General features: G+C 41.8%; 1 protein-coding gene and 1 non-coding gene across 3 annotated transcripts; both read left to right on the forward strand.

Annotated features, from left to right (window-relative positions):
- The first annotated feature begins 10,877 nt into the window (after window positions 1-10,877).
- Pcdhac2 (protocadherin alpha subfamily C, 2) lies at window positions 10,878-55,171 on the forward strand. Of its 2 annotated transcripts, XM_029472210.2 has the most exons (5): window positions 10,878-13,874; window positions 23,536-23,594; window positions 26,633-26,721; window positions 52,462-52,563; window positions 52,993-55,171. In XM_029472210.2, exons 1-5 carry the CDS (start codon window positions 11,313-11,315, stop codon window positions 53,061-53,063), a joined length of 2,883 nt encoding a protein of 960 aa, XP_029328070.1. In that variant the 5' UTR covers window positions 10,878-11,312; the 3' UTR covers window positions 53,064-55,171. The 2 variants fall into 2 exon arrangements, with proteins under 2 accessions (XP_029328070.1, XP_029328067.1); XM_029472207.2 differs by having other exon boundaries at window positions 52,462-55,171.
- Window positions 37,474-37,580, forward strand: LOC115029935 (U6 spliceosomal RNA). The gene has a single exon (XR_003835496.1). It is a non-coding gene; the product is annotated as a U6 spliceosomal RNA (small nuclear RNA).
- Window positions 55,172-72,089: the final 16,918 nt, after the last annotated feature.

Here is a 72,089-nt window from a genome sequence, read left to right on the forward strand (position 1 = left end):
TTTCATAAATTCATTCTTTTTAATAGCTGAGTAGTACTCCATTGTGTAAATGTACCATAATTTCTGTATCCATTCCTCTGTTGAGGGACATCTGGGTTCTTTCCAGCTTCTGGCTATTATAAATAGGGCTGCTATGAACATAGTGGAACATGTGTCCTTTTTACCGGTTGGGACATCTTCTGGATATATGCCCAGGAGAGGTATTGCTGGATCCTCCGGTAGTACTATGTCCAATTTTCTGAGGAACCGCCAGACTGATTTCCAGAGTGGTTGTACAAGCTTGCAATCCCACCAACAATGGAGGAGTGTTCCTCTTTCTCCACATCCTCGCCAGCAACTGCTGTCACCTGAATTTTTGATCTTAGCCATTCTGACTGGTGTGAGGTGGAATCTCAGGGTTGTTTTGATTTGCATTTCCCTGATGATTAAGGATGTTGAACATTTTTTCAGGTGTTTCTCTGCCATTCGGTATTCCTCAGGCGAGAATTCTTTGTTCAGTTCTGAGCCCCATTTTTTAATGGGGTTATTTGACTTTCTGGAGTCCACCTTCTTGAGTTCTTTATATATATTGGATATTAGTCCCTTATCTGATTTAGGATAGGTGAAGATCCTTTCCCAATCTGTTGGTGGTTTTTTTGTCTTATTGATGGTGTCTTTAGCCTTGCAGAAGCTTTGTAGTTTCATGAGGTCCCACTTGTCAATTCTCGATCTTACAGCACAAGCCATTACTGTTCTATTCAGGAATTTTTCCCCTGTGCCCATATCTTCAAGGCTTTTCCCCACCTTCTCCTCTATAAGTTTCAGTGTCTCTGGTTTTATGTGAAGTTCCTTGATCCACTTAGACTTGACCTTAGTACAAGGAGATAGGAATGGATCGATTCGCATTCTTCTACATGTTAACAACCAGTTGTGCCAGCACCATTTGTTGAAAATGCTGTCTTTCTTCCACTGGATGTTTTTAGCTCCCTTGTCGAAGATCAAGTGACCGTAGGTGTGTGGGTTCATTTCTGGGTCTTCAATTCTATTCCATTGGTCTATTTGTCTGTCACTATACCAGTACCATGCAGTTTTTATCACAATTGCTCTGTAGTAGAGCTTTAGGTCCGGCATGGTGATTCCACCAGAGGTTCTTTTATCCTTGAGAAGAGTTTTTGCTATCCTAGGTTTTTTGTTATTCCAGATGAATTTGCAGATTGCACTTTCTAATTCGTTGAAGAATTGAGTTGGAATTTTGATGGGGATTGCATTGAATCTGTAGATTGCTTTTGGCAAGATAGCCATTTTTACAATGTTGATCCTGCCAATCCATGAGCATGGGAGATCTTTCCATCTTCTGAGATCTTCTATAATTTCTTTCTTCAGAGACTTGAAGTTTTTATTATACAGATCTTTCACTTCCTTAGTTAGAGTCACGCCAAGATATTTTATATTATTTGTGACTATTGAGAAGGGTGTTGTTTCCCTAATTTCTTTCTCAGCCTGTTTATTCTTTGTGTAGAGAAAGGCCATTGATTTGTTTGAGTTAATTTTATATCCAGCTACTTCACCGAAGCTGTTTATCAGGCTTAGGAGTTCTCTGGTGGAATTTTTAGGGTCACTTATATATACTATCATATCATCTGCAAAAAGTGATATTTTGACTTCATCTTTTCCAATTTGTATCCCTTTGATCTCCTTTTGTTGTCGAATTGCTCTGGCTAGGACTTCAAGTACAATGTTGAATAGGTATGGAGAAAGTGGACAGCCTTGTTTAGTCCCTGATTTTAGAGGGATGGCTTCAAGCTTCTCACCATTTACTTTGATGTTGGCTACTGGTTTGCTGTAGATTGCTTTTATCATGTTTAGGTATGGGCCTTGAATTCCTGATCTTTCCAAGACTTTTATCATGAATGGGTGTTGGATCTTGTCAAATGCTTTTTCCGCATCTAACGAGATGACCATGTGGTTTTTGTCTTTGAGTTTGTTTATATACTGGATTACGTTGATGGATTTCCGTATATTGAACCATCCCTGCATCCCTGGGATGAAACCTACTTGGTCAGGATGGATGATTGTTTTGATGTGTTCTTGGATTCGGTTAGCAAGAATTTTATTGAGGATTTTTGCATCAATATTCATAAGGGATATTGGTCTGAAGTTTTCTATCTTTGTTGGGTCTTTTTGTGGTTTAGGTATCAGAGTAATTGTGGCTTCATAGAATGAGTTGGGTAGAGTACCTTCTGTTTCTATTTTGTGGAATAGTTTGTGAAGAACTGGGATTAGATCTTCTTTGAAGGTCTGATAGAACTCTGCACTAAACCCATCTGGTCCTGGGCTTTTTTTGGTTGGGAGACTATTAATGACTGCTTCTATTTCTTTGGGGGATATAGGGCTGTTTAGATCATTAACCTGATCTTGATTCAACTTTGGTACCTGGTATCTGTCTAGGAACTTCTCCATTTCATCCAGGTTCTCCAGTTTTGTTGAGTATAGCCTTTGGTAGAAGGATCTGATGGTGTTTTGGATGTCTTCAGGATCTGTTGTTATGTCTCCTTTTTCATTTCTGATTTTGTTAATTAGGATGCTTTCCCTGTGTCCTCTAGTGAGTCTGGCTAAGGGTTTATCTATCTTGTTGATTTTCTCAAAGAACCAGCTCCTTGATTGGTTGATTCTTTGAATAGTTTTTCTTGTTTCCACTTGGTTGATTTCACCCCTGAGTTTGATTATTTCCTGCCGTCTACTCCTCTTGGGTGAATTTGCTTCCTTTTGTTCTAGTGCTTTTAGGTGTGTTGTCAAGCTGCTAATGTGTGCTCTTTCTAGTTTCCTTTTGGAGGCACTCAGAGCTATGAGTTTTCCTCTTAGAAATGCTTTCATTGCGTCCCATAAGTTTGGGTATGTTGTGGCTTCATTTTCATTGAACTCTAAAAAGTCCTTAATTTCTTTCTTTATTCCTTCCTTGACCAAGGTATCATTGAGAAGAGTGTTGTTCAGTTTCCACGTGAAGGTTGGCTTTCTATTATTTATTTTGTTATTGAAGATCAGCCTTAGTCCATGGTGATCTGATAGGATGCATGGGACAATTTCAATGTTTTTGTATCTGTTGAGTCCTGTTTTGTGACCAATTATGTGGTCAATTTTGGAGAAGGTACCATGAGGTGCTGAGAAGAAGGTATATCCTTTTGTTTTAGGATAGAATGTTCTGTAGATATCTGCCAGATCCATTTGATTCATAATTTCTCTTAGTTTCTCTGTGTCCCTGTTTAGTTTCTGTTTCCATGATCTGTCCATTGGTGAAAGTGGTGTGTTGAAGTCTCCCACTATTATTGTATGAGGTGCAATGTGTGCTTTGAGATTTACTAAAGTTTCTTTAATGAATGAGGCTGCCTTTGTATTTGGAGCATAGATATTCAGGATTGATAGTTCCTCTTGGAGGATTTTACCTTTGATGAGTATGAAGTGCCCCTCCCTGTCTTTTTTGATGACTTTGGGTTGGAAGTCAATCTTATCTGATATTAGAATGGCTACTCCAGCTTGTTTCTTCAGACCATTTGCTTGGAAAATTGTTTTCCAGCCTTTCATTCTGAGGTAGTGTCTATCTTTTTCTCTGAGATGAGTTTCTTGTAAGCAGCAAAATGTTGGGTCTTGTTTGTGTAGCCAGTTTGTTAGTCTATGTCTTTTTATCGGGGAGTTGAGTCCATTGATATTAAGAGATATTAAGGAAAAGTAATTGTTGTTTCCTGTTATTTTTGTTGTTAAAGTTGGCATTCTGTTCTTGTGGCTGTCTTCTTTTAGGTTTGTTGAGGGATTACCTTCTTGTTGTTTCTAGGGCGTGGTTCCTGTCCTTGTATTGGTTTTTTTCTGTTATTATCCTTTGAAGGGCTGGATTCGTGGAGAGATAATGTGTGAATTTGGCTTTGTCGTGGAATACTTTGGTTTCTCCATCTATGTTAATTGAGAGTTTGGCTGGGTATAGTAGCTTGGGCTGGAATTTGTGTTCTTTTAGTGTCTGTATAACATCTGTCCAGGATCTTCTAGCTTTCATAGTCTCTGGTGAAAAATCTGGTGTAATTCTGATAGGCTTGCCTTTATATGTTACTTGGCCTTTTTCTCTTACTGCTTTTAGTATTCTATCTTTATTTAGTGCATTTGTTGTTCTGATTATTATGTGTCGGGAGGTATTTCTTTTCTGGTCCAGCCTATTTGGAGTTCTGTAGGCTTCTTGTATGTTCATGGGCATCTCTTTCTTTAGATTTGGGAAGTTTTCTTCTATAATTTTGTTGAAGATGTTTGCTGGTCCTTTGAGTTGAAAATCTTCATTCTCATCCACTCCTATTATCCGTAGGTTTGGTCTTCTCATTGTGTCCTGTATTTCCTGGATGTTTTGAGTTAGGATCTTTTTGCATTTTCCATTTTCCTTGATTGTTGTGCCCATGTTCTCTATGGAATCTTCTGCACCTGAGATTCTCTCTTCCATCTCTTGTATTCTGTTGCTGATGCTTGCATCTATGGTTCCAGATTTCTTTCCTAGGGTTTCTATCTCCAGTGTTGCCTCATTTTGGGTTTTCTTTATTGTGTCTACTTCCCTTTTTAGGTCTAGTATGGTTTTGTTCATTTCCATCATCTGATTGGATGTGTTTTCCTGTTTCTCTTTAAGGACTTCTACCAGTTTGGTTGTGTTTTCCTGTTTTTCTTTAAGGACTTGTAACTCTTTAGCCATGTTCTCCTGTAGTTCTTTAAATTCCTTCTTGATGTCCTCTACCATCATCATGAGATATGCTTTTAAATCCAGGTCTAGTTTTTCAGGTGTGTTGGGGTGCCCTGGACTGGGCGAAGTGGGAGTGCTGGATCCTGATGATGGTGAGTGGTCTTGGTTTCTGTTAGTAAGATTCTTACCTTTACCTCTCGCCATCTGGTAATCTCTGGAGTTGTTATAGTCCAGAGTTATAGTCTTGTTCAGAGGTTGTTCTTCTGGGGATTCTGAGTATCCTCTGTCAGCAGACCTGTACAGACTAAGTTCGGTGGAGTCCCGGAGCCAAGATGGCGCTCCCTGCAGGGCAGGTCACTGTTCTCCGGCTGGGAGGGTGTCGGATGTCTGCGGCCCCAAAAGGGTGCTGCCTCAGCGGTTCTGTGGCTCCCGCCTGTCCCATAAGCTGTCTGCCTCTGTGGTCCTCCCTCTGACCTGTACAGACTAAGTTCGAAGTCCCGGAGCCAAGATGGCGCTCCCTGCAGGGCAGGTCACTGTCCTCCGACTGGGAGGGTGCCGGATGTCTGCGGCCCCTAAAGGGTGCTGCCTCAGCAGCTCTGTGGCTCCCGCCTGTCCCAGAAGCCGTCTGCCCCCGTGGTCCCCACTCTGACCTGTAGAGACTAAGCTCGGCGGAGTCCCGGAGCCAAGATGGCGCTCCCTGCAGGGCAGGTCACTGTCCTCCGACTGGGAGGGTGCCGGATGTCTGCGGCCCCAAAAGGGTGCTGCCTCAGCGGCTCTGTGGCTCCCGCCTGTCCCAGAAGCTGTCTGCCTCTGTGGTCCTCACTCTAACCTGTAGACTAAGTTCGGCGGAGTCCCGGAGCCAAGATGGCACTCTCTGCAGGGCAGGTCTCTGTCCTCCGGCTGGGAGGGTGCCGGAAGTCTGCGGCCCCAAAAGGGTGCTGCCTCAGCGGCTCTGTGGCTCCTGCCTGTCCCAGAAGCCGTCTGCCCCCGTGGTCCCCACTCTGACCTGTAGAGACTAAGCTCGGCGGAGTCCCGGAGCCAAGATGGCGCTCCCTGCAGGGCAGGTCACTGTCCTCCGACTGCCACAAATATATTTATAAGCCAATCCCCTCAAAACAAAACAAACCCCAACTTACCCAAACCACAAAACAAAATGACAAATAAACCGAACAAAACAGAAAAGGAAAAGGGACAGGAAGCCTGGCAAGAAAAGGGCAAGCAATTAATAAAAGAGATCTTGCTAAACTTACGATTTCTTGTACAGCAATGGAAACAGTTAATCCAAAGAAGAGACAGCCTATATAACTGGACAAAAATCTTTACAAGCTGTACATCCGACAGAGGTTTCATATCTAAAATATACAAAATCTTATTTAAAAAAAAACCCTAAACAAGAACTCAAACAACCCGATCAATAACTGGTCTGATAATATGAACAAAACTTTTTCAAATTATAGCATATAAATGGCTAGCTAACATGCGAGAAAATGTTCACTTTTACTAGACATCGTAGCAGAGCAAATAAAGTTAGTAGTCATTCTTATCCAGTCGTTAAGCAACAAAATGACAAATGCTAGCCTGGATGTGGATGAAATGAAGCCTTTATACTGATGGTATAATGTGAGTTAGTCTAGCCACTACAAAGTTTGTATGGAGATGTCTCAAAAACCTAACAAAAGATCTTCCATAAGACCCAGTTTCAACAAAGCATAAAGAGATAAAAATGCAAGAAAAATTTTTTATTTGTTTACAGACAAGTTTTCTCTGTGTAGCCCTGGCTATCCCGGAACTCGTCCTGTAGACCAGGTTGGCCTCTACTCACAGAAATCTGCATCCTCTGTCTCTGAAGTGCTGGGATTCAAGGCATTCACTCCCACAGACTGGCTCAGAAAGACTCTTTTAAGGAGGAAAAGAGGCCTGGGAAGACATAAACTTCCTGAAGAGTCTGATAATCTTTGCCTTTTGGAATTAAGCTTCTTCATCAATACCAGCTCATTAACACCTTATGAGAATCAAGAGAGATTAGAAGTGGATAGAAGTAGTAAACTGTTAACTGTCAAAAAGTTGAGATATAAATGACCCCATAACCAAAGATTATTTCATATCCGGATATGCAAATGGATACTTCTTAGAATTATGTAGTTATTTTTTCCCTGAAGCAATAGAAACAGTGGGTTCAGAAGGCAGAACTGGGATTTCATTTAGGCTGAACTTGCCATATCTTGGAAAAAGAGTTAAAATGCAAAACTGTTCAACAGCATCCATATCTACACACGTATGTTACTGTCTGTCAGTCGACCTACTATCTGATTTTCCATTTCTGTATGAAAAATCAATGACTATTTTGGCTAACCTCCTCTTAGGAAAAAGATTGTTCTTTAGTGCCAAATTCCTTTTTTGTTTTATTCTGTGGCTAAATCCCAAGAATTGTAAAGGAGAAACAGGGCCAAACAAGGCTTTCTATTAAAATAAGAGGTCCAAAGTGATGAATGGAGACTTGGAACTCGTTTTAATGGAGAACATAGGAGCCAGAAGTCAGCTTAAATACAAACGTATGAATTGGGGGCATGCACTGAATCTCAAGCAGAACATTGGTAGTCATTTAGTGAATTAGGATGTGGCTGTCCTAGACAGCCATAATTCTTGTTCCAGAAGGGCTCAACTCGCTTCTGGATTGGCCTGTACAGTTGCTGCCTACTAGCCTTGAGTCACTGAGAAAATGCTGACTAGGAAAACACAGAGGGTAGATCCCTCCGTCCCTCATTAGAATTCCTCCAGGTTGAACCATCCCATCAATAAATACTCGTTGGCACAGCTATTCAAAGAATTATAAAAGCCACTTAACTATATTGTATTGCAGCTTTCTTGCTTCATCTTGTCTTTGTGGGCAAGTAGGAAACTGTTAAAGTCTCCATGAATTTCCGATAAACTGTGTCTGTAGACACATCATCAATGATTTTAGCAATGGAAACCCCAAAAAAGTCTATTTGGACAAAAAGTACAACTTTAAGTCTGGTGTGTGTGTGTGTGTTGGCATGTTCAGTGCACTTGTAGAGTCAGAGGACAATCCTGGGGAGACAGCTCTCTAATTCCACCTTGGTAAGCCCAGGTCTCTCTTGTTTTCCCTGTTCTGTGTTGCCCATGATAGCTGGCCCTTCCCAATCCTCAGAAGACTACACCTTCATATTGGCATAATCTTATTTCGAAATGTATACCTTGTGGAGAGGGAGCTGAAGAGTCCTGACCCTCTTAAACAAAATACATGTTTGAAGCAGTATCTCACTAGACAGCCCTGCCTGGCCTGGAATTCATGAGCCTCTTGCTTCTGTTTTCCTGGGACTGGTTTAATGGTTTAGAGAATTGCTACCCTTCCAGAGGACCTGAGTTCAATTCCTAGCAGCCATATTGAGTGGATCATAACCACTTGAAACTCCTGCTCCAGGGGTTCTGACATCTGTTTCTGTCCTCAGTGGGTAACTGCACACACATCTCAGACACACAGATACATAAAACAAACAAAAAAATCAACACACACATATCAGATATGAAAGCGAGTTGCTCTTTTTTATTTTCAAGATACTGGGTAAGTTCTAGAAGCATTTGGAAACTTTGGAAAAGCTAGACTTTGAGTATGCTCTGCTGTCTCTACACTATTTACTTTTTAAATATCACAAATGTCTATGTTTAAGGAGTCATGCCATACATAGATGGTTAGCCAAGATGTCATCTTCAAACAGTTGTTGCATTTAATAAACACCACTACCTCCAATAACAATAGTGTGCTTGCCAGATAGTGTGCAAATCACTTTTAAGTTCTAATCACAACAGTCTCATGAGTTTTATTTTTGTTTCCTCTATGTAAAACAAGACAATGGAAGGTTGGGTGTTAAAAGACACATGGCTATGTGTAACTACCTCCAATTGGTGTTTCCCAGTCAGTTTTATTCTGCTTTTTAATTGTACTTCTTAATGGTAAACAGTAAGGAATACACAATGGTATGGCTGAGGCATTAGCATGAATATTTGCAGATGAGGCTCTTAGCAACAGTGTGAGAAAGAAATCATATTTTGAACATTGGTAAGGTTGGCAGGAAGCTCAGTATAATTGTGTGAGATAGGAAATTACTGTGGTGCCAAACAGAATACCATCTCTGTAGTACAACCTTCCTGGAAAGGAGGCTAATTTTCTGCTCCTTTGCCCTTTCAGTCATGGAGGGAGTAAATATTAGTTGGTGCTTACTTCTGAAACACAAAAATGGACATCTCAGCTGTTACTCTTGCTGAATGACAAATTCTGTCCCTTGTCCACCCCCACTCAGGAACAGGGCACTTTGAGGCTTTTGTTTAAAACATCACACAGCCCTGTCACCCTTATCTCTTCCTTAAGTGCTTGTGATCTTTTCAGGGGCATAGGACCATGCATGGTCAACACCCAGTGGCTTGGAGCAGTGGTGGCATCGACTGTGAGGACTGGAGGAGATGAAGGGAAGAAAGGTCACTTTTCCTGACAACTTATAACTTGATTCCACTTACAGGCCATTTGTTTTCTGAAATAAGTAATGGGTGAGGACATAGGCCAGGTCTACAATTTGTGCACTTGAGAGATTAAGGCTCCTGGAGATCAAATTACTACAGCGAACAGACAGAGCTACTGGGGGGGGGGATGTTTGGGAAGGATATAGACAGAAGAGGGAGAAGCCAGAGACCTTAGAATGGAGACAGGAATAGACTTTGATGGAAATTGCTTTCCACTCTGCACCCTTGATGGAACAAAGAGGACAAATAGGCAGCGATGGGAGGAAAACTGGCTTCTCTAGGAGGAATGGGTTAGATTGTGGGATGCTGCTACTGAATGCATTTCGTAGGTTGAAGGAGAAGTGTGCTGCTGGCCCCCATCTTCGAAATCTGGCTTCTGTCATCTTGTCCTCTCAAGCAGGGAAGCATGCCAAATTGTCAGGTCCCACTCTGGCTTCCTTCCACTAACATAGCTAGAAAGTTACCCAAGGGGCTCTCTATGTAGTTCAAGGATCCTGGGAGTTGAGGAAGAAAAGGAATCTCTGTGCAAGCAAGAATGGTCTTGCATAAGGGGCTGTAGTTTTCAGCCTTGCTGGCAGAGATGAGAGGGCTGGGAAGGCTGACTATTCAGAAGCAAGAGGAGGCAATGACACAGCATAGAAAGGCTTCCTCTTTCTCTGTTCCTTCCCTTCTTGTTAACTGAGGAGAATTTGTGTGGCCATTGTAGCACTTAAAGGGAGTCTGGGGGTGGGGTGGGGGACACAGAGGTACAGGAGCCCTATATTTACAGATGGACTGAGACCCTTGAAATTGCTGCTATTGTAAGATAAATCCCAGCCTCCTGCATTTTGCTTATAACAGCAAGGTAATTTTTTTTCTTTCTTTCTTTTTTTGCAAAGCATTAATGAGTTCATATGCCAGCCTGGCTGGGCAGACGGAGAGTCACTCTTCTGACTTAATGGCTTTGTAGGCTCTTGACGACATTGTCATCAATTAAAGAAAAAATTAATCACTCTTGAAAGAAAATGTCTTGGGCGATAAATGAAAAAAGGTTTGAAGCAAGATTAGCAAAAGCATGTGGGGAGAATAGCTTAAAATTTTACTAGGTTTTTTTTTCCCCTTACTTTGACCAAAACAGGTCGAGTATGAGTTTTTCTTGAAGCTTTACAAAGCCAGTTGTTTAAGTAGAGAATATTAAGCCCTGGAATACTGGTTAATTGTCAAAATACACACTGAAAGTTAAGGCACGTGGCTGAGAGCTGGGCTGAGAGCTGGATCTCAGGATACTTATGATAGATAGGGTTGCTCCCCCGGAGAAGGCATTAGTCACTTTGAACTTTGACCTGGAAGTTAAAGGCTTTCTGTACTACTAAGAAAAGGTGTCTGGAAGGTGTGGAACCAGTTTAACAAATGGTCCATATTTCTAAAGCCCCGAAGCACCTCCCCAGCGTTTACTTTCCCTGTCTGTTACGGCACCGCCCAGGTCCCTCTACAGTTTATTTTCCTGGATGGTGCTTTGAAATCTTGACTTGGGGAGCTTATAGTAGGAGTTCTAGGGACTCAGCTGCTTTTCTCAAGCTAATCTTATGAGACGCGTTAAGCCTGCTTGGGAGCGTGGAGACTGGATGAACAGGACGGTGGGGGCTGGGAGGAAGGGAGTGGCCGCGGTCCCGCGGTCTGCTGGGATTCAGCCGGTCGGGGATGAAGAAGGTGAGGCTGGAGTAGATGGAGTGACAGGTTGTGCACGATCGCAGTCCGCCGCCACTTGGGTGCGGAATCCAAGCTGGACTTGCGGAGCGCCCCCTCCCCCTCCGTTTCTCCCTCCCTCTCCTTAGAGCATCATCGGCGGCGGCGGCGGCTGGCAGTCGCAGAAAATCGAGACCCGCGGACCGCCTGGAGGCGAGTGGAGGAGCTGGGATATGGGGAGTCAGCGGGGGCGGCAGGGCCCGGAGCCCTTGAGAACGCCGGGGAGGGGAGCCGTCTCGGGCATTTGTAGTGCGTGAGAGGTGAAGAGCGGCGAGGGCGGAGGCGGGGCCCGGGCCCGGCGTGGAGCAGGCTCGCCAAGCCGCTGCCTCCCGCCCTGCCCCGGCTGCCTCTGCCAGGGCCGGCGGCTATGGAGCAGGCGGGAGCCAGACCTGGGGCGACAGAGCATCCGCGACCCCTGCGGCCCTTGCCCTGGCTGCTGCTTCTATCTTTCCGACTGCTGCTGGTGCTGCTGCCAGGCCCAGCGGCCTCCCAGCTACGATACTCCGTGCCGGAGGAGCAGAGCCCCGGCGCGCTCGTGGGCAACGTGGCCAGAGCCCTGGGGCTAGAACTGCGGCGCTTGGGACCTGGCTGTCTGCGCATCAACCATCTGGGTGCACCCAGCCCGCGCTACCTGGAACTGGACTTGACCAACGGAGCGCTCTTCGTCAACGAGCGGATAGATCGCGAGGCGCTGTGCGAGCAGCGGCCTCGCTGCCTGCTCAGCTTGGAAGTGCTGGCTCACAACCCTGTGGCAGTGAGCGCGATCGAGGTGGAAATACTGGACATCAATGACAACTCTCCGCGCTTCCCGCGGCCGGATTATCAGCTTCAGGTAAGCGAATCCGTGGCACCTGGAGCGCGGTTTCACATAGAGAGCGCACAGGACCCTGACGTCGGTGCCAACTCAGTGCAGACCTACGAGCTCAGCCCCAGCGAGCACTTTGAGCTGGATCTTAAACCCTTGCAGGAGAATAGCAAGGTGCTGGAGCTCGTGCTGCGGAAGGGCCTAGACCGGGAGCAGACTGCCTTGCACCACTTGGTTCTCACTGCAGTGGATGGGGGCATCCCAGCTCGCTCAGGCACAGCTCAGATCGCCGTTCGTGTCCTGGACACGAACGACAATTCTCCTGCCTTTGACCAATCCACTTACCGCGTCCAGCTGCGGGAGGATGCTCCTCCGGGCACATTGGTAGTGAAGTTGAATGCCTCGGACCCGGATGAGGGTTCTAACGGTGAACTCAGGTACTCCTTGAGCAGCTACACATCAGACCGGGAGAGACAGCTCTTCAGCATCGACGCGACTACAGGGGAAGTGAGAGTAAGTGGGACTCTGGATTATGAGGAGTCTTCCTCCTACCAGATCTATGTGCAAGCTACTGACCGGGGACCGGTACCCATGGCGGGACACTGCAAGGTGTTGGTGGACATTATAGATGTGAATGACAACGCTCCAGAGGTGGTGCTCACAGACTTATACAGCCCAGTGCCTGAGGATGTGGCCCTCAACACTGTCGTGGCCCTTCTCAGTGTGAATGACCAAGATTCAGGCTCCAACCGGAAAGTAAGCCTGGGTCTGGAGGCTTCACTGCCCTTCCGGCTGAATGGCTTTGGAAACTCCTACACCCTGGTGGTGAGTGGCCCACTGGATCGGGAGCGGGTAGCTGCCTACAACATCACAGTGACAGCTACTGATGGGGGAGTACCACCACTCACATCTCAAAGGACACTGCAGGTTGAGATCTCTGACATAAATGACAATCCACCAAGCTTTCTGAAGGACTCCTATTCCATCTACATCCAGGAAAACAATTTGCCAGGTGTGTTGCTTTGCACTGTGCAAGCCACAGATCCAGATCAAAAGGAGAATGCAGAGGTGACCTACTCACTCCTAGACAGGGAGATTCAAGGGCTGCCAGTCACCTCCTATGTCTCCATTAACAGTGCCAGCGGCAGCCTTTATGCTGTCAACTCCTTTGACTATGAGAAATTTCGAGAGTTTTTTGTGACTGTGGAGGCCCAGGATAAGGGGAGGCCACCACTAAGCAGCACTGTGACCGCCAACGTGTATGTGGTGGACGTGAATGACCACGCCCCCCATATTCTATACCCTACCTCAACTAACACATCAGCAGCCATTGAGATGGTGCCACGGACTGCCCCTGCTGGCTACCTGGTCACCAAAGTCATAGCCATGGATTCAGACTCTGGGCAGAATGCTTGGCTCTTTTACCATTTAGTCCCAACTTCTGACTCGGATCTTTTTAAAGTAGAACTTCACACAGGAGAAATTAGGATTACCAGGAAGATAGGAGATGAGAGTGGCACCACTTTCAACCTGACCGTGGTGGTCCGTGACAATGGAGAGCCACCTCTATCAGCTACCGTGGCCATTACAGTAGCTGTGGTGGACAGGGTTTCTAAAATGCTCCCTGACACTCAGAGACATATAAAGAGTCCTCGGACATACTCCGAGATCACACTTTATCTGATAATAGCATTAAGCACAGTGTCTTTTATATTCCTCTTGACAATCATTGTTCTGAGCATCATTAAGTGCTACCGCTACACTGCTTACGGCACGGCATGCTGTGGGGGCTTCTGTGGAGTGAGGGAGCGCTGCCCTGCAGATCTGTACAAGCAGGCCAATAACAATATCGATGCCAGGATACCACATGGCCTCAAAGTACAGCCTCACTTCATTGAGGTTCGAGGCAATGGCTCCCTCACCAAGACCTACTGCTACAAGGCCTGCCTGACAGCAGGCTCAGGGAGTGATACTTTCATGTTTTACAACACAGGGGCCCAGACAGGGCCAGGGCCTGGGGGAGCCCAAGCCTCAGTGACTGACAACAGGCAGCTCACCGGCCAAAGTAGGCACAGTACCGGGAACCTGATTATCCTAAAAAATGATGCTGGCTCTCAAAATGAGGTGAGATGGTGATCCAAGTGTCTTCCAAAAGCCATGCCTTTTTTTTTTTTCATGTGTCCCTTCCTCCAATTGCATGTGGCTGGTATTACTGATTTATTAACATCAAAATGTTTACCTGATAAACTGAATGTTAATGGTACCTCTGATCTTATTATAACCTGATGTTTGCTCTCTAGAAAATAAGCCCTGGAGAATTCTTTTACTTACCATTTTCTAGTGGCACATGGGAAGAATTAGCCATAACAGTGTTTGAGAAGTAAGGATTAGTCCTGGGTATTTTGTGTTGAAGCACAGCTCTGTAGAAACAGAGCAGATCTGGGAATAAGAGTTCTATTACTAGGTGGTAATGTGAGGTTCAAAGACAAATAATCTCTGCTATACCATCTACAGGGTAATTGATTTGGCCTTTAAAATTTATATATATAAGCTCTGAGACTTCCAGAGCTATGTGGTTACCCCTGGATAATGTTGCTGCTTCTATCTTGGGGGTCCACAGTGAAAATGATTGGCAGGTAGACCTCTGTGAGTTTGAGGCCAGCTTGGTCTACGTACGAGTTCCAAGCTATCTGTGGCTACATAGTGTGAGACCTCGCTCCTAAAAATCATTCAATTAATTACACAGGACTAATGTGTCTCCTCTGGAAATCCACCCTGGAAGTGAGAAGCTAGGATGTAGTCCTCACTCTGAAGCTAGAGTTTGCAATGGCTGGATGACGGGGTCACTCTTGTGAGAAGAAATGAATGGCAGTAGGCTAGAGTAAAGGAGTACACATTTGTCTTGTTGGCTGAAGGAGTTCAGAAAGGAGTGGACGAGGAATTTGTAGGGATGGTGGAGGTGGAGGTCCGCACAAGCTGACTAGGAGGAGTGTGGGACAAGAACTGCAGCCTAGCCAATGTCCTCGGCATACTCATTCATCTTAAGATGAGGTCTCAGCACTCACTTTAAATATCAACACTCTTCTGACTCCATGTTAGCCACTTCTGTGCTTCTGATGAAATGTAAAGTATAATTTTCAAGCCTTTCATGTCTTCAAGGTAAATGAAAACACTCTGGAAGCACGTGTTCGTTTTCTGGATCCGAAATCAGGCATCCAATGGAATAGAGAGGCTTAGGAAGTGGATGGCTTTTCTGTACACGGTGCTTAGTATATGTACCAGTTTGGGGTTTTAAGTAGTTACAGGCCAGATTGGTCCTTAGAATGAAGACTGCATAGGCATTACTGAAAAGTACCATCATGTGCAGGTGTACGCCCATGATAGGAAAGTCCCAGGACATGCCTGGAATAATAGGAGCCTGTCTGGTGGCCTTTTAAACTCGCATTTCAAAGCAAACCCTGTCCTATAAATATGGGTGGATTTTCTTTTCAAACAGCAACTCTGTAGCTCCGACTTTGAGAATCAGCACAAAATGAATCAACACTATTTGTGTTTCCTATAGTTTATAGCTCTTCATTAGCATATTGGTATGGCTTACCAATGTCTATATTTTCACATTTAAAGTTCACAGCAATCTTGAGGCGAGTCATGTGTTAGCACAGAATCCTCATTCCCGATTGCCAGTCGATTGTATCTTTCATTTTCCTATGGATATTACTCACCTGTCAGAAGACCCTGAAAGTAGTCAGTGCTGAGTTGCCACAGGAGGCAGACTTCAGACAAAGGAAGAGGGGGAATAAAGGAAATTGGGGTGGGGGGTGGGGGGTTGAAGAGGAGTGGGATATCAATGCATTTCCAGAATTTCCATTTCACATGGTAGCTTTCGGAAGCCTTTAAAATGATTTGTCTTTAGATTAAGATGCTATAGATGTTTGCCTAACAAGTTCAGGTGACAGGGCACTTGGGCAGGCTGCAGGTGGTGATAAGGCATGGAAAGCAAGCCAGACAAGGCTCAGCTTTGCCCCCAGCTGAGTGCTGGAAGCTTAGGAAAATGACATGCTTGCCCTTTCTCTCATGACTCACAGCTTGGGGCACTTTGATACATGAATTATTTCTGTCTTACACTGACCTGTGTGTTAATAGTTACTATGGCACACAAACGTTTAATCTAGGGGTAAAGTTATTTTAGAAAGTGATGGCTGTCGTGGGATTTTGCCAGGAGAGTGCATGAGTTTAGTAAGGGCAAATGGTATCTGGTAGACATCTCTCAAAATGTAAGTGAGATATCCCAAGTTCTATAGCTCTTGTGTTTAATGCAGTTATGGAGAAAAAGTGAGACCCATTGTACAGCATGGCAAAATGGTGACAGAAGTCAGTCTGTCTTAAAACCATCATTACTAGGTCAAGCTGACTTTGCCAGGTTGGGCTTTCTCTTTCCTTACCTAGCTACTGCAGAGTACTGGAGTTGAACTGATGCCATGTGCCAACATTAAAATTAAATGGAGACTGAAATAGGAACGTGAAGGAATTTGTGCCCATTGAACACTCGGCTCTGTAAAAAGTACTCTGTTTTGCAAAATGTATATATGTGATTTCATTGATTGTAAGTTTTACGTGAAACACGTGTTATCAGAGAGGTTATATAATATAACACACTGCCACACTGTTAGTATTTTAAGCCTCATAGGTTTGACTCTAAAGCCTATGTTTTCTTCAACAGTAGGAGTAGACAGAAATCCCAATTACACCCACACACACATTGGCATGGCATATTCGGTCAAAATGCTACTGCCAGCTATTTACTGCTTTACCATTGGCAGTGCTTACTCAGAGCTTTTATCTTTGTCATTTCATCGAGGTTTCTCTTGTAGCAGATTTAGTAGCAGATTTTGATCTTGAGGTAGATTTTATAGTGTTGTTTAGTTGTTTGTTTTTTGTTTTGTTTTAATTTCATGAGTTGTGCTATGACAGTTTTTTGGCAACAGGACAGAATTTCTCTTTGGAGCCTTCTGAAAACCTGAAGTGAAAGTAGTTGGCACCTCTTCCAGAGCCTCCATGAAAAGAGACCAAGCCCTAAGATTGATTGCTAATGAGTCATTTCGAGTACTCAGTGGCACAGCATGTGAAGTCATAAAGGAGCAGCAGAGACATTTAAGCTTGGCTTCTCTTTGACATACAGCAAAGCAATTTGCAGACATTTTATCCTCGGTTATTTCTACCCACTGTATGTGCATATTGAACTTAAATCCAGATATGGGGATCTGAAAGAGTTAATGGAATCTTTCAGAATATGTCTCCTCTAGGGCTGACTTTGCCATCTGGTAGCTCTGTCCTAGAACTATTTACACTCTCTCTCTGTACAGTAATGTGATGGTGTTTGGTGTCTTTAAAACTTTAAATGATCAGAGTAGGCAAAGCTCCTCCTCCTCCTCCTCCTCCTCTTCCTCCTCCTCCTCCTCCTCCTCCTCCTTGAGATAGGATCTCATATAGTCCAGGCTGGTCTCTTAACTGAATATGTAGTTGAGAATGACCTTGAGCTCCTGAGCCTCCTGAGTTCCTGGCTGTCTTGTCTCCTCTGTCTCTTGAGTGATTATAGGCATGTGATAATGAACCACACAAGACCAAGGGATTTTATTTTATACTTGTTATTTTTATGTGTGTGTGTGTGTGTATCTACACAAGTTTATTTTCACCATATGTATTTCAGAGCCTACAAAGGGCAGAAGAAGGCAGTAGATCCTCAGGAACTGGTATTGTCAGCAGTCATGAGCTACCTACCATGTGGGTGTTGGGAACTGAACTTGATCTTCTGCAAGAGCAGCAAATGTTCTAAACCACTGAGCCATCTCTCCAGCTCCAAGGCCAAGGAATTTAAACTATGGATTTATGTTCCAGTATTTCATCTTTGATGACCAGATTTTTAGTGGGTGGGTCTGTTTAATGTTGCCATTTTCATTGGTTGTAGGGTGGTCTTGAGAAAAAAAAGTTTATTTGTTCTTGATCTGATAGTACAGCATTTTCTTCAAATGACTTCCATCCTCATTTTTCCCATAGAGAAAGTTGAGCCGAAGGAATAATGTCTCAGTTCTTTAGACATATTCTCTGTGTCTAAAGAACTGATGGAGAAGTGTGTTTCTTGAGGCTTGATTGCCATTGACCCACCCTTTTCCTCTGACCCAACAGTGAGCTTTCACATGGGCATCTGGTCTTACGCAGAACACTCTGCAGGGACACAGCTTGGCATGTTATACAGTGTCTATTGGCACTCTGTCTGCCTGACAGAATAGCAAATTCATTTCTGGATTCTTGCCCTGGTTGGATATGAATTTTGCTTTCAATGAGAGGTCAGAATGATGTCAGTTTCTAAGTATTTGAGGAAAAATCGCCATCACCAAGATGCAAAGGGAATTTGATAAAACAACCCCTCCTCCTCTTCTTTTCCTTTTCCTCTTTCTTCTCCTCCTCCTTTCTGCTAACAAAGTGATTGCTTGCATTTTGACATTTTCTTGGTTTCTTTCTTTTTTTTTTTTTGTTCCCCCTCTCACCCTCTGATTTCCTCTTCCCTCTCAAGTAGCTCCCATTCTGGTTTCGTGTCAAACATAATCTATTATTACAGGTTTTTAAATTTAGTTTTTTACAGTCCAGTCATTACCCTCCTCCTGGTCTGCCTCCCACAGCTTCTCATCCCATTCCTCCTCTCTCCCCTACCCTGTCTCCATGAGGATGTCCCCGCCACACACACCAGACCTCCCCACTCCTTGGGGCCTCAAGTCTCTTGAGGATTAAGTGCATCTTCTCTCACTGAAGCCAGACCAGGCAGTCCTCTGCTGTATATGTGTTGGGGGGCTCAGACCAGATAGTGTATGTTGCCTGGCTGGTGGCTCAGTGTCTGAGAGACCTCAGGGGTCTGGATTAGTTTGAGAGTACTGGTTTTCTTATGAGGTCACCCTTCTCCTCAGCTTCTTCCAGCCTTTCCCTAATTCAACTACAGGGGTCCCCAAGTTCAGCCCATTAGTTGGGTGTAAGTATCTGCTTCTGTTTCAGTCAGCTGCTTGTTGGACCTCTCGGAGGACAGCCATGGTAGGCTCCTGCCTGTAAGCACACCATAGCATCAGTAATAGTGTCAGGCCTTGGAGCCTCCCCTTGAGATGGATCCCACGTTGGACTGGTCATGTGACTTTTACAGGACCCTACTTGGTCTGATAGTAAAATGTTTCTTCAAAACTCTGACCTGGATCAGACTTCCTTTGCATATTATAATATAGCCTTAATTTATTTGATTAGCATAATAATATTTTGATCATTATTGAACAAGTAGCAGTGGTTTAAAAATTCAGAGGTCAAGAGAACTCTTTAGCAATGTTTCAAAAACAGGTGTTCTTAAATGTGGCTTTTACAGGACCCCACTTGGATCATAGTTTCTATGAATGTTAAATATGAACATAATTTACCTGATTAATATAATAACATCTTGACCAATATTTAAACCAGTAGCCATGATTTTAAAATTTATAAGTCAAGAGAATTCTTTAGCAATGTTTTAAATTTGTTAACCTAAAAACTATACAAGCTCTTCAAGAATTTGAACTTGGCACATGCAAAGAAATATCTGACATCTCAAAGGTAGAGAGAAATGTCAGTTTCTCTTTGGTCTTGCTGGCTCCAGGGATATGCAACTGTGTGTAAGGAAGTAACTGCTGTACCAGCAGGCTGGGCATTCAGAATAAGCAGACCTAGCACTTTCTTTTGTATTCGAACCTATCTTGTATATTTTAAAGTCGTGCTTATTTTCTTTTCCCATTCTGTAGCTTAGAGTTTACATGTTGTACTTGGAAGGAAGTTTTCTACTCAGGATCCTCAAGTTTATCCTCCTCCAAGGTTGATTTATGGAAAGACCAGTATGTAATATAGTTGTGATTGTTTTCAGTGTTCTATTTTGGTTTTTCTTTAATGCATTCCTTTTCTATTGTAACAAATTACCATGAATTAGTGGTTAGAACCTCACCCATTTAGTGTCTCACAGCCCTGCAATATGTGGTTGCGTTTTCTACTTCAGCTTTTATAATGCTAAAAAATTCAACACATTGGATAGGAACTCCTTTGGAGGCCCGGGCAAGAATCTACTTGGAAGTTCATTCAGATTGTTGACAGAGTTCACTTCCTTGGGGAAAGAATCCTGTGCCTGCTTAATCTCTTTTTGCTGGGGCCAAGGAGAAGTATTACTCTCAGCTCAGAGAGATTTCTGACTTGTTCTCAGGGCTGGCTAGAGAGAATCTCCTGAAACATGAAGTCTCTCATGCTTCGCATCTCTCCGTGACCCTGTCTGTGACTTCTTGAGTTGACTATAAAGGGTCTTGTGGTTAGGGTGGTCCTACCCAAATCATCTTCCCCATTTTAAAAGACAGTTAAGCCATGTAAACATGATTGTGGGAATAAGTCTATCACAGTTTGAGTCTTGAGATTATACAGGTAGATGTGGTGTGGGAATCCCAGGGTTGTCTTAGCATTCCGCCTACTGAAATCTAGACCAATGTCCATTAGATAGATAGCACAATGAAAACCTGGCTGTAGATACATTCTGAATTAAGTCTTACTTGGATGAAAAAGGAGATCTTGCATGTAGCTTCACATTTTAAAGAGCAATTTATTGACAAATTCAACAGCAATTTGCATGGTGAGAAGGCAGCAGTTTATTTCACTGAGAGTTCATGCGAGTTTATGAATAACATAGGATATTTTTAACCTGTTTTACTCTAAACCATCTTAGAAATGATTCATCCTTCTGTAGCTTAAGTATCCTAAGGCATAAATCACAAATAATTCCATAACAGGATAAATTAAATCTTTGTATAATTTTAGCAGGAACTCGTGTTGGTTCTTCTTTTTCAATAGTATTACATCAGCCATATGGATTACCTAACTGACTTTTCCTGCATCTAGAGTTCTGCGACTTTTATTATATTAGAAGACTAAACTGGAGTACTTCCCCAATGGAAATTCAGCACACCCAAGGTGTGGTGGTGTGAGTCTGTAATTGCAGCAGTTGGCAGGTGAAGTCAGGAAAATCAAGAGTTCATGGCCAGCCTTGGCATGGTGAATTTGAGCCATCCTGGGCTCAACACGATACCTTCTTTCAGATGAACAAACAAACAAACAGATAAAATGGAGAAAGAGAAAAAAACCCTTTTAATTCTGAGGTGTAATATTCAAATATCTTAGAGGTAAACAGTCATAGTCAGTCCCAGGCCCTCCTATCTTGTAGCAGATACATCAGTAGTCAGTCTTTTAATCTGAACATTTTCCAAACTGAACCAAATTTTGTATGCAGCCCACATACATTTTGGGGGTTTCAATTTTGCATTCTTTTAAGATGCATCAACATCTAGGAATGTAGAAGTAACTATATGTAACTACCACTTGAATTCACCAAGTGGGCAAATTTAATGTCTTTAGAGCTCATTCATTTTTATACTTAAAGTGTACTTTATCACAACTTTTGTGACAGTTCATTTACCTAAAAAATTCTAAAAATTTATCTAATATGAGTCTTCCCCATGTTCTAAGGAATAATCCTGTGTTCATTCATCTTTTGAAGATATCTGTGCTTTATGAGTAAAACCGATACAGTCAGTTTCACAGAATATATCACCTGGTCAGGAAAGTATTGGGATAAAAATGCTTATTTCATTGTGTAGTATTGGATGGTGAATTAAGACGTTCTAGTTGCTTTCTTCCTTTCTTTTCCCCTGTCTGATCTTATTGCCATAAGAAAATCTCGTAACTATCATTGTAGCAAATAAATCTGAGAGGTAAATTGTTGCAGATGGGCTGTTATTGAAAAATAGCAACATGACAAATTAAACGTGTTGTTGAGGAAGTTAGATTGTGTAATAAAGCGAGTTTCCTGTTCAGCCCAGACAGAATTGTGCCTTTCAGCAAACCGAGGTTAGTAATTTCATCCCAAAGATCAAGTTGCAGTGATTTTCATCATGAGTGTTACTCAATCATAGAAAGATAAGCTTCAGTTACTCAGCAGATGTTTCTAGAAAGACTTTCCTCAGTGGACAAGCTAACACTGGTCCTGCCTATGACAGGAGACGGCAATGATGAGAACTTAGTAAAATGTATTTTACTTATGTTTTCAGGTTCATAAAATTATTTGCAAACATTTTATCTTTTGTTGCCTCTAACAATACTTGTAGAAAATGAAAGCCCATTTCATTTAGTCTGTAGGTAATTTATGCAGCTTTATATGTGACAATCATGGCATGTTATAGATTTGAAAACCAAGGATGAAGCCAGTTACACATACATAGCTTGCTAGCAGAATACAAAATAATGAGGTGACAGCTTTTATGGGGGTAGGGAATGCTGACCCCATCACTTCAGTGGGCATTCTGAAGTGTATTTATGAAAGTTCACATTACTTGCATGGACTATATGAACGATGGGGGTAAGTATACTTTGAAGTTTGAACCCATTGACTGGCACTGCAACCGCTTTATGTTGCTATGATCATTGTAACCTGGAAGAAATTCCCCCTTCCATTTCCAGTTTAGTATCCATGCCTGATTTAATCTCTAGTGATTCTGAGTGCCTTCTGGCTCCCCACCCAGTCTTCAGGTGCCATATTTTCTCTTTATCAATTCTACTTTGGAATGACAGTTTGTGGGCAGAGGGCACACAAATTTTCTTTCTAGGACATAGGTGGTGCAGAAAGAGTTGGAGTCCTTGTGGATTTCATCTACTTCCTGCTAAGCAATCAGAGCCTAGTGAATCAGGAGGTAAAGCATGAGAAAGGGGCAGGGAGCCAGTGCAGATTTACAAGAAGGTTTGGGTAGCCAAACAAGGTCAAACTGCAGTGGTTTGTTTTCTTCTTTTTGCTATCCCTCCTCCATCAGTTGAAGAGGCTGTTGTCAGTTGCTAGTGTTACAACTGAGCACATCCTTCTCAGGTCAAACATGCTGCAGTCTGCAAAGCCAGCAGTAGATTGCAGTCCTCTGCAGTCCAGGCAGATCTGCAGAATTTGTGTGGTCCTGAACTGTTATAGCCAGACTACAGGACTGAAGGTGTACCTCTCATGGGGCATTTGAGGGTAAAAACAATGGATTTTTTTTCCTGTCATGAGACAAACTCCTCTAATGTTTGTTTGTTTGTTTATTGTATATAAAATTAGTTTATTTTTTATTAGATATTTTCTTTATTCACATTTCAAATGTTATCCCCTTTCCTAGATTCCCCTCCAAAAATCCCCTATCTGCTCCACCCTCCCCCTGCTCCCCAACCCACCCACTCCCATTCCTGGTACTGGCATTCCCCTATACTGGGGCATAGAACCTTCACAGGACCAAGAAATACGCAGGGAGCTGAAGGTGACTGAAGCCCTGTAGGAGGAACATCAATATAAAATAACCAGTACCCCCAGAGCTCCTTGGAACTATACTACCAATCAAAGAAAACACATGGTGGAACTTGTGGTTCTAGCAGTATATGTAGCAGAGGATGGTCTAGTCGGTTATCAGTGGGAGGAGAGGCCCTTGGTCCTCTAATGTTTTAAGAACATAGACTGATATTGGGCAGGGCACATCTAAGCCTGACCCTCACAGCACCCCTAAGTATGGATTTCCTAAACTGATATGTATTATGGGTTTCATATGAAATGTCCTATTTGGTATCTTTGGATTGTGTGATGAAAATATTTAAGGAATAACTAACCAAGTAGTACTGCCTTAGGTGAACATTGATTTGCCATTTTAACAACAAACTCCCTTTGTGATTTTTGCAGCCCCGGCAGCCCAACCCTGACTGGCGCTACTCTGCCTCGCTGAGAGCTGGTATGCACAGGTATGTCCTTCCTTCTCCTTCATTCCTTCCTTCACTTTGGGAGAAACTCAAAGTAGGCTCTGTTAGATAAACTGTATCTCCACAGCCCAGAAGCAGCTGTTTAAATTGAGAAGCTTTTAAAACTCTGCCCGGGAATGCAATTATTTTGGTCTTCATGATTATTTCTTGAAACATTGGAAGTAATTAGTGCCAAGTGCTTATTGAGTGCTGGGAAATGAGAATGCCGTGTGGAATCAGGCTGGTTTCTGTACTTTCATCAAAATTCCTGCAAGGATATGTCAGTTTAAAAACTTTTGTATCAGCTTAAAAATATTTTAAATTCCCCGTGATCATTTCGAGTTCTTCATCACTCTCACCCATTTTTCTCTCTCTTAAAAATTATAACTAATTCAAGTTAGGCACTTTCAGGTTTGAGTGCATTATAAATATATATACATAAACTGTTTCCCATCTCATAGTTCTTCATTGCCTATCTCCCACTGACCTGACAATTACACACTGTTAAACACATTAACTGATAGCTGCTCTTGTTTATATATTTGCTCCTTCTAGAATTTTCTACCTTCTCCATCACTTTTGCTGTCTTATTGTTACCAATATCATGAGCTCTTTAGAGATGAGCCATGCTCAGGACATTACTGAATATCTAGAGACTAATCTAGCTTGCTTTAGAACAACCTAGAGTAATAGGATTACTCAAGACTCAGACTTAATATAGTTTGGTCTTTTCTACTTTGTCTCTTTGACAGTAACTGATTCCCAGAGCTGATGTGCCCATGCCATGGGGCCAAATGAAAGATTCATTATTTGTGACTGTCTTTGGAAGCCAGATAGGGAGACTCAAGAAACTAATGATTATATTAGCAAAAGGATTTAACTTTGAAGAAGAAATGAACTCCAGACTTCATGCCTCTCAGAATATCTGGGCAATTATGAACGGAGTCTTCATCAAACCTAGTCAATGTCTAAAGAAAAAGCTTATAGCATAGTATGTGTAGAATTAATGAAAATGTAATTTTAGCTCATTAAACATGCATTAGATTAAAATAAATTAATGCCTTCTCAAGCTTACAAATGAGTAGAGATCATTATACGGGCGTTATTTCTGAATCAGAAGTAATCAGGGAAGGCCTGAAGGCTGGTAACGGGCTTGGTGAGATGCCATGCTGGAACCAGGGTTATGATTTTAATCTAGAACCTCTTATACAGATACTAGGTACCAGAGGAATTGTTTGCATATATTAGAGAGGTATTGTATATCTGGGATGATTGTGGAGCTGTGCATTAGGTAAATTAAGCCCGTTTTACATATCAACTTTTACACTGTGATTGAATTAGGGTTTTGCTTGAAAGGTACCAAAGCTATGAGGTGCAGCTTTTGAGAAACTATGTTTAAAATAAAACAGTAAAGGAATTATCACTTTCTTGTCCCAATTTGCTCCTGTTTGGGTTTCAGTTTGGGATTTAAGTGTGTAAGAAATGAAATACAACTCGAAACTAAAGCATTTTGTCTTGCTCACAGTGTAGGGCATTGGCCATGTGTCAAAGCTGTGACCTTGCAGAATGCCCCCTTCCCACAGTGCACTTGGCCTGCCCAGCCTCGGGTATCATGCCATCCTCATTTTACTTTTCAAATTTGTTTTGAGCTGATCTGGTTGCCAGGAAGTTACATCTTTATGTCCTCATACTTTTCTGGTAGCTCCAAGAATGCCCAAAGGATATTACAATTAAAAAAATATAGAAAGAGAATTCTGGGCTGGAAGTGAAGGATAAGAGTGTTAAGTCATAATTTAGCCTGTGGATTTCTACCCAGTGTATTTGGAGTGAACAAGCAGGGGACTGCTGGATGCATAGATCCCCTTTCCTCTAATAGTTCCACTTCTGATCCGTTGTCTCCTGTCACCCCTTTAGTCAGTCACTGAGGTCTTAGTAATTTAATTTGAGGATAAGCAAATGTCTATAATTTTAATGTGTCTACCAACTTAGGAGAATTGTCCCAGTTACTGAGCTCGGACCCTGTTTTCCTTCTTTTTCTATCTGGATATATTTGAAGCTCTGATGTGCACTAGCTGTAGACACACATAAATTGACACAGAGTTCTTCCTGACCTTAGATGGTTTGATTTCTCTCTGCTAGCCTTAATGAGTCTCTCAGATCATGTCCCAGCAGTGCTTTATGTATATCTCTTCTGGATCTATGAATTGCTGCGATTGGGTTTCTTTTGTCTTAGGATGTGTTGGGTAGATCATCTATGCATAAAACAATACAGAAAAAATAAAACAGAAGTAAAGCTAAGAGTTAATCAGAGCTGGGGCAAGCAATACTTTTGTCACTGTCTATCCATCCAACTGTTCTTTGTAGTTTATCGAAGTTTTCTTTAAAAAAATACAAAACAAAACTAAATAGTTGGGCTGGGTTTTGCTGCTCATGCCTGTAACCCCTTCTACTTAGGAGGCAGGTAGAGAAAAACAGCAACTTCAAAGCCAGCTTGGGCAACTTAGTGACACTGTCCTTGAAATAAAGTAGGAAGGTTTGGGGATGTAACTCAATGATAGAGACCTTAGTAAGCATGTATGAGACATAGAGTTCAATTCTCAGCTGTATATGTGTATCCCCCGACTCCCAGGAAGGAGTCGAGTAGCCAAACTAATATCAACGATATTAGTATGTTTAACCCAAGAGAGGGTTGGAAGTTCAGAGAACAATCTTCCCTCATCAGCACTGAGACATTAAGATGGCATTTGTGCTCTTGAGGGTCTTTTGTTAGATTTAGTGTGCACCATGAGGCATTAATGAAAACCAGAACTGCCATAAAGACAGAACACGTTATTATCACGGTGCCACAGCAGGCGGCAAGTCAGCAATGGTCTTGCAGTTTTACAAGGTGACTGTTCAGCAGGGATGGTTGCAGTTCAAGCATGAGCAAGGAGTGTTGGCTGCAGCCCTCCCTTCAAAATGGGGGCAATTTCTGAGGGCAGGGAGAGAATTGGAAAGGAGTTTATGGTCTAACTGTTATCTGGGTCTATGTGTTTATTCAGCTCTGTGCACCTGGAGGAGGCTGGCATTCTACGGGCTGGTCCAGGAGGGCCTGATCAGCAGTGGCCAACAGTATCCAGTGCAACACCAGGTAAAGAGTCAGAATCTCGCTGTTCCTCTGGAAACTTGTCAAATGACCTGTTTTTTTTTAAGAGCAGAAATGTTGATGGCTCCTTTTTGAGTCTTTCTTTTCTTCCATAAAAACATGGCCTCTGGATATACATGACTGTTTTCATTTCATGCTTAGAGTTCTTCAAGAGTTGAAAATAGATAACTGAGAACTTATTACACCGATTTTAGTCTTAAAGGCTGAAGAAACAGAGACGTTCAGTACTAAATCCAAGTTCACACAGCTTCTGAATAGCTGAGACAGGTTTCAAACACAAGTCATCTTGCTCCAAATCCAGGCCTATGTGACAGGACCGCAAAGCATGCTGCTTTGCAAAAACCCACCCAAATTAAAACGAGTGCATGCACAATACAGAACAGATGACTTAAGAATGTGTATGCGAAAACATCTCTCTAAAAATAACCAGATGCCTTTCGAATGATTAGGCTGAATAACGTGCCCAGCTAAGGGCCTATATTTTGCTGGCAATTCCAAGGACTTTATTTATTCTAATCAAGCAGCATTTGCTATTTATGAGTGTTTCACATGTCAACTAAAAGTAAGGTTGGTCAAAAATGCACAAGTTGAAGCAATTTATTATATAGCTAATATTGCCAGATGGCAAGGGGAAGAACATGAAAGACTCCATTGAACCCATCTGCAGTCCCGGTTCAGTGAATGAGAGAGAGGAGAGTGTTTTCAGCACACTAACTGTTGTAGGATGAGGAAGCACCTAGGCAGGTCGGAGCTACCCAAAGCCACACCTGAAGTCATGCTTGAGCACACTCCCTACCTCTCGGGTTAGTCTTGCCGTCATGAAGACATTATACATTAGTTTGGTAAATTAGGAGCGAGCTTTGAATATATCCTCTCATTAATGACATTGATCAGTGTAAATCTCCAGCCACATATAAAAAGGGAGCATTTATGGATTATTTCATGTTTTGGAACCAGGTTTGTCCTTCAGATTCAAAAGAATATTAGGGATAAATATTCCTAAAGCATAAATATATGTGTATATGAATACATATACACACATGTGTATATATACACACATCCAATATATATGCATACATACACTTACATTTACTATTTGTCAGAACTCAGTTGCAACCAAGTTCATTTTTAAATTTTTTCATATTTGAGAGTTTCATATGTGTATATAGTGAATATGATCCTATTTAATCTCCATCTACCCCTTCCAACTTTCCCTCTATCCCCCTAACTCCATGGCATTTGTTTTGACAGCCCTTTAAGTCCTGTTAGTGCTGCCCATATATGCATGGGTGTGGGGCCATGCACTGGAGACTGGGAAATCTATCAGTTACCACATCCTCCAGGAAAAGAATATTCCCATTATCTATCCACAGCCAACAGCTTCTTAGACAGGGGTGGAGTCTGGAGATCATTTTGCCCAACTGTTCATGATCCATAGTTTTGATGGAGATAGGTGAAGACTCTCCATTGCTCTCTTCCCTTACTGGCTGCTGATACATGCCCCATGACCCTCATGGAGTGGTCAGGCTCACATTTTTTTTTTTTCAGTTATTCCATGGTGACCTAACTATGCTCTTTGAAACACCTCCACACCAATTACACAAAAGATAAAAGGGCTGTCCTCTGCCTTCTGCCATGTCCTTTGTACTTGGAGGCGTTAGAATTCACACTGTGTTCTTTGTCATTTGAAGAGGAATGGTGTAAAGATTAATATTATTATTTAGAATAAGAGCTGAGCTGAATTCCAGTGTCAGGCTTACTTACTGACTGCACAAAACCAAGTGCCTAAATGCATCGCAGTGGTTGGCATGGAACATCAACGCATATGTAGTCAGGTTACTCATGTTTGGGGGGAAATAATTTCATGGCTTGTAATCTACTATCTGGCTTTGACTGATGACCTGATGGTTAGAATCCAGTAGTTCCCATTTGTAGGTCCAGATACAGGTCCTCTGAGGTTATCTGGATTGTTACAACATCCGTAGAGTTGAGTCTCCCACCGCTACACTCCTGGGCACGGGGAGAGGAGCCTTTATTCGTTGCTCCTTGAAGAAAAGGAAAATGCTTCCCCAAGCTTGGTTTTCAGTCTCAAACAAAGCCTGTTTTTCACTGACTTCATGTGCTTTATGGTGAAGGTGCAGTTGTTTCTGGAAGGTTTCTTTCTTGTGCTTGTGGCTTCTTCCATTTGTATCTGAGCTCTTCCTGTGTCTTGCCACTGACCGTCCCTTTATGCCAACTCCAGAGTGGTCGTGACCAGGGGCATAAAGGAACATGGACCCACTTTGCACTGCTTTTTACTCATGTGTGTGCCTCTTGCAGTTGTTTTTCCTTTTAATCCTTCTGCTTTGCTGGTAAGCTCTTCATTTAACTTCACAGTCTTCAGAAGCCTGGGGTAAAGAAGCTATATTCTGAAGGGCTCAATGGAGGCATTACAGGTGATGTTTTCTGTAGGATAAACAAGTCAGGCATTAAATTGGGTGATTCTGATTACTGGCCCCTGTTCTCCAGTCTTGCCTTTTGTAATAAGCAGACCTGGATCACATGTCTCCTTATTTCCCTCCAGCTTCCCTTGAGATTGAGCACAGAGAAAATTAGCTAAACAGTGAATGCACAAAATACAGTTACAGCCTCTGCAAGGATGGAGGAATGCGTTTTAGAGGCAGGGACATTAAAAGGCTAGGCACTGGTGTGCAACTTTTAACTTTGGGTGAATGCCTTGACAAGGTCTTTTTTTTTCTTTTGGTTTTCGACCTCACTCTGTAGACCAGGCTGGCCTCGAACTCAGAAATACGCCTGCCTCTGCCTCTCAAGTGCTGGGATTAAAGTCGTGCGCCACCACTGCCCAGCTTCCAACAAAGTCTTAATTAACGTTCTCTTGTGATTAATTCCTAGAGGGAATCCTGAGGGACTCTAAAAAAGATGGGTCCTGCCTGTTTGTCTGCAGTAGGTCAGGCTGCTCTAATAGTTAGTTGTTCAAGGCTCCTCTTTATACAGTTCATAGACTCTCAAAACTTACCGGACGTGTGCAAACTGGATATGATAGTGCACACAACAGCACAAGAGATGCTATGTGGCAGGGTAGCAGGGTCTCAAGTTCAGGCCTACCTAATCTACATGGGAGACTCTCTGGAAAAACACATTATAAACAAAATAACCACAGTTAAAAAGAAAAAGCAGCAATAAAAATATTTTAGAGTGGGAAATCTAAGCAAATCTTCAAGTTCTGGGTCCATGGAGTCAACCGACCACAAATAGAAAATATGTGATAAAAATATATCTGTACCAGATAGGTACAGGGATTTTTTTTTCTTGTCACTCTTTCCTAAATAGTACAAGGTAAAAACCTGCATAGCATTTTTATTGTATTAGGCATTACCACTCATCTAGGGTTGATATAAACTACACAGGAGGATTGTGATATTACATGCAAACACTACACCATTTTATATGTGATTTGAACATCAACTGAATCAGTTGTCTGTGATGATCCTGGAGTCCATCCCCCATGGATAACAGAGGATAATAACTGTTCTCTCTATTTACCAAGAGCCCAGGGAATTCCAAGGCACAGAGCTCTGCCAAAGATAACATCATAGCTTCTGAAGCAAGGTCCTGGGGGACCTGGAACTAAACAGTGAAAGATTAATTGGGTGGGATAGGCTCTAAGGCAATGAGGCTTATTAGCTAGAGAACTCAGGGTACTAGGCAGTGGTTTGCAACATGCACTTCCTGGTGTAGAGTACCAATAACATCTAGGGACTTGTTAGAAATGTTCAGACAAGCTCTCCATGTGATCTCAACACACCCTAAATTTAGGAATCCTTATAGAAATGAGTTTGTTGACTCGGGTCTGTGATCTTTGCTACTTAGGAGCTGCTAACCGGGGCCTGCAAGTTCAAGGCCACCTGGGCAAGCATAAGGAGATGCTATCTTAAAATAAAAAGTGAACAGAATGTAACTTAGAGTTAGAGCATTTACTTATCATGTGGGAAGCCCCCGGGCTCAATCCCCAGTGCCAAAATCACAAATTAGTAACAGCAAAGATGCATTGGGCTGGAGTAAATATTTCTGATGTTGCCTAGTATGTTTAGGGGCTCAGCAAGTGTGTGGAAGCCATCTGTTATGATTCTTGTGGGAAGCAGGGGCTTTTCCCAGACCCAAGACATAATTGCCAAGCACTGGAGCTGCAGACCCAGAGTAAGCTTCCTGCGACATTTGCTGTGCTGTATGCTCCTCGGGCCTTTCTATACTCAGTTTCTTTTTCAGAGAAATGGGTATAAGAGTAGTGTCTTCCTTAGGAAGTCATTACAGTAATTGAATGGCACTCACATGTTAAGGAGTCTAAACAAATTTAGTGAGAGAACAGCTATTTTTATGATTTCTTAGATTTTTTTTTTTTAAAGATGAGTCTATTCTTTTTTTACTTTCAAAATGTAGACCTGAGGTTCTCTGAGTAGTCTCTGTGGGGAGGCTGTGCCACTGAAATTTTAAGTGCTTATCTCTGTATTTCCTTGTAGGATTGCCTTTGTCCTGTTCTGTCACATCTCTACTCGGCAGGAAATGTACATGGTTATGTGTCCTAGTTTTATAGGGGGATCCAGTTCTTATTCATTTTATAGATTTTTGCCTTTCTAACCAAGCCAAGTCCCCAAGGAAAGACTCAATATAGACTCCGTCCCTAGTCACTCCTCCCAAAGAAACCATGTCCGCTAAGTTTTTTGGAGTCCATTTAGGAGCACTGTCAACATCTTTTATGTCTCATGAGTGAGTGCAGCCTCAGGCCCTTTGGGAAGACTTTAGAAAGCATGCTGTTCTACTAACCTGCTCACCCTGGACTTCAGCTGTTGTCATGGCAATGCCAGTCCTGGTAGGTGTGTGCATATCCTTATTAGGAAGAAAAAAAATGAGTTCAGGGATCTTGTGAGTAGGGCAGCTCTTTTCTGTGTCCTCCACTGTCACCTTCCATTTGACATCCCAGGAAAAGAGCTTTTTGTAGTGAGTGATCTCTAGCGGGGTGGGGGAAGCAAACCCTTAGAAGATGCAATTTCATTTTCAGGGGGTGTAAAGCCCATTATGCTTGTAGAAGTTTGCCATGTAGCTCATGATACACAAAGACTTGCTGGTTCTGGCCTGGTCTGGAGGGAGGTATCAAGGTGATATGGAAAGAAAAACTATCCTAGGAGAAGCCAGGAAGCTTAAGTCTTTGCTGCCTCTGTCTATGTGTCCTTTCTTCATCTCTTACTTGGAGGGACACTCGGCACCTTCCATTTTTATTGACTGTGTAGGTAAAAAGATGGAATTGAGAATGTCTTGATGTTCTAAAAATTCTCATGTATAATAGTAGTTTCTGTGATAGTTCTATACCCCCTGTATTTTCTGTACATTTCTCCTCATACTAGTTTTTCCAGAGTTGCTAGCTCAAGGTCAGACACCATCAAGGTTAGAAATCATGACATGTATTAAAAGAACTTCTTCCTTCTCAGTTGTCCTCAAAAGGATACTCTAAGTCTCATGGAAATTACCCAAGCTCTTATCAATGTGTGCTTCTTGGCATGCACAGTGAAGAGAGGAAGAGCTAAAGTTTCCTTAGAAACCCACAGATGCAAAGACACAGGCTAATGCTGGGCAAGGAATGCTGGGCAAGGAACAGAACCTCATTATAGCTTCTCTGGTTGTCATAGATCCATTTAATATGTTGACTACATTGGAGCAATAGAGTATGGTCCTTGAAGAACTTCTTCCTGACAACTTTGACTATGTTTGTGAAAAATCATACTCTGTAGTCTTCTTTTGTTCACTGGTTGTGTGGAGAGCCAGCTGTTGTATACACACATGTAATCCTTGCGCTCAGGAGGGCTGACACAGGATTATCATCAGGAGTTCAAGGCCAGTCTGGTCTATATACTAAGTTTCAGGCCAGGTTATATAGTGAGACTCAATCTCAAAACAAAGCAAAATAACCAAACCAGCTAACCAACCAACCAACAACAACAAAACCCCATGAAACAGGATTTCTGAAATACTCATCTAGGTCTTGATATTCACTTTTTCTGTTGTTGTGGGCTTTTAAAGCCCATTATCAACAGTCTGAGTCAGGTTTCTGCTAGGGAGTTCCCAGTGTCATAAAAAGCCCAAGAAAGGGAGAATTCATCAATTTTCCACTTGTCTCAGCAGCACAAAGACTAAAGACAGCAGGCTGCCTTGTTGTTTGAAAGCTTTGTGAGGAAGGGGAAATGAAGGGTGGAGTCCATGTTTCCTTTTGTGAGGAAGATCACCAGGATTGTTTAGATTAAGAGTCTGGGAACTCCTATTTGGAAGGCACTTGAACAAGAAAAGTCTACTTCTGACCTGGCTTACAGTAGAATTATCATGACAATTCATAATTACTTTAAGTGTTGTAGTTCCAGAGAGGTCTTGCCCTTGGTCTCACCCACACTGGCAAGCTACACACTAAAGCTTGCCTCGGTGATAGTAAGGGACTTTTATAGCAAGAATTTTTTGGAGACAGTCAGTCAAAGGAACTTGAAAAAATCATCTTCATAGAAGCAGTCAGCTTTGCAGTTGAGAAGGTCACTGCCTAATCTGGAGAAACATATTCAGGTCAAATGTTGACTGTAGATCAGGGGTCTCTAGGGAAGGCTCATGAGGGTTCCAGTTGCTGGAAGTGAGTGTGTGGGTTGTGGAGGGGATTTATTCTGCCTTGGCATTGGAAGCCTCCTTGCTGTCTATCAGCAGAAGGGTAGGGAGCAGAGATAGATGCTGTTCTACCCTAATCTAGTCTTGAAGCCAAGTACTTCCTCAGCAACCATCTTGTCTACCTTCTAAGAAGAGGACCAGGTCAAGGATGGGAGGGGCTAGTAGTAGAGGTGATATTACCAAAGGAAATCACGAAAAGGGATGTTTGGGTTCTTGTTTAAATTGAGAGCTTTGTAGAAGATATATCTAAGAGGTGTAACCACTGAAATTTGAGGTATGAAGAAGTACCTTTGGATGGCCAGATTTGGGTCCACAAGAGAAAAAAGACAATGAGAAGTTTGTTATTACTAGAGCCACACCTTTTACCTGCTGTATTCCAAACCCTTAGTCTCTGGATCACAGGTGCCATCACACGTTTTAAAATAAAGACTTAAAAATGAAAAATGAGTGAGGGTTGCTTTGTAGACAAAATTCTAAACAAGCAAGGTCAGTGTTGATGATTCAAGAAATTTCAGCATATCGAGTTTATGTCCAACTCTGTCCAGAGCTCACATGCCATGCTGGGCCAAAACTAAGTAATGAAGTGATATTTTCTAGGTCTTCTGTTTTCCTTTTTTGCTTTTGTTCTAACTCTACGGTATAGACTGTGTTGCTTAAGAGCATATGTGTTCCATTTCTGCTCCCATAATTACCTGGAGTCAGATGAATGCCAAGTGAGCAACTTAGAATAGATGCTCACCAACCTGCATGAATAGAGATTAGATTTTGGGTGGAGAAGATCACTGGATGTGTACACAATAAGGAAGATACATTTGAATCAGTGAGTTTACTGATAAGCCATAGAACACAATTCCCCACCCCATTTTTGCCAAAGTCTACTAGGAAGGTTGGCCCCTGCCTTCTGCCTTCTCCTAGGACTGGAGATAGAACTCCTCCCATGGTGCTTGCTAGACAAGTGCTCTGCTAACTGAGCTGTATTCCCAGTTCTCTTACTAGGAAAACAAAATGAAACAAGCAACAACAAAACTCAACACTAAACCACAAAACAAACAAAAACAAACAAACAAACAAACAAATAAACAAACAAAAAACAGCCCTAAGGAGATTTTCCCAGTGAATGCACTAATAGGAAGGTCTTTGTTGATCAGCTCTTAAAAGTCTTTAACTCTTGAACCATTGTCTTTTGTACTATAGAGACAGTCTTTTAGAACAAGAGAAAGATTTAACAGCAATATCTACTATTTATTAAAGACTGTGAGAGAAGCATTCCCCAGGCATTCCATAATTAAATAACTCTGTGTGTGTGTGTGTGTGTGTGTGTGTGTGTGTGTAGGGGAAAACTCAGAGGACAGTCTCAGGTGTCATTTGTCAGGTGCTTTGCACTTCCCAGTTTTATTTATCGACAAGCAGATAAAGCTTGCTCACTAGCCAGCAAGCTCTAAGGTTCAATCTGCCTTTGCCTCCTCAGTGCAACACCGTGTTTGACTTTTTTTTTTAAAGCCTGGGTCTAGGGATGAAACTAATGTCTCTGTGCAACATCATTCCAGTCCTTACCCAACTTTAAGAGAGAAGGGCATTATCATTCCCATGATTCAAAGAAGGAAGTGGGGGCTTAGGAGAAGTAAGTGATTTCCTTACATCATGCAGCTGATCATAGGGTTTTGCTGACTTTTGTATTTTCAGTGTCAAGTCAAAGGCTTACACACACCAGTGAATGCTTAAGAAAAATGTATTGAATTCTTTAACGAATACAGTGCCAAGAAGGCATTTCAGCCCATGTCTTCCTGCTGCCAAACCCTATTTATTCACCATGTTCCTGTCATGTCCCGTGTGGCAGGTGAAGGGTTTGTTGCCTGAGCTCTCGGCCAGCTACAGTGGCCTGTACTGGTTTCATGTTACTTCTATCACAAGTTCACATAAATTTTGTGCCTTAAGATATCTCAAAGCATCTCAAAGTCCCAAATGGGGCTAAATCATGGTGTATTCAAGGCACTAAAGCAAGGACCCACTTTCCTTCAATTGCCAATAACATGTTTTGTATTTCTATCTGAGCCCCACACCAGGCACTTTCAATGTATATATTTGCATGAATAGTATATTCACAAGAATTTAGTTATTCTCTAGGAAAGGACTACTTTATCATGTTTCCTGTATCGTTATGGGTCTTCTCTAGCAGAATCATTAGTACCCATTTCTATTACCAGTCTCTCTAAAGTAGTTGAAGCTCTTTCTATCCTGTCTCTCAAAATTCTTCCAGACTCTACCCAATGCCCAATTCCAAAGCCACTTTTATGTTTTTAGTCATTTGTAACAGCATCATTCTGCCTTAGGGTACAAACTATACTTCTGTATCCAAAGATCACAACAAATGAACACAAAATAGGTAGTTTAAAACAATATAACTTGATTATCACTTTTGAAGATCAGAAGCTCAAAATAGGCTTCACTGGCTAATATAATGGACTTGGAAGGGCTACAGTACTTTTTAGAGGCTCTCTAGAAGGACTTCCAAAAGCTGGGCATGGAGGCACACAGGTGTTATTCCAACACTGCAATTCTAACAACTGGGAGGCTTAGGCAGGAAAATGTGGAGTTGCAGGCCAGGGTGGGTGGTATAGCATGAGCCTGTCTCAAAAGTCATTAAAAGAATAAGAAGACCCATGTTTTTACACTCTGCAGCTTTTAGAGGCTGCCTGCATTTCTAAGCATTTGGGTCCTTATTTCAGCTGCAAAGCCAGCAGCGTTAGCATCTGCAAATCAATCTCTCTTTCATTTCTAAGGATGCTGTAAATGCACTGGGCTCACCTAGCTAATCCAGTACAATCTATCTCAAGATCTTTAATCATACAGGATTAAGATCACGTTTATCATGCAATATAACACACTTGCAGGTCCTCTTTGAGAAAGGGCACATCATTTTACCTATGACAGGATCTTTGGTGTCCAAGCAGAGGTGGCTGTGTGTGTGCACGTGTGTGCATGTAGATAGTTTAATAAAGGTGAAAGTAAATTAAGATACATATTAGGAACATGATTTTAAATCCTTTTTAAGAGCTACCAATTGCCCTACCTCTAGTTGGGAATATTTAATCGTCTTTACTCTCCAAATCTTAATGAATTAAGAGCAGATGCAAGGCTGGTGTGATGACTCAGCAGGTGAAATGCCTGCCTTGCAAGCCTGGCAGCCCGAGTTGGATTCCTGGAACCCACATGGAAGTGGAATGAGAGAATCAGCTCCGCAGGGTTGTTCTTTTGCTTCCACATGTTCACCTGGAGCATACACTACCCCTACATTATACAATACAATAGAACATATATAAATATATAAAATGTAAAAAGCACATGCAAGGAGCTGAATGATCAAAGTTAGTATTGTTGTTATTGGCAAAAATAATCTGTAGAATACTATCAGGGCCTCCAATTTCCAAAATGAAAGGGATGAAAAAAAACAAAAACAAAAACCAGGTATCCAGTTCCCTTGGTGGGGAGAGCTATCCTGGTTGATTGATTACTCATTACAAGTTCAAGGAGAGAATAAAGAAAGAGAATTTAGGTAAGGTATATCGTGAATACACTGACTGCAGATACTTGGCACAGTCTATTTAGAATCAGACTTTCCCTACTCCCTTCCCCCAATAGAATAAACAGTTATTTCCTAGGAACTGTAGACAAAGGAGTAGAGTTAAAGGTCTCTTTCTTCCTAGTTCTTTCCAGAGCACATCACCCACAGGATAGAAAGGCCGATCTGGTGAGCACTCTCTCCTCTCTGGACACAAGAGGACTAGTTCCCACCACATTACCATGCTAAAGCTTAATGCTGACTGGTATGCACCTGGCTTAAGAACCTCGTTCTAAGGGTTGGGAGAAGACATGCTCTGAATCACCCAAAAGCTCTTCTGAAAGAGTAATCATGGGGCGAATAAAAAAGTCACTATCCATGAAGTGATGCCAGGGAACAATGCACATGGCCTGTCTTGTCTGCCTCTAGCACCTGTGCCTAGGAAGAAAAGGTACAATCAGGCCTTACTTAAAGAATAACAGGTGCTCGCTTCGGCAGCACATATACTAAAATTGGAACGATACAGAGAAGATTAGCATGGCCCCTGCGCAAGGATGACACGCAAATTCGTGAAGCGTTCCATATTTTTTTTTTAAAAAAGAAAAGAATAGCAGAAGAATTAAGAACTTGATCCATGTGTGTGCACACTGGGATCTTGAGGATGGAAAGTGCATTATCCAGTATTCCTTAACTTTCCATGTTTTCCTCAAAGAGGTTTCCTATGTTAAAGACGGGAGTGGGGTAATTGGGACGTAACTCTCTGGGTTCACATGTATCTTGGGGTTTGTTTGTTTCTTAGGTGTACCTTGTATAAGAACCTAACTCAACACCAGTTTCTTCTAAGATGTAATAGGCAAGGCACTTGAAAAGCCTCTCTGAGAGCAGGTGACTCCTCCCAGTGCTGATGGTGATAAGGCCTTGGAGCCCTTACAGAGCCTCCTGAGGAGCAGCATCCCTGTGTGTTCTGAGTGGCACTGAGATGTCAGTCCAGTGCTGTCGCTGAGGTCTGAGTGTCGTGGGACTGTTCAGTCTGTGGTTCTTGTCACTTCAATTTCTTTGTGTTAGACCAAGAATAAGTTGATTCCACGTAATGACCTCTGGGAAATTTCTTTGGGGAGGATGGCTCTTTTGATGTGTTACCTTTGAATCCAGGGATTTAGAGGTGGACATTAGCTTCTGTGATCTTTCTCACTCAGGGTCACAACCTTGCCTCCAGCATAATAGCCTCTAAGTGGCTGTTTGAAAGGCACTAGGAAGATACTTACACCAACTGAGGCCCAGGCAGGCTGCTATAATTCCATAGCTGGTCACTGGCATCAAGTTTTCTTTTTAAAATTCTCATTTACTCCTGTTCTTTCTTTCTATCCTCCACTGCCCTAGCACAGATGGAGACATGGAATTCTTGCTAGAGGTGCTTTCCTTGGCTTAGTTTCAATATTGAGTTTGGTAGGACCCTTCTCTAATATCACCCACCATTTATTATGCTCTCGTATAAGACCAGGTTCTAATCCAGCTGATATGATTAAAATATTAAATATGTAATATTTAATGATAATTATGAGTGTAAAAATAAATAATAGTCACAATACACTGTGGAACAGAAATGTGTAAAGATAGAAGTATGACAGTGCCATGTGATTAAAACAGCCTGGTCAGGCATGGGCAGGGCTGATTGCGGGTGAGGTGAGGGTGGGGCAGTCCAGAATGTCTGACTCTGTTGTACTCAGGTCAAGCTTTATATAAGTCAGCTGAGTTGGTCCATCTTTTCTGAGAGGATTCCCCCAAATTATTTTTGCAAGACACAAATCTTGTCTCTAAAGCCATGAGTGATGGATGTCTGGAGCCTAGAAGATGAAATTGAGAATCTAGAGACCATGTCTGGTGTTACTTGGCATTTAATATGATGATATAGTGGAATGGAAAGTATGAGAGAGGGAGAGAATCTCGGGCAAAGGAAACAATACATGAAAAAAAAGAATAAAGGGAAATAAATAATCTTGGTGACTACGATGCACGCCCGTGGTGAACAGGGTAGGAAAGTGAAAAGGAAATCAGAATGGAAAAGCAAAGTAAGCCAGATTTTGTAGGACCTTCAATACTCTCATAAAATAACAAAACAAACAAATAAATGACAAAACAAAACTGGTAGTTTACTTATCTGGCTGTGGAGCTCCGCCCCACCTCCAAGTTTGTTTTTAGAAAATGCTTTTATGAGTTACTAAGCTAACAAGAAAAGTCGTTTTCCTCCCTCAAACCAAGTTGGGAACTTTAGATGTCTACAGATAGGGAAGTAAAGGAGAGACAAACGAACTCACCTCCACTTCCATTCTCCCACAGTCACACACAGGACCGGAGGACTGAGAGTGTCCTGAGGGGGACCTGGTGTGATCATATCTGAGAGAGTGTATATCATGAAGACAGGCATGTTTAAAGCTGACTTCGTATTACCACCATTTAGTAAACCTCACAGTGCCAAAGTCTCTTTTGTGTTACCAAATTGTGCAATAATATGTAAAACAAGGGAAACTACAATACATGAACATTGCTCTGGATGGTTTTGTGTCAACCACCAAAAGCAAGCCAACAAACAAAACAAAACAAAACAAAACAAAAACAAAAAAATTAAAAAAAATTTAAATGCTACCAGCAATTATTTTCATTCAGTTTAAAATACCACAGTGCCTTGAAATATTTTTATTTCAAGTAGACTTTGAAATATTTTTACCAGATTAAATGGCGGTGATTGAAGTGTGTAGGTCAAGGTGGTGATGTTGGTGAAGGTCTTCCATGCTCCTGTCATCTTGTCACTGTGGTATTCTGACAGAGTCTCCATTTTATGTCCTCGATGCAGAGATATCACTACTTGTCTAGAAATGGTTGCTTGAGGCTGAGAAGTGACACAGCAACCCGGAGCCTGGGATAGCTGCCAGCTTCTGAGAAGCACAGATTGCGATGTGAGGGGGAGGGGAAAGAGGGAAAGTTTCAAAGAGCAACCAAAGGCACGGGATGCTTTACTGGTGAGGGGTGGGAGGGATGATTGTGCCCTCACACACTGTGGGACTGGGCAGGGAGCAGCGACACTCCTGTATAGACTGCCACTGGGCTGGAGGAGGATACTAGCCAGCCCTGGGCTCTGGGTCCAGACAGGCTAGGCTGATTTCGCAGACCTCCACACTTAGAAAGGCATCTCTGTTAGGTCCCAAAGAAACCTGGGAGAAATAGCTAACTGCGTTGTCTATTAGCATACCAAAACGTGTGCCTGGCTTCGGGGCTCACCTGTGGCTCCACCCAGTGCTTCTCAACCCTCCGCGGACCCTAAACCTCTCCAGCCCAGGAATTTCGCCTCCCCTCCCCCAGCTTCTGATTCCTATATAACCATGCCATTTAGGCCTTGAGCTTTCTTGGCCCGCCCTTGGTCTCTTTTTCTCTTGGTTCTCTTCTCTTTCTCTCTCGCTCTTCCCCTCTCTCTCCTCTCAGGTCTGAACTCTTCCAGGTAACTCTGGCTGTACTCTCTCTCTCATATCTATACTTAAAATCCTCCTTGAGGCTCTTAATTTCTTAACGACCCCCTCCCCATTTTCATGAGGCACTCCGAGGTATGAAATAGATCCTTGCTATGAAAGAAACAAGAATTTTGAGAATTAAAATTTTCGCTGAACTAAAACAATGAGCAATGCCTCATTCTCTCATCTCCCAGGATGCTCATAAAATATTTTAAAGATAAAATATAATTGTATTGCTAATGTATATTGAACTATATGGTGCTGTTTGCATAAAAAAAACGCCTCTCATCTACTCTCCTTCAGTAAAACAGCCCATGTTAGCAATTTTGTGCACACCCTCCAAATAGGTTTTTTTCTTTTTGTAAATATGTAGTATTTTATTTTAACAAGTCTTCTTAATATTTAGTTTATATTTAGAGAAACAATAAAGATAAAATTTCAGAAGTCCCTTATAACATGCCCCAGTTTTTGGATTTGTGTGTATGTGTGTGTGTGCTTGTTTTTATGTCCTGTTTTTTTGTTTTTGTTTTCATTTTACATCTCTCTCCTTCTCTCTCCCAGTCACCCCTCCCACTATCCTTCTCCCCATTCCCTCATCCCTTTTCCTCTGAGCAGGTGGGACTGCCCTGGATATCCCCCTTTCCTTAGTATATCAAGACGTCTCCATGGGCATATCCTCTCCCACTGAGGCCAGTCAAGGTAGCCCAGCTAGAACATCCCATGGAGAGGGACCAGCTTTTGAGATAGCCCCTGCTCCAGTTGTTTGGGAGACACATGAAGACCAAGCCGCATATCTGCTACATATGTGTGGGGAGGCCTAGGTCCAGCCTGTGTATGCTCTTTCATTGGTGGTTCAGACTCAAAAAGCCCCAAGGGTCCAGGTTAGTTGACTCTGTTGGTCTTCCTATGGATTTCCTATCCTCTTGGGGCCCACAGTCCTTCTCCCTATTCTTCCATAAGAGTCTTCATGCTTCACCTACTCTTTGGCTATGAGTATCAGCATCTAAATCAGCTGCTGGGTGGAGCCTCTCAGAGGACAGCCATGCTAGACTCCTGACTGCAAGCATAACAGAGTATCATTAATGGTGTCAGGGATTGGTACTTGCCCATGGGATGGGTCTCAAATTGGGCCCATTATTGGTTAGCCATTCCTTCAGTCTCTGCTCATCCCCAGTGCCTGCATTTCTTGTAGACAGGATAAATTTGGGGTCAATAGTTTTGTGGGTAGGTTTGTGTCCTGATAGCTCCACTGGGGTTCCTGCCTTGCTACAGGAGGTGGCCTCTTCAGTTTCTGCATCCCCACTGCTGTGAGTCACAGCTAAGGTCACTCCCATTGATTCTTAGGTACCTCACTTATCACAGGTCTCTGTCTTGTACCGGAGGTGCCCACCACCTCCCCACCCCCCTCAGTTGCAGATTTCTATTAGTTCTCATGGCCATTGGCCCATCTCTCCAGTCGTTCTCCATACCTGATCCTGAATCCCACAGTCCCTTCCCCATACCCTCTCTAATGCAATTCTCTCCCTCTATTTGCTCCTTAGGACTATTTTATTCTCCCTTCTAAGTCCTTCCTCACTTGTGCCTTCCTTCTTGTTTAGCTTCTTTGGGTCTGTGGAGTGTTGCATGGGTATCCTGTAGTTTATGGCTAATATCTACTTATAAGTGAGGCATGTCCTTTAGGGACTGAGTTTCCTCACCCAGGATATTCTCATACACTTTATTTACTTACTTAATACAGGGTCTCTTTATGTAGCAAGGTTAACTAACCTAGCACTACCTGCTGTGTAGCCCAGCGTGGACTTTAAACCTTGGTCCTGCTGTCTCGTGCCTCCTGAGTGCAGGGAAGACAGGTGTGCGAGCACCAGCCTCAGCTAACAAGCTTCGTGTTTTAGAGCAGTTCACAGCAAAATAGAGTAGGAAGGATGGCGCTCCCTCTCACATGCATGATCATCCCTCACTGTGGGTAGGTGCTCTGCTCCAGAGAGGAGGATAAAACTACACTGATTAACCCTTACCACCCACAGCCTGTAGTTTACATTAGAGTTCACCCTATCAAACCTTTAAAACATTTATTTAGTTCTGTAATTTTCATAAATCAAAGTGGGATTTGCTATGCATACTAGTGTACAACTCATGAGCACTATTTTTTTACAATACGTTTTTATATGTTTGTGTGTTTAATGAGTACATAAGTCAGTACAAACACACCTGCTTATTTCTTATTTTATTTTATGTACATGAATGTTCTACCCACAGGTATGTCTGTGGGAGGATGTCAGGTCTTCTTGAAATGGAATTACACAGACACTTATGAACTGCCGCATGGCATGTGTGAGCTACCATGTGGTTGCTAGGAAGTAAACCCTAGTTCTTTGGAATAGTAGCCAGTGCTCTTAATCACTGAGCCATCTCTCCAGCCCCTGATCTACTTTGTTCTTTGATAAGGCAAGTAGTACTAAGTTGTAGCCTATAATTCAATTTATTTTTACCCTATTTTCTTCTTTAGTATCTTCATTTGTAAACAATGCAATCTGCATATTTTTATACATATGACTTATACATTTTTCACCAATATCCATGTGTGGTATATTTCTAGAAGTAGAATTGTGATTGTCATAGGGCATAACTTTACAGTAATGCTATTATTAAGATACATTGAGAATCCTGGAGCAGAGAGAGGAGAGAATTTACTTGTAAATGACAAACTATTTCACTTCCTGTAGGAAGGCAAGCATTATGTTTGTGCCAGTTACTCTACCGTAAAACTCAAATACACACCTATATCTCTCACTGTATTGTAACTCTTCAAGAATAGGACACCTGTCTGTATTCACTTTCCCAACTCATATCCACATCCTTATCGCCTGCTATAATGACCACTTTGTTGTCAACAAATATTTAGTGGCATAAGTAATAAAGCTCCGGAGAAGAAGGTATTTTATCTGTTTTACAGATGGAAACCATCAAAGCAATGTTATAGAAATAGTATAGAAGAAATGAGAAGAAAGATTAGTGGCTCTGATGTTTGAACCCAAGGCTTTGACTGTCCTAGGACTTGTTCTTTAGACCAGACTAGCCCAGAACTAACAGAGATCTGACTTCCTCTGCCTCCCAAGTGCTGGGTTAAAGGCTCATGTCACTACGGTCCAGCATCCCAGGGCCACTGATACCTAATCTAGAGTGCTTCCTTCCAAGTCTTAACTAGGCAATCATTTCCAGAGGCCTTGAAAAATCATTGTCTCCCTCCCAGCCACTTCTAAACTGGAAAGGTGACCCTCAGTGACACCTGAGAAGGTCAGACCCTCTGGCATGAGGGTCCCTGAAAAAGAGATTTCTTGGAGGTCCTGCCCACAGGAATAAGCTAACAGCAGTATTTGTACTAATGATAATTATTCTTTATTGCAGTGTCTCCTTGTGCCAGGCATTCTTCTCTGTAATTTATGAGCCATGTCTCTTTTAATGCTCACAGTCCCATTAGGTGGATATTGTCATCTTTGTTTTGCACATGAAAATGGTAGGCACTGAGAGAGCCAAGAGACTGACTGCTCAAGGTTTTACAGCATGTGAGGAGTGAGGATGAGGTCCTTATTCAAATCTGTGACCCCATTCTGAAACATCTGAATTCTAAGCATTATCCCTTAGGGTGTCATAGTCAGCTGCCATGGAGGGGTGTGGAGTAAGGTTTTTGAGAAGAAATGCTATAAAGGGAAATTCCTTTTTCTAGATCCTAGAGAACCTAAGCAGCCAGAAAATAAAACAGAGAAAACAGGCAGCTTGAGCTGTGCCTGTGTTGTGGAAAACACTGGAAGAAGTTTGATTTGATTTTTTTTTCAAGCTAGGAAAGTGGGAAGGTATGAGACCAGCCATTCCAATGTTTGAATCGGGATTTGGAGCACGTGATGCCTTTATACTCTTAACCTAGAAATGGCAGAGTTATTTTGGGCACAAAGCGAGAGCTGTGGCTTTAAAAATATGCCAACTGTATTTCTCTCTTCCGCTCCAAGATTACTGAAAATTAGCCCAGCTGTGGCCCGAGGCACCAAACAGTCATAGAATCTTTTTCCAGATCATCTCATCCCACCCAAAGAGAGTGAAACACCAGGAGTGTCATTTCTGGTGACCCCTGGCAATCAGCCTGTCACTTGCCCAGTCTGATTTCCAGTCAGAGATCAAAAAGCTCGGCCTGTGAATCTAGAGCAGCTCCACCCCTACACACTCACACACGCACATGCACGCACACACGTACGCATGCAGGCACACACACAGCACACTGCCAGGCTTCCAAGGTGTGTCTGTTTAAAGCAGAAGTCATTGTCCTACTGAGCCAAGGGCCATCGAGAGAATGACTTTTCAACTTCATTACCAAATCCCTGTGTGATTCAGAGCAAATCAACTTGCTGTAATTTAAGCCTTCAGATGTTTTTCTGAAAAAATAAGACATTATTTTAAATCCATATTTAAATAAATTTAATTAATTATAATAACTTAAAATTAGTCAAATAAATACACATTGGCAAAATGCACAAATAAACTGCCTAGCTCATGGGAAGAATTCAATAATCCTTTAATAAACGAGTGAATCTTCCGTTTCTCTTTCTTACTAACAAGTAAGAGTTAATGGGGTTTTCATTTTGTGCCAGGCCGGCGCACTTTAAGAAGAATTACATTTAATTTCGTAACAACTGCTATTATTACCCACTTTACAAATGAAAACCGAGGACCGAAGATAATAAAAGATATCTGGAACACCGTAATTTACACCAGGTAGCTAGGTATCTTGGTAACAAAGTTTCAAGCTTTGTAGAGCTCAGGAAATAGATGCTGGCATTTGTTTTTATGGTTTTTTTTTTTTTTTTCTGTGTCCACTTTAAGAACCAAGAAGCTGCAGGAAAATGAAGGATGTGGTTGGTTGGTCCCCAGGTGGTTGTAGTCTTTTTTTTGTCTTTCTGATCCAGGACAGGCCTCAGGTTTCAGACTCTTCTGTCTGAAGAGTTTTGAGTTTTGCGAACGTGATGCAGGTTTGAGCAATTGATCAGCAGCTGAGGGGCGGTGCTTCTCCAGCAGTCCACAAACTCAAGTAAAGATGGAAGTAAGGAAGAGGGGATGTTTTCCATCTATAGCCCGGTTTTGTTGTTGTTGTTTGTTTGTTTGTTTTTGTTTTTTTCCAGCAGTTTGAGTGTAGATTTGTTGTTGTTGTTTTTGTTTTTCCCTTTAGTCAAGCACTAGCATGTATACAATTCTAAACTCAAGCTAAATTCTGAAAACAGGACTGGAGCAAGAGCCCATTGCACTAAACTAGAAGACACAAAGGAAATCAGGGCCGCCATAAAGAATGCAGTGACTCTGTCTGTGGCGCGGGTGGCAGAAGCAGCTAGGGAGAGGGAAAGGCAGGGTGGCACTGAGCACAGAGCCTCTGGATACTCACATGCAAACCCCAGACGAGCCTTTGGTAACCAGACTCTTCCCTCAGCCGCGGGGATCAGCGGCAGCAGCAGCCCACCCCTGATCAGGAACAGTTCAGGGGAGCTGGCTGGCTGGCTGGCTGGGCCGGAAGCGCCTGTAATCATTTAATAGCCTTTGCTGGGTGCACTGACAGATCAGAGTGGGCGGTAGGCAGGCTCCAAAGTGCTGTCTGGCAAGATAGTCCTCGGCTTTAATCACAATGATGGGTTTTCTGGAAGCTCTTTATTAACCTCAGCACCGAATCCCAGAGATGGTAACAAAGGGATGAATGGGGAGACGGGGGAGGGCCTGAAACCTGGAGGCTGAGCTGTGATTTTCCTGACTCCTCACCCTCACCCCCTCCCCCACCTTCGTTTCTTTCAGCAGATTCTAGCTCAGAGGCCCCTGCCTGCCTCTCTGCCTCTCTTGCATCTCTGCCTCTCTGCCTCGCTGCCTCTCCAAGATGGAAACAAAACTGATAGCCGTAACAACACCCGTACATGTATTATATTTTACGTTATCAAATGACCTTGATACACAGTTCAGAATGTGCCTCTGCAATCTGCCTAGATTCTAGTGCCAGGCCACACCGGTTAGTAAATCATGTGTCCAAATTGGTCCTTAGGCCCTACATCTACAAAACAGGTACACATGTTAGCAATACCTATTTCTTTTAGTCTTCATTGTCCCCCCTTTTAATTCTGCAGTTCAGCATGGGGCTTTGGGGAAACATTTACAGGGTTGGCATGAACCGCAACTTCTAAAGACCCTCCCCTGGCTTTTAAGTCCCCAGTCATTCTTAGTCCCTGAAGAATGCCATGAACCCATGCAGCCAGACTTAGCATGAAAGAGGAGAGAGAGGAATTTTGCCCAGAGACCCCTGGACGGTGCCCAAGTGGATTATAGGATTACACGAAGTTGCCAGCTAGCTACTTCCGGAAAGCAGTTTTTAAAGTAAAAAGGGAAGATTTATACTTTTGAAAAATGCATGCAGTTCTAATTTTTAAGTTGTGAAGAAACTGGCCAGGACCAGAAAGAAAGAAAGAAAGAAAGAAAGAAAGAAAGAAAGAAAGAAAGAAAGAAAGAAAGAAAGAAAGAAAGAAAGAAAGAGAAAGAAAGGAAGGAAGAAAGAAAGCCAAACTTTTTTTTTCATAATTGTGATTCTACTTTTCTAAAACTTCTAAATCTTGAGTTGTCATCTGAATATATGGAATGGCTCTTCCTAAGGATCCAAACTCCTGTGGGTTTGATATTTCTTATATCCTCTTTCTAGGATCTTAGAAATCCACCTATTTGGATTTTGGGGGCAGTGGGTGTACTGGAGATTGGACTCAGGGCCTTGCCTTCTGCATCTTAAGCACACATGATTTACTATCACAAATCTATATTCCTAGCCCTTTACTACTTAAAAAACAAACAAACAAACAAACAAACAAAAAACGGTAGGCAGGGTCTCACTAGGTGGTCCAGGCTGACTTTGAACTCCAGCTCTTTGGATCTTGATTGACTGTGTCTTGGTCCCTGGGAGGAATGGGAGGGGCCTTGTGGGAACTCTAAGGAGGAGAGGAGGGATCTTTAAAAGGAGAGAGATTTCCTTGGTGGACCATTTGCTTGGACTGGCTTGCAGGTGGAGTTTGTTGTGTCTCCTCTTATCATGTTTAAGAGGAATCATATCCTTGGACCTTCCTGAAAGGTACAACATTTAGCAGGCAGAGCTAGCCAGGGCTCTGCAGTTCCCTTGCTCTGAGAAATCTGAGTAGGAAGGAGGCCAGGAATGGCTGTCTCATCAGATCCTTGAGCTGAGCTTTCGCTTCAGTGAGTCTCAATGCAGATGCTGCTGCTGCCCTCGGAGGTGTTTGCCTTACAAGAGGAGACCAGAATAGGTTATGCAGCACTGTGCCTGGGGAGTACTGGAGAACCCACACCTCTGCCTGCTCCACAGAAGCTGAACATGTGGACAGTGTACCTGAATAGCTCTCTGGCTGCCTCTTCAGAGTTTAGGCTGAGTCAGTTAGAAACCAAGACAGCCAGCAAAGGCTTGCTGAAATATAAAAGAGGTCAATTAGCTCCTGGCGTGCTGGCTGCCTGCGAAGCTTCCCTAGGCCAGTGCACAGGACCACTAGTGCCCTTTGCTGCCACAGAATGAAGCTGTCTCTGAGCTCTGGATCTCTGGGTGACTACAAGAGAGCCCTTATGTAGAGTCCTGGCTGTGGCCAGACAATGTTCTGTTCTGGGCTTTTGTAAGGGCAACTAAACTCCAGTGGTACCGAAACTTAGTAATGGACATCAATTCCAAGGCTTTTAAACAGTTTTAAAACATTTCTCCGGGCTGAGACTATAGCCCAGTGGCAGATTGTTTATGTAGTGTGTGTAAGGTCCTAGGTTTAATCCCCAGTTGCATTTTTTAAAGTTTTTATTTTTAAAGGCACAGTGACACCGGCCTGTAATCCCAGCTATAATGGAAACTCAGGAAGGAATGTAGACTCAAGGACAACCTAGGCTACAATAGTTTGAGGCCCAGCTAGGCAAGACCTTGTCTTCAACTAAAATAGGTAGATAATAATAGAGAAATGGATAGATAGATAAGATAAGATAGATTGAGACAGGTGGTGTGTATCAGCAGCAGACCACTTACTTAGCATGTGAAAGGCCTTGGGTTTCAAGCAAAAATGGAGACACCCCAACGCCCTTTTCTTTAGGGGGGGGTTCTTTCAAAGTCAGAGCCTGTGTCTGAAAATTAATCAGGTGGATTCTGGCTGAACTAAGCTGAAGATTGGATTATTTTATAGAAAAGAAATTAGTTTTAGCCTCAGAGCTGGAGTAAGTATCTCTTGCCCTATCCCTGGAATGCTGTAGCATTAACCCTACCAAGGGAATCCTGCTATGAGAAAAGGAGTTTAGGAAAGAAGGATGCTTCCTGTCCCCCCTTCCCTGCTTGCTCTTAACTCACAATTTATCCAGCTCTCCCAGTTCTAAGCACTGTCATATATATATATATGTATACACACACATACATACTAGGCACTGGTTATATTGGTGAACATATCTATGTCTATATATCTTGCCTCTGTAAACCTTGCAGAAGTAGCTTTTACTGGGTGAAGGGGGTACTGCTTGGCCCGAATGGTTATAGAATACATATCTGAAGAGACATTTAATCACACACTGGAATGGTGGAGTTCATAAGAGTGGAGGGAAGGGCTAGAGAGATGGATCAGTGGCTAAGAGTGGCAGCTGAGAGACTCAGTGTTCAGATCCCAGCAGTCAGCACACTCATAACCATCTCTAACTCTAGTTCCAGGGGGATTTGACAACCTCTTTTGGCTCCTTCCAGCTCCACACACATGCATGATACACAGATAGACATGCAGGCAAAACATGCATACACAGAAAATAATTTTCAATGAAATTCTTGAATAATGAAAAGGAGATCACTTGAGATGGTTCTGGCTTCTCTTCTAAAGTCACTGTTACATTTTATGATACGTCTGGAATCTTGGAGAAGCTTTGCACTGAAAACATCTTATTTTCCCAAGGCTTAGTGCAAACCTTACACCTTCAGAATCTACCTAACGTTTTCAAGATCTTGAGGCAAAACAACCGCATGGATGGAGAATAAAGACACCATATTACAGGTTATTCACAGCTCTTATAAACTATACCGAAAGAGTCTTTTTCCCCCTGTTGAGGCAGCAGACAGTTTCTGAATAATTTTAAGTGGAAAAGTGATCTCATCTGAGTTCTATTTTAAAGAATTTTACTTCCATTTTTAAAACTGGAGGACTTGAAAGAATAAGGATAATTTGGCTACAATGTGGGAGATTAGAGAGGGACCAAGAGGAAGCAGGAAAGAGGGGGTGGGGGTGGGGGTGGGGTGCTTTGGTTTATATAGATTATGATATCCTAAAAAGAAGAGACATGGGGGAGTCGGATGTACTTAGAAGGCATCAGTAATAAGTCTTGGCAATGCATCGTAGAGTGGACAATAAAGGAAAGCATAGCTTTTTGCACATCCTGGCTTGAACAGCAGGGACAGTGAGATGGTGTATGCTGAGACCAGAAAGAACTAGACAGGAATGGAAGGGAGGAATCAAAAGCTTGATTTTAGATTTTGTTTTTTCCAGTTTGCAATTTCTTGAAATTTGTAAGTAGAGACATCAAAGAGGCAGTTGGATATAGGAGATTGAAGCACAGAGGGATAGGAACTTTAAGTAAAAATCTGTATCTCATTAGTACATATTTATACATTTATATTTATTTGAGATAATTTAAGGATGTCCTTGAACTTGTTACATTGTCCAGGCTGTCTTTGAACTTTTCCATCCTTCTGATTGTGCCATTATGCTTGACTTTATTATTATATTTAGGTGGTCATTTATGCCCCCAAACAGGACTGAGACCCTAAAAAGAGAGGATAGAGATAAAATAGAGACGACAGTCACAGGCCAAATCCATCAAATGACATAGGTGAGGAGGGCCATGCAAAGCAAGCTGGTTTAAAGGAAGGAAGGTCAGGAGAGTGTTCTGTGCTGACCCGAGGACACATCCACAAAATATGGAAGAGGCAGCTGGGTGTGGTGGTGCACACCTTTAATACCAGCACTTGGGAGGCAGAGACAGGTGAATTTCTGAGTTCGAGGCCAGCCTGGTCTACAAAGTGAGTTCCAGGACAGCCAGGGCTACACAGAGAAACCCTGTCTCGGAAAAAAAAAATATGGAAGAGGAAGAAAATCTCTCTGACTCCTTTTTTGCTTTTCTAAAAGCAAAATATAGATTTGCAAAAACAAACGAAAAGTGCTTGTAAAGACACTAGGGAAAACTAAATATAACCACCAGAAAATAGCTAATGTTGGATTTGGCCTAGACTTGAGTCTATAGTAACAACGTGTGCTAACTAACCAGTTGCCATTTGCCATTTAAGTTGTTGTCCTTGAGGGAAAAAAAAAGTTTATTCTTTTGTCTTGTCACTTGTCTAAAAATTCACTACTCTTTATTGAAACCTATGAAATTCGATTTAGAGCCATCTATTGGGGAACTATCTAGTCCTTTGGTATTTCTATGTCTATATGGAATACATGCACTATCAAGCTTCTCTCTCTCTCTCTCTCTCTGTCTCTCTCTCTGTCTCTCTCTCTCTGTCTCTCTCTGTCTGTCTCTCTCTGTCTCTCTCTCTCTCTTTCATCTTAATCTGTCATGTCACAGAAGTATAGACCAATGCTAAGATTCCATGGATATATTACTCTCCTATGTAACTAAGAACTCATGAGTCATTGTTTCAAGAAGGAAGTGACAAGCGTTTCTGAGAGGTTTGATAGGATAGGAATGAAAGGCGACTATTGGTTTAGGAAATAATAATACAAACTTGGTGTGGACAATGTTCAAAGCAGTAGCACTCAGGGACGCCAAGGAAATGGTTGGAAGTAAGGCATGGAAATACCAGGTGTGAACAACCCTGAGATGCAGAGGAACAGAATCAAGTTATTTGACTGAACTTTCTGTGAGTCCCCCCAAAAGCAGAGCCGGGTGCCTAAACCCTCTCATGATGTCCAAAGGTTCCTGTGTCATGGCTCCTTGAGTCACCTTTCCATCCCTCTCTCTTCCCATCTTTGGCTTCTCTTCTAAGTCACTCTGACACTTCAGGGCACCTTCTGTGACTCCATAGTCATCTTCTGCAGGCTCAGAGCAAACGGAACTTTACATCTACAATCCCATATAACCGTCTCCAAAATATTAACAACTTTCTCCTCTGTAGTCCCACAGTGTTTTGCATGTGCCTTGGTGGCCTTGGTGTATAGACTGTGACCACTCTGGGGAAGGAAGCTTGCCTTGGGGATGAAATTGGAACACTTTATCCACACAAATAGATTTGGTTTACAGCAAGATTTCATCCTCTTCTACTTTGAAGTAATCTCTATACCCGATGTCTTCCCATTTCATCTCTGTTTTGTCCATAGAATTAAGGCAGACAGTTAATTCAAATGGTCCATTTATAGTTTGGGCAGAATTAAGAGGAAAAATAAGCAAAGTGGTGGAGGCACACACGTTTAATCCTAGCATCCAGGATGTAGATGGAGCTGTGAGTTCGAGGCTACCCTGGTCTACAGATCAAGTTCTAGGACAGTCATGACTACACACAGAAACCCTGTCGGGAAAAAAAAAACCCAAAGACCAAAAGAACAAAAAACTAAAAACAAACAAACAAACAAACAAACAAACAAACAAACAAGAGAGTAAAAATAAATTTGCACCTGGTCAATCAATCCACTGAAAGTAGCATTTCCTACTTTAAGCTTGGATATTTCCTGTCTTGTTCCCAGGTAAGTTTCCATAGCTGTGTTATTCAGGAAACTCTTCCCAGAGAGTCAAAACTGTGTTATTAGAAAACTAGATGTGTGGGCCCTGTGGTAAGAAAATCTGCCCTGTTGATTGTTTCCACACACTGGCAGTTTCTCCCCCTTGTTTATGAGTAAGGGAGGGCTTACTTTCACTGTTGTTGACAGTGTTGTTTGATGCTTTGTCTTTCAGAACCTGAGGCAGGAGAGGTGTCCCCTCCGGTGGGCGCTGGCGTCAACAGCAACAGCTGGACCTTTAAATACGGACCAGGCAACCCCAAACAGTCCGGTCCCGGTGAGTTGCCAGACAAATTCATTATCCCAGGATCTCCTGCAATCATCTCCATCCGGCAGGAGCCTGCTAACAACCAAATTGACAAAAGCGATTTTATAACCTTCGGCAAAAAGGAGGAGACCAAGAAAAAGAAGAAAAAGAAGAAGGGTAACAAGACCCAGGAGAAAAAAGAGAAAGGGAACAGCACGACGGACAACAGTGACCAGTGAGGCCACCAAATGGAAACAAGCCACTTAGCCAGTTTTTGTAATAATGGCAAATCTCTCCCATGTAGCAACTCTCCTGCTCCTTTCTCCTATGACATGAGCCCTCAGAAATCTGCAGAAAGTTCCCTGTGTCTGTCTTGATCGCATTTAACAGGTTTTGTCTGAAAAAGCTTTCCTAAGTCTGGTGTTAACTTTCTCTCTCTCCACTCTGGCTTGTTTTCAGAACCTAAAAAGCAGACCCAGGTTTCCTTTCTCCCCCGCCGCAAAGGAGAAGCTTCCCAGCCCCGCCAGTGAGAGTTGGACTCTCTGCCCTGTGCTTCAAGCATCCTGTCTTGATGATATTTGCAGGGCAGGCTGAAAGGTATCCAGGTTGAGCAGTTGGGTGTTTGTGGTCACTGGGTATGTGTGGCTACCAAGAGTGTTGGAGAGCCTGGTATTGGCTGGGATGGTCCAGATTAGACTAGTTAACACAAGGAGGGCTGGGAATCAAAGGCACATAAACACCGAGAGTCTTTCATCTGGAGGGGGAAAATGTGAAACTTACAAGGACCAGACTTTCTCATCTCTCAACTAGACATATGATGGCCATCCTCTAGCAGACAAAACCATCCCCACCGACAAAGCTTTAGGAGCCCCTCAAGTGTGCTGGCTATAACATCACTGTATTCAAAACCTGCATTATGCACATGAGCCAGCAGTTCAAGCGTTTAACAAGAGGGTCGGCCAGGGCAACAGAAGCAGATCTGATGTGTTTCCTGTACATGTCCTTGTGCTCACGCTATTAAAAATTCTTTTGCACACAATGTTTATGAAAAGGTCACATCCTTTTCCAACAACACATATGCAAAAGCAAAAGAAAAACCCAAGACCTCACTTTATGCTGTTTGTTGTTTGATAGATTTATTAAAAAGAAAAGAGAAAGTCTATAGCTATAAATCTTTAAAGAAATATGATGAATACAATCCCCCCTCCCAACCTTCCCTCAAAAGAGAATCCAGTCTACAGCCATTTGAAATGATCGTTGCTGCTACAGAAGTGCTTTAAGAGAATTGCCTGGAACATCTGTATTATCCCGGCCACCTGCCAATCACAGCTTTACTCTTTCAGGTCACTCTGGGGCTGCCTCTTGCATGTATTAATTACTAAATAGAAGGATCTTTCTCTCTTTTCTAAGAAAAATGATGTGCACTTTGATTACACAACCTTCTCTAACCCACGATATCAAGACCCAGAAACTGAAGAAAAATCTTGTTTTCTCATGCATACAGTGAGCAGACTTTTCATTCCTCTGGTTCTGTGGTTGTCTCGGTGTGGTAGCCTACACCTCCGCCTTGTTTAGCTTTCCTTTTCTAGAACACTCTGAATTGCTAACCTTACTAACACCTATGATGTTACCTGAATCAATCTCCCATATGTATGCTGTATGCTATTATAAGACTCCTGAGATATACTTACTCTGTGCTTGTGTATGTGAATGTTAATGCAACTATTACCTAGAGTGAACTTTAAGCTTTATTGTTGAATGTAAGCCCATTATATTTCCTTTTGTACACCTGTGGAAAAGTGGAATAGTGTTTTTTTAAAAACCATTGTTAATCAGCTTTTGTGTATGAAAGACACAGTAAAATTTCTTTCTTAAATCAAGATGCTGGTGATTCAAGGAATTTTATTTATGGTCAGCCAAGGGCTGTCTCTTGCCAAGACTCCTGCTGGCAAGGGAAAATGGATAAAGCTGGTTTTTTTTTTCCTAGTAAGAATTCTGGAATAAATACTGAAGAAAGTCCCTGAGGGTATGCAAGCACAAAATTGTACCAATCTGACCTCTTTGAATTTGCAGACTGCTTTGAAATGCTATCCGGAATATCAGCTTGTAGAAAGTAATAAAATTTACTGTTACCATAAATAAGACATTTTAAGTTTATTGTGCACAACTTAGATGTTTGCTTAATTATATTATCTATTTAAAAGCATATAAAAGAGGTAGGAGTCTGTTTTAAAAGGCATAAAAAATCTCAAAAAAAAAAAACCTGTCTTGTCTACTTTTAGCTTCATTCTCCCATATTTTGAAGGGTGTGTAACTTCAGCTCTGCAGGATTGCATGGGGTAAAACTCGTTGACAGCGCATGTGAACCATTGCTACATTGTAGGTTGTGATCATTTTGCCCCACTGAAGCCCATGTAACTGACCTTACGTGCCTTTTGAACTAGGAGAATCGGGCTATAATTTATTAATGATGATAACGATAATGTGTATGTACAGCACTTTTTAAACTTACGAAGTGCTTTCCAATTCGTGTTAGTTATTAGTTATTACAGCTGTAAGGATAAAACACGTCATGTGGATTCATTTTTAATTGGTGCTATTGGTATTTCCTCTGTTCTTGCTAATAAATGGAAATGGTGGTGTGAAAGCAATGGTGGTCATTTCTAAGTATAAGAGTAGGAGAACACGGGACACTGATGGTCATGACCCGTTACTGCTCAAGAGTCTGGCTGTCACCTGGATCTTGTTTGTCATGGAGGCAAACAAGGGTGGGATTACGAGTCACGCGTTACAGCCAGGGGAGTGATGACCACTTCCTGCTTTGCTATTTCAATCTGACAAGAACTACAGTAAATCGGTTTTTATCACTAGAGATCCCTTCCTCAGCCATCCTGTTTAACTATTTATTTAGCCCTTGTACCTCTCTACAATTAGCAAGCCAAGTAATCACACAAACACAGATACACCACAGATACACACTCCAGCACACATGCCCATACCACACCACCACATACTTCACACACATACACACACACCCCACACACACCCACACAATACACTCACACACACACCACACCACACATAACACACACATACCACACATACATATCCTACACACATATACTCACACACACACCTATAACACACCACAACATACTTCACACATATTACATATACTATAACACTTCACACACATACTTCACACATATTACATACATACACACACACACACACTACACACATACCCCCCACATATATCCTCCCACACATATACTCACACACACCTACAACACACCCCATACACACCACACATATACTTTACACACACACACTACACACATACACACCCCACATACACCCACACCCACTACACCCCCATCCTCCCCACACACCACCCCTACAAATGTACTTTTGTTGATGACATAGTACTTAACCTCCACCCTCCTGGATAGGTTCATTCCATGCTACTACATTTTCTGTTAACAAGTAGATAGATTATTCTTTTGAAGCTTAAATTTTGATGAGCATTGGCTTTAGATTCGATAGTTCTCAGTGTGGAGCAGTCCTCCTCTCTTCCAAGGTGGGAGGAGAGGGGGCATCAGTTTATGTCAGAGATATTTTTGTCTTCCTTAATTGGAAATGAGAATGCTGTGGCTTCCATTGAGACTAAAGACACTGCTCAACACCCCACAGTTCACAGGAGAGGCCCCCCCACAAGAAACGAGCTTTCTAGTTCAAAATGTTAATAGTAACAAGAGCGGGGAAGCTTGAGAGAGGGAGTGACTGTGTAACTTGTTTAACTCGAGTTTAAAGTGGAACGGAGGTACTGTTAATAACTCCTCTATGGTTTCCACAAGGATGGCAGCAGCTGACTGGGGTGTTGGGACTACGCATGTAAACAACATGATATCTCTCTGTAGCTAGCCAGGAGCTGAGCAAGATGCTACTTCTCAGTTTTCCAGGCCCAGTCTACTCACTCCCAAAGCCACGAGCGCTTATATCTGTGGGGAAGTCTTTTTATCAAGATGATCTTCACAAGGTTTAGGCACAACTTCTGCCACATTGTGTAAGGGATAGTCATTAGTATCAACAATCCTTTCCCTTCCCTCTTTTTCTTAAGGGGAGTGTTATCCCATTCATCAAAATCAAACTAGAGATAGTAAAATAAATCCACAGAGAGTTGGCATTAAAAACACAGCAATCAGTGTGCGGTGACTCAGCAGGTTCGATGAGTCACTTGCGATCTGAGTTCAGTCCCTGGAATCCAAGATGGAAAGAAAGAATTGACTCTCAAGAATTATCCTCTGATGTCCACCCCCAATCTGTGGCACATGTACACATACACACATAGACAATAGTAAACACAAATTTAAAAAGTTTACTTGCACGTCTTTGCTCTGTCTTGGAGTAAAAGAAGTCCCACGGCACCTTATTTCCATCACGAATAAAATGAATTTGAATTCTTCAAGTAAGTAGTTAAATGATCAATCTGTTTGTAGCTGCATCACCTCCATGATCAGTGATGTGAAAACACTCTGGGCTTGAAGTCACCTTCACGTTCAAATGGATCAAACTCTTTGAGTCTAAGTACATAGGGTAAGAAAGGGAGGCCTGTGGTGACTCTTTTGGGCAGATGGGTTAAAAGCATAACCAGAGACCTTAGACTGGCCTAGACTCAGACAGGCAATAAAGGACAAGTCAAGGTGAGTTTCCTTAAGGCTCCTTTGAAAGGGACTCCTACATAAAGCGATGAATTTATCCATTAAGACAGCTGTTCTCAGCCAGGCAGTGGTGGCACATGCCTCCAATCCCAGCACTTGGGAGACAGAGGCAGGCATCTCTACAGGACTTGGAGGTCAGCCTGGTCTACACAGTGAGTTTCAGGCCAGACAGAATTACATACAGGGACACTGTCTCAAAAGAAAAAAAAAAAGAAGAATCACAATTAATTCAAAGAATGAAATTTTCCAGTGAATCTCTCGAGCCTTGACTGCTGGCTGTTTGACAAGATTCTGAGTCTTGGTATTTCATGATAGTGATTTTTTTAAACGTTTACAACTGCCCTAAAGTACAAATGTAACTGACCAGACATAAGTATAACTCTTGTGTTAAATCTAGACTTCTAATCCATTTAAACACTAAAAAGGTACTAGGCAAGTCAACAAAACAGACAAACACAAAAACCACAACATCAGGGCTGGAAAGCAGAGGTGTCTTTAGGAAATGACAAGATGGTCACTCCGAGTCCTATTTAATTACAGTTGCACATGCTTCCTTTTCATGGAGAAATAATCACATTATTTTCTCTGATTAGCTTGGCTGCTGCTGAGCATGACACAATGCAGCCTGCAATTAAGACACCCCTTTTACTCAGAAATAAGTGTGTGCATGCACGCTTATGTGTGCAAACACACCTTTTATTACTAAGAAGTGCACTATAGTCAATAAAGATGGTGCTAACCTCCCTTTAATATGCACTCAACAGGGGTACATGACAACCCTATTGGTTTTTTTTTTTAAGATTTATTTATTTTATTTATATGAGTACACTGTAGCTGTATTCAGACACACCAGAAGAGGGCGTCAGATCTCATTACAGATGGTTGTGAGTCACCATGTGGTTGCTGGGAATTGAACTCAGGACCTCTGGAAGAGCAGTCAGTGCTCTTACCTGCTGAGCCATCTCTCCAGCCCGACAACCCTATTGTTAAAGGTCTGAAATAAAATGTTTGCTGGTTTCCAGTTTCTCCTGAGACTGATCCGTGGAGATCACTTTGGGCCTGCTGAAATCTGAAACCCTGAGAATCTTTTACCCTAAACAATCTCCAGGCTTATGTTTGCTCTTAAGCTCCTTTAAGAAGCACTAGAAACTTTACTTCCATAATAGAGTCTAGCCTGTATAAAGAAACAAGGGATTAAACAATGGAGAAAGTTAAATGAAGATATGGAGATTGTGAGAAGTAGAGTTCAGTATTTCATTGTTACAAAGTTGTCATATGATATACATGGAGCTCTCTAGCCCCAGAAGTGATAAGCGATTACTATAAACAGCAATCCGTTTAAAGGAAGAGCTAAAGGAAAGGACAGCCGACCCATAAGTATGGGAGATTGATGACGTGGCTCCCATTTTAAAGGTTTGTTTCCACTGCTTTGCTTTGCTTTTATGTGATGTTGAACTTCTACTATGAAAGTCTCACATGTTCTTTTTAAACAAACCCCTAAGAAAACCAGAGGTTCATGAAATGACCCAGCAGATAAAGGGGTTTGTTGCCAAACTTGAGAACCCAAGTTCAGACTCCCACAAGCTTTAAATGTTCATGAGCACACTGTTTATGAATAGATGAAATCCTGTTTTAAAAAGGAAAACCGTTACACAGATAACCAATGTGAACTATTTCCACATTTTCCCTCTGTGCATGCATCTGCAAATATCACACACAGGCTAAGTTGGTTTTGAAGTAAAAACAAAGCAAAGCAAAACAAAACAAACACTGCTGTGATTGTTCCCCTGTACAGTTTCTAACTAATAATAACAGAGACTTCCTCAAGTCCCATAAAAATTCAGATCTCAGTGTACTCAACTTTTTCCTTTATTAATATCTGGGTTATCTCTAGATTTTGCTACCAGAAATAAGAAGTACCACGTGTTTTCAGTGATATACCTTGTACTTAAACCTTGTATATTGTACAGAGGAAATTTGCAGGGCTGTTAATGAACGTTTATGCATCTTTGTCTACAATAGTTACATCCCTCTATCTGAAAACAAATTTAATTTTAGTATTCTACAGTATATTTTAGCTCTGTTTATAAATAAATGATGAAAAACAGGAAGAAACACAAGCAAAACAGGAAAAGGCTAGAGAGGTTTATCTCCCATTTATTTATCCAGAATAATAATGTACAAGGGTTCCACATTAACAAAAGACTGATACACGTGTGAAAACAAAGAGCCTCAGAATTAAAATACCTTCTTGGTTTTAAAATCATCTGTGGGAGGGGGGAGCTGGAGAGATGGTTTCAAAACCCAGCAATCACATGGTGGCTCACAACCATGTGTAACGAGATCTGACTCCCTCTTACGGAGTGTCTGAAGACAGCTACAGTGTATGTACATATAATAAATAAATAAATCTTTAAAAAAAACATCTGGTTTTACACTGAGGAGAGAACCCTCTCATTTTTGTCTGGGTTGTTACATCTCATCCAAGGAGTAGAACTTGCTACCTGAGGAACTGATTTTACTTCAAAGACAAGCAAATTTCCTCTCAGATAATAAAGTTGATAAGGGAGATCAAGGCAACCATTTGCAAGCTTAAAAAAAAAAACCTCAATTGCAAAACCATCTGACTGAAAGCTTGAGATGATTTTTCTTTCTAAAATACTGATAGCATTTTCTTTCCCAAACCAGTCTTTCTAAAAGGAATTGCATTCCCAAGTCCCAAGGCTTATTCCATTCTTCACGGCTGACAGCATTTCTTGTCCCTACAAAGCACAGGTTGCTTGTCTGCTGCAGCAGTTTTCCAGACTTCCTCCCCCTTTAGGCCAATTTCTCAGGAACCTTGGGTCTCTGGACCCCAATCTTTCCTTTCACAGAGGCACAGCAGGATGACAGCTCAACTCCAACATCTGGCAAGGCCCTGCTAGAGCATCCGTGAGTGGGTGGTGCACATGCTTGCAAATGGTATCTAGAATCTCACCGTGGCAGGGCTAGATCTCACCCTGGGGGGCTCAGGAGTGGGAAGGAGCTCTCGCACATGCTGAGCACTAATCAGGTAAAATTAAAATCACTTGGATATTTTGTTGTGTACAGTTCTAGAACAGTAGGCTCAAAGGGCAAGACAAGATCGTTTCTACTGACATTCTTAGATGACAAAGAATCCAATTCCATTTAGGTGAAGCTAAAATAATTTATAAGTAGGAAACATAGTTTTCTCATTAAAACTAAGGGTGGGAGTGAGGGTGGGCTCCCCAAAACGACCAAAACTAGCAATTCAAAAGCCAGAATTCTTTCCTTTAAGTTTATCTTCCCCAATTATCTATCTTAATATGTTTCATTCTTCTCCATGTCTCTCCCTCCTCTTTCCCATAGCTTTCAAATCTATAGTTTCTTGGCTCTAGTGATCCATAAACAGTACCTTCTATTTCAGATTCCCAATTGTGAAGTATTCATGTATCACCTATGGTCTCATCAGCCGTGAGCTAAAGGGCTGTGCCTAGGAATATGAATTCCAAGAAAAGAGGCAAGAAGATGCTTAAAATCCTGATAATAGATGATGTTTGGAAGGTATACACTAAGCATCAGCCACTGGACACTAGAAAGGGTCCAAAAGAAACTTCCTAAATGAGGAAACTGAGGCCCAGGGGAAAGATAACAGTTTTTCCCATGTCACAAACTAGCCAATAGCAAAATAAATTCCTTCTCCTCTTCCCATATACCACAACACCTGAGGCAACCAGGAGTGAATGACAGCACCCAATTCTTTATGCCCTCGGAAGCCATAATCCAGGGAGGCTGTGCTAATATTGGAGTATCTCACTGTTATATTTTATTTCTCCCTTTATTCAGAATAAAATGCCAATATTGATTTCTACCTGTTGATTTTAAAAGTATCACAAGCTTTTGTTTTTAAATAAGTTATATAGAAATCTGGAATTTACCAAAAAAAGTAAGTGAAGTACAGAGGCACCATTAGGACTCAATTTTCAAGGCATACATAACTGCATTTATAACATGCATGCTCAAAAAAAGCCTGATAAGTAGCAGCCTTCTCCTTTTTCAGAATTCTGAATTGACACATATGATGAAAGAATAGCATAAGAGTTAAATGTATGCTTTTTAATAATGATAAAGATGACTTAAAGCATAGGTGAGTGTGAATGCTAAATGTGGCCACTAGTTATTAACTCTCCCATCATGCGGTCAGGCACCAAACACAGCGTGGAAGAAGAGAAATGAATGAGTATTCCTGGTCACATTTCATGGACAAAACCAGACAGAGCTGAATTAGCCATTATGCAGTTATTCTTCCTCAAGTTTCCAATGAAATGCTGGGTGTGGTGGTGCACACTTTTAATTCTAGGACCCAGGAGGCAGAGGCAGGTGTGTGTCTCTGTGGTTTCTAAGATAACTTGGTCTGCACAGCAACATCAAGGCTATAAAGTGAGGCATTGTCTCCAATATTTTTCCCAGTTAAAGAAGTCACCACAGTTTCATGAGGTCACACCATCAGGGTGAATAAGGTGGTATGGAAAGCCGGTGGTGTGACTGAGTTCTCTTCTCTTAGATGGAGCACTGGAGGCAGAAGATACATTAAAAAGTTTTTAAAAGAGTAATACAAACCTTCTCTATAATTTGCCTTCTTCCCATGTGCAGGTAAATCTTTCAACTTATGTGTAGTAGTCTATGATACAGTAATGCTTTAGTTTATTTAGTCAGGCTTCTGAGAGTAGAAACTGAAAGTCTTTTAAGATTTTACTGCAATGAAAACTCTTTATATTTTCCAGATTAGTCCAATTATTCTCTCAAGACTAGTTCCAAAAACAGGGAAATAAATAAAGCTACACACACACATACATGCATTCAATCACACAAACACATATGCTCATGTACACATACATATGCACACACACACACACACACACACACACACTTTAAAATTAGTCTTAGAAATGCAGTATACATGTACCAACACATTAAAAATTTCTTCATCTCGTGCAATCGACACACATCATCAATCTTTCTTATTTTGAAATCATACTAAACAATGATGATTTAATTTCTATTTCCTTTTCCCTTTTGCAGCAGTAGGCTTTGAACTCATGACCTCATGCCTGTGAGACAGACATTCTCCAACCAAGCTCCAGCTGCATTCCTTTAATTACAATAAAGTTGCACGTTTTTCCATCTTACCCATTAGAAGAATATTATCGACTATCTTGACATATGGAGTCAACTATTTATCAGAATACAAGACACCTTTAAGTATCTAAGCAGCAAATTTGGCTTTAAAACATTGTGAAAAATTGATAGTGTTATTTGGCCCGGTGAATAGACTAGATAGATTACAGTGTGATCTCAGAATCAATATTCAGTCTATATATTTGTGTAGTGGATAATTACTGCAGTAAATGCAGACTTGACGTTTCATAGAAGGAACATAGTGCATTAGGCCTGTGTCCCCCGGGCCTTTTGCATCAGGAGCTTAGAAGCCATCAAGCACAGGAGGCAACTACATTGGCTCTAGAGCTCTACCTTCCAGAAATCATAATAAAATCAGAGAGTGCAAGATTTCTCTTCCATTTTTCCAAGAAGTCCACAGGTTGTTTGTAGTTTTGTGGGTACTTGAGTACCAACGTGACTAATTCCCACGTGACTAATCCCCACGTGACTAATCCACACCAGGGAAGCGCTGGGTGCAGCCTGCTTCTTCCAAGCACCGGAGTTTCTGAAGAGGTTGAGGACCAGTGAGATGGCTCAGCAGGTAGAGGTGGAACGAGAAAACAGATGTCACAGAATTGTCCTCTGCTCTATGTAAGTGTCGTGATACGTGTGCCTTGCATCATGCACACCCCCACACAACAATTATAATGAACAATAATTAGAAAAACTATAAGAGAAAAATGATAGACTGTGTTAATACCAACAAAGAAAATGCTGATGCTAATGTCTTGCAATACATCAAGAAAAATCTGAGACTTGGGCTCAGTGGTTAAGATCATTGGCTGTTCTTCCAGAGGTCCTGAGTTCAATTCCCAGCAACCACATGGTGGCTAACAACCATCAGTAATAATATCCGATGTCGTCTTCTGGTGTGTCTGAAGACAGCTACAGTGTACTCACATACATAAAATAAATAGATCTTTAAAAAAAAAACCTTTATATATAAAAAGAAGTAATATCCGAGAAGAGCTTAGGAACATGCCAGGCAGAGTGAATGCACGTACAAAATCTGAGCGTTTGTTTGTTTGTTTGTTTGTTTGTTTGTTTGTTTTTACAAGTTCACACCTGACCCCATTCTGAGTTATCCTGAATCATTTCTCACCCCCTTCCTCCTTGTCCTCCTCTTTTGTCTTTGTTTTGTTTCTCTGTGTAGCCCTAGCTGTCCTGGAACAGAGCACTCCACCACTGCTCAGCTTTCTCCTCCTCCTTATCCCTCCTCCTTCCAACTCTTCAATCCATCTTCTCTCAGATTCCCTTTCTCTTCCCCATTGATGCTCTTCTGGTCATCCTCTCCTTCTTGGTTCTCCCTACCTCTCCCTCTTCTTCACACTGTCCTTTTTAAGCTCTTTAATTTTACCTTCCCATCTCCAGTGGAACTCTAATTGTGACGGAGACTCCAAATAATAGAAACTTAACAAGCATCAAAGATCAGTTTACATTAAAATGAGCCTCCTGATATTTAATTAGTTTAAAATTTAATTTTCAAATTTAACAAATTTTATATAGGACATGTGAGTTTGCTCTTCTTCTGAGGGTATTTACCTTCATTAAAAATAGGGTGACAGTTCTCTTCTAACATTATGGAAGTTTATAATGAATTTTCTTATTTTAATTTTAGGATATAGCTTAGCCTACTAACCATAAAGGAAAACTGTCTAGACAAAGCTGGCCAACCGAAGATTAATCTGTTTCTCTCCAAGAAAAGCAGTGTCACTTGATTTTGTATTTCTTTCCAAGTTCTCCACCTTTCTGTTTGCTTGCCTGGAGAGAGCAGATGGGGAAGAAGAGCGCACATGGACATGAAGAAATGAAGGACAACAGACTCCAGGAATAGCACTAGGTTAAAGAGAAATATAACTTAGACTTGAAAGAAGTAGAATAAAACAAAAATGTTTCTCTATTGTCATAATTGGGTTTTATTGCTGTGAAGAGACACCATAACCAAAGCAACTCTTATAAAGGCAAACATTTAATTGGGGCTGGCTTACAGTTTCAGAGGTTCAGTCCATTATCATCATGGTGGGAAGCATGGCAGCATGCAGGCAGACATGATGCTGGAAAAGGAGCTGAGAGTTCTACATCTTGATCCAAAGGCATCCAGGAAGAGACTCTTCCACAGGCATCCATGAGGAGGCTCTCTTTCTCAGTGGCTGGAGCCTGAGCATAGGAGAACTCAAAGCCCACCCCTCCCAGCAACATACTTCCTCCAATAAGGCCATACCTCCTAATAGTGCCATTCCCTATGGCCAAGCATTCAAACACATGAGTCTATGGAGGTCAAACCTATTCAAACCACCACATCTATTAAGCACCTGTTAAGAGAAGAAATTTCCAAGCTTGAAGGCAGCAAATCAAAGCACAAAGACTGGAAATGACTACATAGACTCTTTCTGTATAATCCTGATGTAAAAGGCAGTTGGACTGTCAAAATTTTAGCAGAAAGTAAAATGAAAGGTATTTTTATTATATGAAGAAATCATAAAAGGTATAAGAAAAATGCTTAGGCTTTCAGAACTTTGAACAAATGACTTTACAGAATTTTAAACATGAAAGTTGTTCAACTGTTCAATGCCATTAGTGAGCAAAAGTAATAAATTAAAATAATTACATTTCGGATATTATCCATTAAAATTTTAAATAGAGCTGAGGTATAATATGCTCAGGGGTAGCACTCATGACTAGTATATCCAAGATTCTGGGTTAAATTCCCTGTGTGTGTGTGTGTGTGTGTGTGTGTGTAGTAGCAACGGATTTAAAATTTTATTCATTTATTAATTGTGTATAGGTGTTTTTTTTTCTTTTTTGGTTTTTTCGAGACAGGGTTTCTCTGTAATAGCCCTGGCTGTCCTGGAACTCACTTTGAAGACCAGGCTGGCCTCGAACTCAGAAATCCGCCTGCCTCTGCCTCCCGAGTGCTGGGATTAAAGGTGTTTCTTTTTCTGCATTAACTGAGAGGGAAGACAAACCCTAGGTGTGAATACCATTGCATGGACTGGAGTATGATCCTTAGTACAAAGGAATGGAGGGGAAGACAGGCTGCACTGGCACTGTCTCTCTCTGTCTCTGCTTCCTCACCTTGGACAAATGTGAGCCACTCCTAATGCTTCTGCTACCAGGCCTTCCCCACCAAGGTGGGGTGTATCCCCAAACTCTGGTGCAGAACAGTCCCTTCTCCATCTCAACTTGGTTTGGGTCAGGTATTTTTGTCATGAGAAGTAATGAATACAGCAATTCTCAAAGACATGAGGTGACATTTCACCCTATTCTCCATTTCCAAGCAGTTGAATAATTTGATATTTCTAGCCCACATGCACCTGACCCTGCACTTCTTCTTGGGAAGAACTCTGCTTCCTGACTGCAGAGTTTGGAAGGGTAAATAGGGCATGCCTAGGCCATCTGTTTCTTTTCTTTTCTTGACTCAAACTCCCCATCTGAAGCCCGTGTTGTACTCCATGCCTGCCAATATCTTAAAAACTACCTTTCTTGGGTTTGGTTCTAGAAGTCAGTGTAAGAACCATATTTTTCCAAATATGTGCACACATTCTCCAATTTTAGATTTGTCAGTAAGAGTTGGTCTTCATTTGCCTTCTATATTTCATATCTTCATTGCTTTACATATTGGGTACAGAGGGGGCACTGGTCCCATTAAAATTTAACCCTTTATTATGATGTGCTTAAAGCTATAAAGATGTTCAAAACATCTTTCCATTTATAGAAATAATAATTAGACAAAAATCTAGGTACCAATACCTTCATTATATTTTTAATATTAATAAAATAATGTACCTTTCTTACACCAACTAAAGTGCCAAAAGTCAAGATGTAAAAGAATATATACGTATTTTAATCATTAAAGTAATATTTTGTGGTACTTACCATAAGCCAAATATTTTGCTATGTAAAATAAGACACAAAGTTAAAAAAAGGCAGAGAGAAAATATTCCAAGAAAACTAAAAATATTTTTATTTTTGGTAGGTAGGGAGAGCATGTCTGACATATTCTTTCCAATTATATGCCTCTTTGTGTCTTTAAAAATTAGCATGTATTATTTTTATGACTTTGTAAAAGTGTATCGATGAATCTAAAATACACAGAGAACTTCAAAAATACAACAATAAAGTTCAAACAATCCAGTTCAAAACTGGGCAAAAGACTTGAATAGACATTTCTTCAAAGAAGATACACAAGGGAACACTAAGTGCAAGAAAGTAAGTTTAACATTGTTAGTTATTAGGGTAAATGCAAGGTGGTGCTACAAGCTACAAGAGCTCATAGCCGTTTGGGTGGCTATAATCAAGAAAACAGAAAATGCTATGTGTTGGTGAGGATGAGGAGAAATTGCAACCCTTATGTTGGTAGGAATATAACATAGTATAACCACTATAAAAAGCAGCATGGCCTGCCCCCTAAAATAGAAATAGAATTACTGTGTTATTTAGCAATTCCATATCTGGATACATGTTCTAAGGAACTGAAAGTAAGACTGTAAGCAGATACCAACAAACCCACATTCATAGAGGTTTGCATTCATAATAGCTGTGTTAGGGTTTCATTGCTATGAATAGCCACCCTGACCAAGGCAACTCTTATAAAGTAAACATTAATTGGAGCTGGCTTACAGTTTTAGTGGTTCAGTCCATTATCATCTTGGTGAGAAGTATGGCATTATGTAGGCAGACTTAGTGATGGAGGAGCTGAGAATTCTACATCTTGATCTGAAGGCAGCCAGGAGGAGACTGTCTTCCATAGGCAACCAGGATGAGACTGAAATTTCACACTGGGCAGAGCTTAAGGATGGGAGGCTTCTGTGGGGAAAGAGGAACACTCTTCCATTGTTGGTGGGATTGCAAGCTTGTACAACCACTCCGGAAATCAGTCTGGCAGTTCCTCAGAAAATTGGACATAGTACTACCAGAGGATTCAGCAATACCTCTCCTGGGCATATATCCAGAAGATGTTCCAACTGGTAATAAGAACACATCCTCCACTATGTTCATGGCAGCCTTATTTATAATAGCCAGAAGCTGGAAAGAACCCAGATGTCCCTCAACAGAGAAACGGATACAGAAAATGTGGTTTACACAATGGAATACTACTCAGCCATTAAAGACAATGAATTTATGAAATTATTAGGCAAATGGATGGATCTGGAGGGTATCATCCTGAGTGACGTAACCCAGTCACAAAAGAACTCACATGATATGTACTCACTGATAAGTGGATATTAGCCCAGAAACTTAGAATACCCAAGATACAATTTGCAAAACACATGAAACTCAAGAAGAACGGCCTGGCGGTGGTGGCACATGCCTTTAATCCCAGCACTTCGGAGGCAGAGGCAGGTGGATTTCTGAGTTCAAGGCCAGCCTGGTCTACAGGGTGAGTTCCAGGACAGCCAGGGCTACATAGAGAAACCCTGTCTCGAAAAACAAAAACAAAAACAAACACAAACAAACAAACAGAAAAGAAGAAGAAGAACGAAGACCAAAGTGTGGACACTTCGCCCCTTCTTAGAATTGGAAACCAAACACCCATGGAAGGAGTTACATAGACAAAGTTTGGAGCTGACACGAAATGATGAACCATCCAGAGACTGCCCCACCCGGGGATCCATCCCATAATCAGCCACCACACCCAGACACTATTGCATATGCCAGCAAGATTTTGCTGAAAGGACCCTGATATAGCTGTCTTGTGTGAGGCTCTGCCAGTGCCTGGCAAATACAGAAGTGGATGCTCACAGTCATTTATTGGATGGACAACAGGGCCCCCAATGGAGGAGCTAGAGAAAGTAGCCAAGGAGCTGAAGGGGTCTGCAACCCTATAGGTAGAACAACAATATGAACTTATCAGTACCCCCAGAGCTTCTGTCTCTAGCTGCATATGTAGCAGAAAATGGCCTAATCAGCCATCATTGGGAAGAGAGGCCCCTTGGTCTTGCAAGCTTTATAAGTCCCAGTACAGGGGAAATAACCAGGGCCAAGAAGTGGCAGTGGGTGGGTAGGGGAGCGGGGTTCGGTAGGGGAGGGTATAGGGGACTTTCAGGATAACATTTGAAATGTAAATGAAGTAAATACCTAATAAAAATTGGAAAACAAAAACAAAACCCCCCCAAAACAAAACAAAACAAAAAAAAAGGATGGATGGCTTCAAAGCCCGCCCCCACAGGGACACACTTCCTCCAACAAGGCCATAACTATTTGAAAAAGGCTGTATTTCCTGATAGTGCCACTCCCTGTGGGCTAAGCATTCAACACATGAGTTTAGGGTAAACAAACCTGTTTAAACCACCACAATAGCTAAGACATGACAGCCCACCACAGGTGAATGGACTAGTAATATGTGGTCTGGACGTTATTTATCACAGAAAGGAGATTCTGATATATACTATCGGACATGGATAAACTTTACACACATTACACTATGTGAAATAAGCCAAACAAACCTATCTCTAAATGTCGTTCAGTTTGGCTTTTAGGAGATAGTGGTAAAAGTCATAAAATAATTTTTCTTATTAATTAGAAAAAAATAATATCAGATATATTAATTGTACAAAATAATGGGTTTTATTATGACATCTTCCATATGTCTATCATGTCCTTTGATCATGCTCAACTCTACATTAGCCTCTTGTTCCCAGATCCCACCTTCTTTCTACTGACCTCTTCCTGTCCCCAAATGTTCCCCTCTACTTTCATGTCTTAAATCAACATTTTAGGAGAGAGCACCTGTAATATTTGTCTTTCTGAGTTCGGTTTATTATACTTATCACAATAATATATAGAAAGTATATACAAAATAAGTATTTAAAAACAGGTATATAAAAGGAAAGGGTTGTCAGGGCCTGAGAGGTAGGATGGAGATTTATTTAATAAGGTTTTGGTTTTACAAAATACAAAAAGTTTTGGCAATGGATGGAGGTGAGGCTGTACAATATTGTGTGACTTAGTAATTTCTGGTTTCTTTGGAGACTCAGTTATGTCTTATGACGTTTGGCTGGAGCAGACACGTGAAAGGATGTTTGGCTGAAGTAGACACAGGTGAGAGAATGTTTTGCTGAAGCAGGCATGTGAAAGGAAGCGTGATGATTAGAAAGAATATAAATGTAATCCCACAGACAGTGTGACGAAGCTTTAGCATTGGTTTGGCTTTTACTGCTACACTGATCTTTGCTTGTCATGACTTCATAGAGAGTAACTCACCCCAGAACTTTTTGTGATATTTTGGCTGTTTCTTATGTCCTTGGACTTGGGCGAATTTGGCAGAGCCTCACGGTTTCTTCTGGAGCTGGGTGCTGCTACAGATTGGTGTTTGCCCATTATACTGGACTGTTGCAACTGATTCATGTTTGATGTTTTGGACTGAATGCTGATATCTTGACAACAAAAACTGGGATCTCCCCAAAGAAGTTCTTCTAAACAGGGTTTCCTATTAAATTTCCTTTCCCCTACCTCTGGTCTGTGAACTAGAAGGGAGGTTGAAGTGTTAAAAGAACCCTAATTAAAGTAGGTGTTGAAAAATCTAAGCCTACAGTTGTGAAAACAGTTTTAAAATGGTTAACACGGTAAATTTTATGTGCATTTTACCACATTAGAATTTTAAAAGATTGTACACCAAAATAAGTTTAATAAAATTAAGTACATACATGAAAAGAGATGTATCCATACCCACAGGGGGTAGGGAGGTGATAAAGGTATTAAAAGTAAAGTGATAAATTGGTTTGGATTTAAAAGACTCAAAAAATGAGAGTGGCTTAGTCAGGATGGAAGTTATGTTCCCTTCCTAAGATGAAGCCTGGTGGTAGGGAGTCTATGTACATGTTGGGTCTGCTCTGTCATTTAGCATCTTCCCTTGGGAGGTGTGACTTCTGTTCTCTGTCCTTGGCATTGACCTCCCCATCATCAAATCTCCCACAGTTCAATGTGGATCCCAGTACTCCAGCATTTTCATCAGCAAGAAAAAGGGAAATTTTAGAAGGGCTCCCCAGTAGTTCCACTTAGCAATAGCCACATGGCTCAAAGTACATATAAACATCTATAATCCATGTTCTCCAAGGATAAGAGAATATTAGTATAAAAATTGATGGATTAAAAACATCTCAAGATGGGCCAACATTTTATGAAGAGAAAAAAATATTTCATATGTATAATTTAAAATTTTTTTTTAAATTTCAAAATCACTGTGAACAACATGTAAAGACAAAATGCTCCTTGAAATTAGAAAGCCACAAAATAATATTACAGAGAATAGCAAAAAATAAATACTTTAAAAGATGGCATTGGTGCTCCAGCTAGAAAAGCAGGCAGGCAAACTGCAGACCTTTGCCACTGCTCTTCTCCTCCAAACCCAACCCTGCAATCTCATCGCTAGCTCTGGGGCAGATGCCCCAGAGCATCTTACCTTACCTTCCCTCCTGCCCTCATCTCCAGCAGATCAACAAATCTCTCTCTTCTAACTTCCCTCCCACTACTCTTTGGTTTATCCCAGTCTCTAACTCCAGCAGTCGCTGCCTGGGAGCCCATAGGTCACTCTGATCAGGGAAGCAAGTAGGCTAACAGCAAACCTTCAACTATTATTGCTCTCCTCCAAATACAAAAGCCCGGTCCCACCCCTTGCTCTACAGCAGACCACTTGCTGATCCCTTCCCCTGTGCCCTGTGGATCACACAGATCTTCACTTTCTAACTTCCCCCCTCCCTCTCATTCTTTTAAAATATTTCTTTTCTATCTCAGCCCCAAACTCCACCAGGCAATGTCTGGAAACCCGCAGACCACTTGGGGAGCAAGCAGGCTAACTGCAGAGCTTCACTTCTGAATCTACAGATCCAGTCTGTAGATTCCCAGTCAAAATTCCAGCACAATTCTTCACAGGTCCTGAAAGGACAATTTTAAGCTTATATGGAAACACAGAAAATCCAGGATAGCTAAAACAATCCTGAATCTCCCTCTGTTTTTCTAAATCCAACTCCCTAGTCTCATCCTCAGCTCTGCAGCAATCTCCTCTTGTGGCCTCTCTTCACTTAATTCTCCAATCTCAGGGGCCTAAGAAGATTCTGGTGTAAAACCCTGCTTTCCTGCCTCCCTCCTGTAGATCCTCTCAGCATCCCTCCCTGAGCCCATCCCCATTCTTAAGGGTCAGCTCTCAAAGCCAAGAAACACATTTTACTGTGAACCCCCAGTGACCACATCTATAGGGATCCCAGAAGCATTATCTGGGAAACAGAACTAAGGGATAAAACATCAATCCCCACAAAAGACAAGAGCAGATATTAACATTATATTAAAATTTCATCTACCAAAATCCAGGTGTTTAGATGTCAGTGTAAAAACACAATCAATAACAGCCAGAAAAATATGTCTCCAACAGACCCCAGCAACCCTACTACAGTAGGATCAGAGTATTTCAACATAACTGAAGGACAAGAAAAAGACCTTAAATTGCCTTTATAAATATGATAGAGGTCTTTAAAGAGGAAATTAATGAATTCATTAAAGAAATCTATGAAAAGACAAATAGTGGAAAAATGAATAAAATAGTTCAAGACCTGAAAGTGGAAATAGAATCAATAAAGAAAACACAAACCAAGGGATATTGGGATATGAAAAATTTAGAAA

This window comes from Mus caroli, unplaced genomic scaffold (genome assembly GCF_978045245.1).
Source record: "Mus caroli unplaced genomic scaffold, Mus_caroli_1 scaffold_19, whole genome shotgun sequence".
Lineage (NCBI taxonomy): Eukaryota > Metazoa > Chordata > Mammalia > Rodentia > Muridae > Mus > Mus caroli.

Coding starts and splice junctions, on each gene's coding strand:
- Pcdhac2 (XM_029472207.2), top strand. CDS start 11,313: ATGGAGCAGGCGGGAGCCAGACCTGGGGCGACAGAGCATCCGCGACCC. Junction 13,875..23,535: donor ATGCTGGCTCTCAAAATGAG/GTGAGATGGTGA, acceptor TGATTTTTGCAG/CCCCGGCAGCCCAACCCTGA. Junction 23,595..26,632: donor CTGAGAGCTGGTATGCACAG/GTATGTCCTTCC, acceptor GTGTTTATTCAG/CTCTGTGCACCTGGAGGAGG.